Source organism: Diplotaxodon limnothrissa, linkage group LG16 (genome assembly GCF_057381915.1).
Source record: "Diplotaxodon limnothrissa isolate DT_005_m linkage group LG16, D_limnothrissa_male_GT1.1, whole genome shotgun sequence".
Classification (NCBI taxonomy): domain Eukaryota; kingdom Metazoa; phylum Chordata; class Actinopteri; order Cichliformes; family Cichlidae; genus Diplotaxodon; species Diplotaxodon limnothrissa.
Genome location: NC_140611.1, coordinates 33,266,462 through 33,335,108, shown reverse-complemented (window position 1 = coordinate 33,335,108; position 68,647 = coordinate 33,266,462). Strand labels below are relative to the sequence as shown.

Genomic DNA, 68,647 nt, shown 5'->3' with positions numbered 1-68,647 from the left:
AAGTTTCTCTCCACTGTTTATCCAGTGGTGAAACATTTGTGTTAGCTAGCTCATGTAGAAGCCAAACACCTTAAGATACAGTACTTTATGTTGGTTCATTCTTGAAGTTGCAATCTGTCATTATATTTTTTATATTTATTTGCGTATCTTTATATCATGGAGAATTTGTGATAAATTGCACTTTTTGCCTGTAATTAACACAACAGAAATTCAATATTCCAGCACAGAGCTGAACATTTTCATCATTAATATATAAAAATGTCTCTAATAATCAATTGATGATGTAAAACAGCGGTCCCCAGCCTTTTTTGCGCCACGGACCGGTTTATGCCCGCCAATATTTTCACGGCCTTTAAGGTGTCGCGGATAAATACAACTAAATAAAACTAGTACCGGTACCGAAAAAAAGAAGATTTATTCATAACACACGTGAAAAGACCCAGGAAAACCGAGTTAACGATAACGCTGAAAATCGATAAAAACCCTGCAAACCACACATTTCACACCTGAGCCTCAACTCTCGCGGCCCGGTACCAAATGACTCACGAACCGGTACCGCAATGTAGCATGGTTGCTGGTGCCAGACGTGCTGGTCTAAGAATGACAGAAACTGCTGATCTGCTGAAATTTTCCCACAAAACCATCTCTTGGCTTTACAGCGAATAATCTGAAAAAGAGGATATGTACAGTAAACTGCACTTCTTTGGGAGTCTTGTCCCAGAGAAAAGTCTTGTCGCTGTCAGAGGTCAGAGGAGAATGGCTAGACTGCGTTGAGCTTCGAGCTCAAATAATCACTTGTTACAACCAAGACATGCAGAAGAGCATCTCTGAATGCACAACACATCCAGGCTTGAAGATGGGTTACAGCAGCAGAAAACCACACTGAGTGTCAGCGACAAATGTGGAACTGAAGCTACATTTCACACAAAATCACCAAAACTGGACAAAAGAAAACTAAAAATGTTGCCGGCTCTAATGAGTTTCTATTTGTGGTGCAGGATTTGGATGGTAGGGTCATAGTTTAGTGCAGACAACATCCTCCATCCTGCCTGGTGGTGGTGCTGTAATAGTTAGGGGGATTTTTTTCTTCACATTTTGGCCCCTCAGTACCAACAGAGCATCATTTAAATGTCACAGCCTACTTGAGTATTGCTACTAACCATGTCATGGCGTCCAGATCTCAGCCCAATACAGCACTGTTAGGATATGGTGAAAACTGAGATTCACATCATATATGTGCAACAACTGTGTGACACTATCATGTCATCATGGACCAAAATCTCTGAGCTTTGAAGGGAAGGTCCAAGCCAGCAGTAGCTTTGTGTAGCTTAAAAAGTGACCAGTCAGCATATGTTAAAAATTTACAGCTTTCACAAAGACTTCAGTAATAATCATGATAATAATGTAAATACAATTTTTCTAATTTCACACACCCACTCCTTTGGTGTTTATTCCTCCAGGTGCTTACCTTACCCAGTTGGTGCGTCTGAGTAATGCCACTCTTCGCTTTGAAATCTGGGACACGGCAGGCCAGGAAAAATACCACAGCGTCACTCCGCTGTACTACAGGGGAGCCCACGTAGCACTTTTGGTCTATGATATCACGCAAAGGGTAAAACGAAGACACACCTGACTATGAAATGATTTATCTCGACTGGTTTTCTCTTTATGTCTTGTTCTTGAGCATGCTTGTGTCATCATAGGAAACATTTGTCAGAGCTCAGGTGTGGCTCAAAGAGCTCGAGAAACAGTACATACCAGGATCTACTGTTATATGGCTGGTAGGCAACAAAGGAGATCTGGCTCACAATCGGCAAGTGCCACTGGAGGTATACAGACAAAGACAAGCACGCTCCTGTAATCTTATTACCTGCACAGAGTCACATGTAAAGAGAGTCCAACTCAGTGATGAGCAGTTCTGATTTCTTCCTCCAGGAAGGACAAAGTCTAGCCAGTAACAAGGGCTTGTACTTCACTGAGACCTCAGCCCTCTCTGGAGAGCAAGTCACCGAGCTGCTGCAATCCGTAGGTAAGAAAAAAGAAACACTGGAAAGATTCCTGCTGTGTTTTTTCACAGGAAGCCTTACTAATAATAAGTATTAGGATTAAAATTTACAACATAAATATCCTAGTATCCTAAGAAAGGACAGTAGATGGCAGTAGATACCAACATGAGGCACTAACTTGCAGTATGAGAACTATTAAATATTACATAAGTCCAGGTCAGAGGTTTAAGTTTTCTTTGCCTTTTTTCTTTCAAAGTCTGGCCTCTGAAATGTCTGCATGTTCCCACTGTAATATAATACAGCTGTGAGTTTCATGTCTGTGGTAACAGAGCTCTGATTCAGCCCACAGAGTGTTCGAGTGCATTGGAGCACAGCAGGGAGGTCTGACAGAGTGGGAGGAGATGCCGAGTGTGGAGCTGCAGCACAGAGACTCGTTCAATCTGTTTTCATCCTGCTGCAAAGTTGGACCTTAAGCTGTATGACTGCCAGTGGCTTGGCTGCCTGTTTATCCTGAAACATGCCTAAGACGAACACAAGAATACAGTCTCAGTTTGTTTTATTTCACTGTCATATTCAGTAAACTGGTTCTTCTGATTCTTCTCAGTGGGCTTGGGATCAGCCTCCAGCAGGCAGTAAACCCCCTCAGCCTGTCTGCGTGCCAGATGTTGAACTGGCACTGATTGCCTCCACTCTGTGTTTTCTTGCCTGGTTACTTTTGGCATGCAATCACACTGGAATGGAGATCCCCCAGCACAGTTCATTTGAGTGTGGTTTGCACAATAGAGGTAATTATTACAGTATTATGAAGTACAATATTCCAGTAATTTAAAACTTTGAATGTTGCAGGGTGAATGAATCACTTTAACACTGAAGAAACTTCCAAGTGACACAATTAATATTTACTGCAAATGAGCTTATTTTCTGTTCTTTCCATACCTCATCCTGAGAGCAGACACTCTAAAATCTATAAAATACATTACAAATCAATGTAGGCTGGTGACTTTTATTGATAAGCAAGGAGAGACTGACACCCCCGCGTCCCCCACCTCCAATTTAATAAACTGCAAGATGAAGTCATTGCTAAAAAAATAAAAAAATAAAAACTACAGATACTCTAAGGATCACCTGAGGATCCAGCAGTCAGTCTCAGTCCCCATCAGTCCCATGTTAAAATGTCCAACTTTACAGCACAAATAAATAAGTTAGTAGCGTTAAAAAAATTATGGACTTAAAATTAGAGGTGTGAAAACTTGAAAAGTGTTAGCCAACACGGACCCCCACTTCTAATTAAACTCAGAAAAGCGGACTTTTTGGCTCAAGCTGCATCCATGCTGGGAGTACACTAGGCTTCACTCTCTGTCACTTGTCTGGTAGTTGCTCAGTGTGTTGTTTTTAGTTTAGCTTTTTATGGATTCAGCTGGCTAATCTTAACTAAGACTTGCACATGGACCCTTATTTTTTCCTCTCCTCAGCTGAACCAAGGTTTGTGGATTAAATTATCCAACAATCAATAATAAAAACAAACAATAGAATTAAAGATTTAAAAGACTCCCAAATGCATTCAACAAAATAATGTTGCTGGTGGTATTCGGACAGCCCCATAAAGCAACTTTTCTCTCCTGGATTAAGTCACTTGCTCTTGCATAACATTCTTCTGCGTTTTCTTCACACAAACACAGCAGTTTTTCTCCACATGCTGGCTTCAAATTTGGACTTTTTACTGCTTAGTGATTTAAAATGATAAATCTTCAGTATAAATGAGGCTATTTAATGCTGATTGAAACCAAGCTTCTGTAGGACTTCTGACAGAGCCCTGGCCCAGTTCTTTAGTTCACAGAAACAAAAAAAATGCCTCATGCAGAGGAGATGAAATAGAGGGAAAATAAAACTAGGATGATTTAGTCGTCATTTGTATTGTGATTTAGTGTATAAATCCTCCTTTGTTTCATATTTGCAGATGTTTTCTACATTTTCTTGTGATCTTAGCCAAACTTTTCTTCATTTGAAACTTTTGAGCAATAAACAACACTAAGCCTATGCTCAGTGGTGAAGATGTGGACAAAGGTTCACTAGTGATTAAATCAAGAATGCAGTGAGCTGAATTGCCTTTGTGCCAAAGCTGTACAGAAGTTGTGTAATGGAACCAGGGCTCTTTGTTGTGCAAAGTCATTCTGCAAATCACTGAGTAATTAAAAAGATCTGCTTTAACAGTAACTGCACTTTAGTATCATTTCAAGGTTGGCTGCTTTCTGTTGGTCTGCTATCACGACTTGCCAGAGCCGACCTAGGGGAAGCATTCCTCTTTATGCCAGAAACCATTGTTAAGAAACTGGCTAAAGTTTAGAAGTGTGGCATGAATAGGTTAGCTGAGTGGTTGAAGTCATGATTTACCAGCCTCCAAAGAAAAACTGCCACATTATATTTCCATTTTTGCAAACTCACAAAGAATTATTTTTAAATGCTAAAACACACACTAGAAGTGCCATTTAAACCCAATAGAATCCTCTGTGTGTGTGTGTGTGTAACCTGTTTTGGGTGACTTAAGGTAATGCTGTCAGGTGGTTGCTTGCTCTCTCTCTTATGCAACTGTTGCCTTGGATGCCATTAGTTATCTACAGTGGCTTGCAAAAGTATTCGGCCCCTTGAACTTTTCGTCACATTACAGCCACAAAAATGAATCAATTTTATCGGAATTCCACGTGAAAGACCAACACAAAGTGGTGTACACGTGAGAAGTGGAACAAAAATCATACATGAGTTCAAACATTTTTTACAAATAAATAACTGAAAAGTGGGGTGTGCATAATTATTCAGCTCCCTGAGTCAGTACTTTTAGAACCACCTTTTGCAGCAATTACAGCTGCCAGTCTTTTATGGTATGTCTCTACCAGCTTTGCACATCTAGACACTGAAATTCTTGCCCATTTTTCTTTGCAAAACAGCTCCAGCTCAGTCAAATTAGATGGACAGCATTTGTGAACAGTAGTTTTCAGATCTTGCCACAGATTCTCAATTGGATTTAGATCTTGTCTATGTTTTGTGATAAACCATTCCATTGTTGCCCTGGCTTTATGTTCAGGGTCGTTGTCCTGCTGGAAGGTGAACCTCCGCCCCCGTCTCAAGTCTTTTGCAGACTCCAAGATTTCTTCCAAGATTGCCCTGTATTTGGCTCCATCCATCTTCCCATCAACTCTGACCAGCTTCCCTGTCCCTGCTGAAGAGAAGCACCCCCAGAGCATGATGCTGCCACCACCATATCTGACAGTGGGGATGGTGTGTTCAGAGTGATGTGCAGTGTTAATTTTCCGCCACACATAGCGTTTTGCATTTTGGCCGAAAAGTTCAATTTTGGTCTCATCTGACCAGAGCATCTTCTTCCACATGTTTGCTGTGTCCCCCACATGGCTTGTGGCAAACTGCAAACGGGACTTCTTATGGTTTTCTGTTAACAATGGCTTTCTTCTTGCCACTCTTCCATAAAGGCCAACTTTGTGCAGTGCACGACTAGTAGTTGTCCTATGGACAGATTCCCCCACCTGAGCTGTGGATCTCTGCAGCTCGTCCAGAGTCCCCATGGGCCTCTTGGCTGCATTTCTGATCAGCGCTCTCCTTGTTCGGCCTGTGAGTTTAGGTGGACGGCCTTGTCTTGGTAGGTTTACAGTTGTGCCATACTCCTTCCATTTCTGGATGATCGCTTGAACAGTGCTCCGTGGGATGTTCAAGGCTTGGGAAATCTTTTTGTAGCCTAAGCCTGCTTTAAATTTCTCAATAACTTTATCCCTGACCTGTCTGGTGTGTTCTTTGGACTTCATGGTGTTGTTGCTCCCAATATTCTCTTAGACAACCTCTGAGGCCATCACAGAGCAGCTGTATTTGTACTGACATTAGATTACACACAGCTGCACTCTATTTAGACATTAGAACTCATCAGGCAGTGTCTATGGGCAACTGACTGCACTCAGACCAAAGGGGGCTGAATAAATACGCACACCCCACTTTTCAGTTATTTATTTATAAAAAATGTTTGGAATCATGTATGATTTTTGTTCCACTTCTCACGTGTACACCACTTTGTATTGGTCTTTCACGTGGAATTCCAATAAAATTGATTCATGTTTGTGGCTGTAATGTGACAAAGTGTGGAAAAGTTCAAGGGGGCCGAATACTTTTGCAAGCCACTGTATGAAGAGTATCTGTATTACATGGTGCCTTCATCCAGTTTTGTTGTCAGTTCTTGTTGGAGCATTTCTGTCATAGACCATTATCATAAAACAAACAATTTCATTATTGATCAAACCTTTTCAGTCTCAGAGGTCAGAATATATGTTCCATTAATTCATGGATTCCTTTAATTGTAACACTTTCAACTTTACATGTTGCTTTTCTTACATATGTTCTTTTATCCCCATGCTTGTAGAGCAGAAAACACAAATTATTTATACAGAATTTACAGAAAATAACTGAATGTAATGTTAGAAAACTCCTAAATCTAAGACCAATTCCATTACTTAACCTAAAAAAATGAGAGCATAGCAGCTATTCAATGATCCACAGTGTTCTCATTGTGTGATCCAAACGCCACTGTCAGCTGTTGGTCTATAAACTCTCGCTGTGATGAAAGCCAGAAGTTCATTTCTTCTTGCAGCTTTTCGACCAAATCTCCCAAGGGGTCTGATCCCCCTGCCTGTGTACCAGGAGGCACTGATATCTGGATCTGAGCAACACAGATGCAAAAACAAAAGAGAAAAAAAAGACAGATGACAAGCTGAAGAAAATCAATTTGAATTTCACAAGTCCCCAAACAAAAAACTATGACGCTCGAGAATAATTGCTTAAACCTTAAAATGTGGCACATGTCACAGTTTAAGAAGGCTGGAAAGGAACATGCTAAAACTATGCCAGATATGAGTGGCTGGATCTCATTCAGAAAGAGTCACACTGAAGATTGCACAAAACATATTTTGTCAAATGTTTTGGATCTATGATTGTTTCTTGAACGTTCATTTGCAAAGCAAAATTTATATGTTTTTTGTAGTCTTTTAGCATAGAAAATGCTATTTGAAAAATAAAAACACTGGATAAAAATAAATAAAACATTGTTCATATTTTTTTGTTTCTGTTTTTGGTTAAATTGACATTTAAATATTTTTTTAAATCATCATATCATCATGTCCCATTCTCTCTATAAAAGCAACTGAAACTCCACCGCTATTGCGCATGTAAATACAAACTGAATTCAATTACTGTAAACTGGGTACACACTTGTTTATTGGAGATTACTGCAGAGACAACTGACATTCAGTCTTTGCCTCAGACTGACAACTTTTTAATGTCTGAATAAATTTTGCTCTTACTGCCACTGAAATGACCAACACCATCAGAAATAGACCACTTAAGCAGGTCAGACAGGCTTGATGTATTGTCTGATGTTAAGTTAAGAAAAAGAGAGATTACAGTTACTCTGTTCTTGACAGCGTTGTAGTGTGAAATATAGAATATTACAGTAGCTCACCATCCCTATTCCAATCTGTCAACTTACTAGACTCCATTCAGATTTTTTTTTACTTCTGCAAAAATGAGTGCTGTCAGCATTAATCTCGTTAAACGCTGCATGGCATCAATGCGTTAGTGTTGTTAGCATGTAAAACGCATTAGCGCCGTGCAGCCCTGGCACGGGGTGATCCGCACAAACTCGCTAACGGAGATTTGCCGCGTTAATGTGGCGTTGACGTCATTTTAACGAGATTAACTCTGGCAGCACTAATATAATTTAGTCAGGGCCAAACTGTCATAAAAAGAATGATATTTCCACATCTAGTAATTTATATGGTGGTATAGTTCTATTCTTGGACTTTCCTGCTCTTCAATGACAACAGATACGAGGCATTGGAAAAATGCAGCATCAACTCCAGGAGCTGTGGTGGAGGTGGGTCGCAAAGGAAATATGCAGCAACTGTTGCAAGGCTAAAGCAGCTGAAATCAGTACCCTACGTGAAACTTGCCAGTTGGATGTTTACAAGATTGTCTTTTTTTTTTTTGGCCTGTCCCGTTTGGCTCTTTTGCCATCAGAATTGTTGTCTAAAGGCAAAGAAAGATGCCCAACGGATTTACTTTACCAAATTGACCATCCCAGCCTTGCCGTAATGGTCCATTTGATTCACCTTTTATTGTTTATTTTATTTTCACTTACTGAATACGGGACAGACTTGACTGGGGGAAAGAAGGGGAGAAAGAAAGAGGGAAAGAGAAACAGCTGAGAAGAGGGACGGGGGAGAAGGGCAAAAAACAAAAACCAACAGAATGAGCAGGAAAAAAAAAAGAAATAAAAAATGCATCTATCAATCACCTGGATCACCTGCTGAGAAAGAAAAAAGAAAACAAGCAGAAGAGAACAAGAGTAATAGAATAAACAGCATCACAATGATATATGGGAATATGACAGTAAATACTAAATATTAAACATTATTGTGCAGCACATAAGATCAACAGAACACAGTGTGCTTTGAGGTAGGAGCCAAAAAGGGTGTAGTTTGTGGGTGTGATCACCCGTGTGTACACCTGTGAGCATGGACGCGCTTGTTTTTTTAAAAGGTTCCTTCATGTAATGATCTGCTAGAGGGTGTGGGGGGGCCACTGCCCCGTCCTCCAGGGCATGAAGCAGGTATGGAGGAGATCAAAACTCCAGACATCCAAGATGTTTACAAGATTGTCAGATATGGGGATGGTTGCACTTGATCTGTAAGACAGAACTTAGACTTGTGCATTTCTAATAGTAGGACTTATTTTTGCACCTCACTTACCGCTACATCATAGTGTGTTAAATCAGTGGTGTTCAATCAGGATAAGCAGGGCAAGCACTGCTTTTTAAGTGAAATACAAAAATGAAGTGAACATATCTCTCCTTTCATGTCAGACAGGTTTCTGTCATAATGCTTCTCCCATGTCTGTTTGGATCCACTCTTTACATCACTGCCACCTTGTGACCACAGCTGGCTGTTGTCTCTGGAAGCTGAATAAATTCAGCTTGATTACGGAGTGAATGAAATCTCTATAGGGTAGGCATCTCACAGGCATCTCTGTGTCTTCTTAACAATGTCCGTAGCTTGTCAACTTGTGAGGCCAGCAGCTTTTTCTAGCTGTTTACGCATTGTAGATAAAAATCTGGCTTTTGATGGGAGACTGATGGGACACTAGCATGTTAGAAAAACCTGCTGCTGTCTCTGCTTTCCCTGCTCTGACTTCAGTTTTGAGCAGTGTTTTGAGAGTACAGAGGACCACTCTCAAAGTTTTCTCTTAGTAACCTCCACAGCCAAGATATTTAAGTTAAGAAACTAATTGTCACTGTTAGCAAATTGTAAATAGAGTTAAGTATAGTAGCAATAACATTTATATATTTCTACAGCCAAGAAAAATGCAGCAAGAGGCTGTGAGAGTGGTATGTTTTAATCTGGTCCAGTTTGTGAAGGACGATTTATTTGTACTTTATTTTATTTATTGATTTTAATTTTCTTTGCAGGGGTTGGGGATGTATCATAGTCTCCGCTTGCCTTCCTCTAACTGCAACTCTAACCTCTGTACTGCTTTAAATGCATATATATTTTTCTCGACAAGATTCCAAAATGATTCTATGGTTTACAAAGTAGCTTTTTTTGACTGACAAACATGGAAATTTAAATCAAATAAGAACAAAGAAAAGCAGAAATAATAAAAAGTCATGGATAAATAACATAATGATAAGGGTAGTTAGGGGAACCCTTACCTCTAATAATGACAGAGCCATCTCTCTGAGATTCACTCAGAGTTCCATTCAACAGCAAGACAACAAACAGCATCACACACACCCTCATTTTAGCTCCATCTGCAGCAGAAAAAAAGCACACATGTACCGTTATGCTGGGTTTGTCAATTTGTTGCTTATACAAAGAAGCATCACTTGACACAAATGGAAAATATAATTACTGATTGAGCTGCACTTCTGCATATTATGGAAATTCAATCAAAGTTTCCACAGCCAACTTTAGATTAAGTTTAATTACTCCATGGCCTCAAAGCGAATGGCATAACTGGTTTTCTACTGTTGTTTGAAAACAGCATGAAGAACGAGTAAACTCTGGATCAAGGAAAGCAAACAATGTAATCAGCAGATTGGATCAGTCAAAAATAACACATCTGATGCTTAAGCAGTTTCCCCCCCGTTTTTCTCTTACTCAGACTCTCTGGCTCTACTTTGTCTTAATCACATGGTTGCATTACTGCAGAGCCAAACAATCCTCAGTTTGGTTTTGCAACTGAAAGGCATAATAGAGATACTGAACACATGTGAAGACTTACCGTTTCGAAACATGTTGACCTGCAGAACCAAACTTCAATGATTGCTTTGCTACGTCCCAGTAAGAGTCAGCTGACGCAAACAGGTGTAGGACTTTGTCTGGGCAGGAAAGGCAAGAAAAATAAATTTATGGCTTGAAATAAGACTACAAGAGAAAGAGTGTTCAGATTCTTCTCACCTGATCTATAAAGGGGTTGTGCTTCTCAGGTCTGGGTCTCTCCGGGTGTCAGTTTATCAGCTGTGTCATCATTTCTTTATATGCAGCAGGAGGGGCAGCGGTATGTTGATATGCTGATGTCACCCACCTTTCAGGAAGAATATGTAGTGCATGCACGTGCAAGAATGGCAGCACAGCTTTCAGTCAACACAACAATCAGCTTGGAGGTTTTTCTTCTGTTGGAGCCCACAGTTGATCTTTTTAAAAAAAATCAAAAATCAAAAAATCAAACGCTACATAGACATTTTATTTTATTGCATCTAGAATTTTAGTTAAAAGTTATATTGTCTTTTGTTCTGTTTAGTTGAGCTTTTTTGGGTTGAACCTAATTGAGCTATTTCGTTTTGTCATAATCTATTTTAATGAGCTGCTATAGTCTTACCAAGCTTTTTGTTACTGGTTATTTAGTGCTTTTTATTATTTTAACTTAGATGTCATGAAGTTAATCAAAAATATACAAATATACAAAGTTAATGCAACGTTTAAATGTGGGATTGTTGTATATTTCTATTTAAATTGTTCTTTCCATAGCGCAGAGATAAAACCTTCCCTGGAGATTCAGTTAACAAAGAGGCACTATGAAAAAGCTCTGAACCAAGAGCAAAGGTGTGACTTGTTAAGGTTTTGATTGGATTATACTGATATGAAAGCTGCTGCTTGATACAATAATCTACGCCAATGGCTAAAAAAGGACAGAAAACAACAGTTTAGCTTGTAAATAATTTAATAAGACCAGTGGTGCAAATAATTTCAATTAAAGTGATAATTTAACACAGGCTTGAAACAATCTTTATGGTGATTCAGAAAAGTAAATAAATCAAATCAATAAAAAAGTCAAATAAATACGTGTTGTCAGTTTCTCTCTCCAGTGGCTACAAATGGTGATCTTAAACTGTAATACATAAAGTAAAGCAATTCTGTGACTGTGAAGCTCACAGGCTGTGAACCTCCTCGCATCGTTCAGTCTCCAGCCCTTTATAAAAGCATATGCATTTATTTACACAGTGCACACCCAGTTTATCATTACATCATGGATACATTCTTTGTCATCTCCGAAGACATGTCATTGTACAGCCTATAAATAAACACTGCTGTTTTCAAAGGTTTGGATAAATTCAACTGAAAGGGCAGTGTGTAGGACTTCTGGGGATCAGTTAGCTTAATTGGAATATAGTATCAATATTTAGCTAGTCCAAGCTAGGCGAGTAATCTCTCCTTGCAGACTGTATATAGAAGATGGACATAGCTTCCAAGTTTGAAACGTGAAATCGAAGTCAACCCACATTCCTTCTAAAGGCCACGATCTCAGTAAACACTCTTCTGATGTGTTTAGTTTCAGATGTTATTGAATACACGATAATGTTGAACCTATAAATTATGGTCAACAAAGATGCTCCAGCTAAAATTTTACAATAAGTGACAAATTAGTGAATGATGGAAATTCCAACTTATCATAAAAACCTTGAAATCTGACAAGCAGTACAATGTTTTGACTTCTCTCACTCACTATAACTCCTCAAAGACAAAAAAGATGCATATTTAATTGCACTTATAATTAATTTTTCCATATATGCTGAGATTACATAAAAATATTGATTTCAAAGATTTAGTTAAAAATGAATGTGCATGATTTATTAATCCAATATAAAAATATTTTCCAACACCATAATGCATACAGTGTGTACTTCTATATATTCCGTATACATTTTATTCATTAACTTACATAAATGTCATATATTATAAAACAATCACATCAGACCTGCTCTTCTCACTGTGACATCAGTTTAATTTTACAATCAATTAAACTTTCCAACACACCGTAGATTATTAATAATAGAACTTTTAAAAAATATATAAAAAAATATACATTTATCTATATGTTTTTTTGTGTGTGAAAATTTCAGACTAATTCAAACTGATTTACAGTTCGGATTTGCACCTCTTTTTCACTGGCTTGATTCTGTTTGCTGAAACTGCATTTAAAGCACGCAATGCATATTTCGGTTTATCCACAACGATGAATTAGCCAGTTATAAATTCCAGATTAGTACAATCAGTGCTTTTGCGCATTAAGGCAAATGCATGTGTTAACTTGCATGTTAGTGTATACAAATTCTGTAAATGTTTATACTTAGAGGCAGATGTTAGTGCATGTCACGTGTAACATACTTTATGGATTTAGCCCTGTAAAACAACAGCAATATCAAAAACACACCTTTTAAAGATAAATGTAAGAAGATTAGAAGACCCACTGTTCCACTGCTCATTTGACAAGTTCTGCAATTTATGTGGGAAACCTAAACCAACATAGTCGTACGGCAATTTCTAAGTTCCTCATGAAATTTTATATACTTCCGTGTAACCGCACATGAATTTCATGAACAAGATTTTTCATCAGTCTGATATCATATTTAAGATTCTTATTCATATGTACACAAAGTCATGTTTCTCCAGCTTTAAAGGGATTTAATTTGGATTCTGGTTAAATTTCCAAAACTACATTGTTATGTCTAGGCAACATAAACTACTGCACTATGGTCAGGAAAAGATAACTGATTGATCTCTGATCTCCGTTTGTTGGTTGCCACGTGTCAGTTCAAATGCATTTGTTTCAAAGAACAAAAACACGCCTTTTGTGAATAGTTCATGTTTTGCTGCTCAGTTCCAGTGTGTAAAGCATTATGTAATAATGCTTTACAGCCTCCTCCTCATGAGCCCTGGGTCATTACTGGTTTCTGCAAGAAAAGCGAGACAAAAATATTGATTGACTAGTATTATGGTTAATCAGCCATTTAATGCTTTGATTGGGTTAATGAAATCACTGTTTCAAAGCAATCGAGACAAAAGATCAATATGTGTTTAATACATGTTAGAAATATTTATAAACCTGCTGATGACTTATGAGCCATTATGCAAGCTGTGAGGTTTGTGAATGATTACTCAGGCTTGAAGAAAGGAACACGAAATTGACAACAGATGTACAGCGTAGTATAGTGGACCTATGATGCTCACTTCCAACTGCATAGTTTTATTCTTAGATTCTACTTGGGTAGCTTTGTGTGAATCACAGTTTAAAATATTTTTTGTTCATCTTGTTTATTTTATTTATCTAATGAGCCTCGGTCCCGCCAGTTCATTGTCTGTCTGAAACAAATTACTTCAGCTGTTGTCCTTTTAAGACCACCCTCCTGCTAATGCCTCAGCCACACTGAAGTTAAAAGACGGCGGAAACCTCCTGTCAATAGGCGAATTCAGTGGTTGGGCTTTGATCGAACTGTATTTGTATGCATTTGGTAAACAATTGTAATTAGCTTCAGTCACTTTGATTTTTCAGCAATGCATCTTGTTGCAATGGGGATTCAACCCAACTGGTTGACAGCTGGTTGTATATTCATATATAAAAGCAAAGTGGACCCACTGTCGCTGTAGCATAAGACAGCTTTCTGGTAAAGAGCTGAAAAGCAGGTGGGTGGGGCTTCTGTGTCTGAGATGACCAAATTAGGGACATTCTTTCTCCATGATATCATACAGAGCCAAAAGTAGAAAAAAACTGTTAGAAACAGTGGTTAGAGGTGTCTGAAGCTTGAGCTTTTGTGTTACAGGGATTATTTATACACATGCGGACCACGTTATTACAAACTTGGGGCATATTTAATATGAAGTCAAACACCTGGATGTATATGATGTTAATTACAGAAAATAAGGAAAGGCAGAATATGTCCACTTTTAAGAGAAAATAAGCACGTTTTTACATGCTTTATAATGCTTCTGCAAAGTATAACAGTGTGTAGAGCAAAAGCTGAGCACTGATCAAATTACAGTGTGTTCATATTGGGGTTGCTCTGGCTATGACTAGGTTGAGGACTGCTGAACTGTCACGGACCCGGCTCTGGAGGACTCGGGGGTCCGTGAGCAGGATGGACCGTTATTATTATTATTATTATTATTATTATTATTAGTGTTGTTGTTATTATTTGGGAATGTGTGTTTTTCTGCACTATGCTGTGTTGTTCGGTGTTCTACTCATTATATGTACAGGCAGGGTATGGGTGTGGCCCTGCAGGAGGACTGGCCACACCTGAAGTTCCTGCCACACATCTGTTGGTGATCAGGGCTCGTCGGGGGAGCTACTTAGGAGAGTGTTGGAGCTCCCACCGGCGCGGAATCATTGAGTTGTCTACCCAAGTGTGTGTGTGTGTGTGCGTGTGCGCGTGCGTGTGTGCGTGTGTGCGCGTGCGTGTCAGTCAGTCAGTCAGTCAGCGTACAACGGTGCAGTTCGTGTATGCCCGCCGGGGTTGGTGTTGATGGCTGTTTTTGTGGTTTTCCCTCCAGGTGGAAGAGTGGACCAGAACGGCAGCACGCACAGGGTGTGCGAGAACACAACAGCGGGGAGCACGAGCACAGACGTCGGAGGGGAGCACACACACGGGATTCAAGGGAGCATCGGGGAGTTATTGTGTTTACAGCCTTCACTGTAAATAAAGTGCACTGTTTGCATCGCAGAACCATGCGTTTTGGGTCCTCATTCCCCCACATCCCCACGGTCTGCCAGCCAGACCGTGACATGAACACTGGACGATACGCTGTGTTGAAAATGAGATATATTTTACTGGATGAGGCTCCTACAGTGATAAAAGTAAAAAAAAAAAAGAAAAAAAACCTCCTGTGATTTAAGGTTCACATTTTTTCTCTTAACAAGGGAGGCCTCAGAAAATATTGTTTCTGGCTCTTTTTAAAATTCTTATCATTGACTTTAGGTACCTTCAACTCAGAGACAAAGTGTAATGCAGACATGCATATTTCTTCAAGCAGGAAGCCAATTATATTATTCAAAACAGCCACATAATCACTGATGCCATTATTTTTCTCTCTTATCAAAATTACCCTGAGATTTTCCACCATTATATTGTGTAATCAAACATCCCAGCGTATGCACTTAATTTCAGACAAAGTAATTTTAACCCAGTATGAGATTTAACTCTTTCCTTTACCAACAAAAACATGATTCAGGAAATGTGAACGTGTGCACTTGATTGGGGGAAAAAAAGCAGGAAATGCGTTAAAAAATGAAATTATTTCAAAACACCACAAAGCTAGAAACCACCAGCAGCTCAAATCAAACAAGCAGTGAAAGCCTGGTGTGATCAGCACGTGAAGAGTTCATTCCTGATATTCAAGGCATTTTACTAAAGGAATTTTTATTCACATTTGGGAAAATGCATGAATCCACGTTTTGTGATGGAGGTTAGTTGAGAAGATTGATATCCACTTTCATGGATCCTTAAACTTTGCACAAATCCACTGGAGCAGCTCAGGAGCATCTCTAGCATCCTCACCTTCAGATGGAGTCTCGTTTCACTTTATTTTGTTTTTTTATTTATCCATATTCATTCATGACATGGGACAAAATGCACAGTGAGCAGGTTTACAAAGCAGCTTTTTTTGACTGACAAGTTACAAAAACCTTGAATTAAGCTTTCTGAAAGTGAGGGCTGGATCTGACTGAGTAATTAAGGGAGACTGCACAAGCAGGGATTTGACTTTTTAAAGGTGGTATTAAACCCCAGCCTGGATCGATTACTGTATAAAAACGTATTTTAGTATAAAAGATCAGTGTGATTAGTCACCCACTGCTTTATGTCGACCTTTTCTGAAGCCTCAAAATGTGCATGTTTTGCAAAAAAATAGGATGCGACGAGGAAGGGCAGGCCTGACTGTGACTGCTCATTGGCTAATCACTTGTGATTCATAACTTCATAAATCGGCTTTGATACCACACATAATTTTCAATTTTGAAACCTTGTATTACCTATATATACAAGCAGACTTAATCTTTTTATTCAATATGACCCAAAATTAGTGACTGAGCCCATAAACTCAGCAGTAAACTATTTCCAGAGAGAGAAATCTGTTTTCCTATAGACGTCTAGTAGTGGAGTGTTTTGTTGACACCACTCCAATTGCCATCTGGTGGCCTTCAGATAAATCAGCCGCATGTTTCCACATTGATTTTTACATTTCGGACCTTTACCTGAACCTAAATATGTTGCTTTTCCTAAACGTATCCAGGAAGTTGTAACAACCACAAGATAAAGTTAAAAAATATCATCACAGTACACATTCAAATTTAGCTTCACGGCTGTAGATCTCCCAACTTAATGTAAAATTAACTATGACAGTGGAATCAATCTTCTCACATAAAAAAAATTGGTAAGCATCGAATGCCAGTTTTGTTGCAGCACTTTTTTTTCTCCAAATGGCACTTATGTAGTTTGGGAATTGAACTCTTCACAGCACCCAGCACCGTAGGGTGGGGTCATACCGCACAGGCAGCCCTGGTCTTGGCCTTTGCCACTGGGTTCCTCTGTGTCAGTGAGCCCCTGTAGAGGGAGTTCCTGGTAAACCTGTCCACCTGGTCTGGAAACATACATCAGCTGCATTGTACATTGTATTCTACAGGCTCTATTTTATCAAAGCACAGTTAAAAGTCAAATTATGGCTCTTTTTGGGATTCAGTCCAGAATCTAATAGTTAGAAACAAATGTGATGTTTCAAAATCCCAGATGTGGGATGCTGAAAATAAGCTTATTGGAAAACTTTGATGGGAAAGTAAATTAGAAACACTCTATAAACTTTAAATAACAACTGGCACCAAGTCCAAGAGCAGGTTACAAAAGCACTTGACTTGAATTTGGCCTAAAAAGAACTTTTCAGTAGCAAAGAAAGATAAAAAAAATAACATAATATGCTAAAAAATTAGATATACTCCCTATTCTTTATAAAAACAACAAAAAAACACAATACTGTTTAAAGTACAAGACACATGGTAAGTCTCCACTCAATGAATCAGATGAAGTGCTATCCAGCTGGGAAAATTAAAGCCATAGTATAACGAGGACACTGTTCACTGAGTTATAGAGCAGCTCATCATGTGTTCTAAGTTTCAAAAGGTTAAGATGTTCTGAGTTAGCTGTGATGCCCTGGGGATCGATCTCAGGGGCAGCAGTGTCAGTTCTTACTTGTGGGAAAGTTGTAGGAAAGTCTTTTGGCTTGGATCGGGATTGCGGACTGCAAGACAAAGCAGAAGGCAAGGAGAAAAAACATAAATTTAGGATGTGGGAAAACTTTTATTCTATTAGCATTCTGGCACCTCGATGCTTTACAAATGTTCATCATAGGCAGACCTACTCATAGAAATCACATCTGTGGTTATTTTGAGAGGCAAATCAAAGACCATCGTGCCACATAATCACAGAAAACACGTTGGCTCTAAGAATGACGCCTGTGTCCACTTGTTTGATTTCACACAAACATAAAAGGGTGTTGTATAAGAAAATGTTTTCTGTCATAACAGTTTTGGATATGAAACTCAGTGATTTAATGGTGTTACCTTTCTTTTTTTATCCGAGGACATGCCGGCAGCGTTCAGGGCAGCAATCCTGCTCTCGATGTCAGACACCTTGGAGTAAAAAGAAAGAAATGACAGGATGTGCCACAACTTTACATCTCTTTGCATTTTCAATACAAATCAAACTTTACTTAGCCTTTAATGTAACCCTCACCTCACTCTGGGCATTCTGGACATTAGCTGCTGCTTGAGCTACTTTGTCTTCCAGTTCAACCAGTAATGCAGTTGATCCTTTGAAGCTTGCCTTTGATCCCTCCTCTAGGGGGTGACCCTTCCTCTCCAGGCTTTCAGAGGAGTCATTAGCCTGGAAGACAAGTCCAGTCAGAAAGCAAAAATTTTCATTTTCAGGTAAAAAAAAAAAACAACAACAAAAAAACTTAATGAAATTTGAAATGATGTCATGTTAACAAATTATGTGATAGCTAAATGGTGCCACTTGATTGGTACCTGCTTACAGTGGGGTCTGAAAAATTATGTAAAATCAAATGTACCAAAATCTGCAGTTCTTCTTCGTGACCACCGGCTCAATAAGTTTGGTCCCACGTCCATTTTCCTGATACTAAAAGCCAGTGTTACCTGATACTTTAAATACATTAAATTAATTGAGCTAATGCTGGCTGAACAAACTTGTAGTGAAGTGATGTGAAAACATCATGACTCATCAGTGCACTGCAGCTTAAATGGAAGGAACTGCCAGTGAAAACAGTTGAGGAAACTTAGCACGGCAGCTAAGCAGAAGTTATTAATTTAATTCGTCTTCTTTTTCCGACAATCTGGGAGTGATGGTTGCAGACGAAAAATAAACCCAAGGCCTGAGTGACTTGATTTATGATTCCAGTGTGCACTTGAACCGATTTCCAGCAGAGGTCGGCTGGAATTTCATGAGCCATGCTGTTTTTAGTAAGTGCAGCAAGCCAGATGCTCACGGCTTATGTCTCTTTCTGTCAGTAAACAAACTGGTAATGAATGCTTGCGCGTACATAAAAAAAACCTGATTTCTTATAAAAATGCCACAGAATTTGTACCTTCAGAGATTCTGTCTGCTGAGGCTGCTCCTCCTCGAGCCTGGAGACCACGATGCTGGCTCTGGATGTTGGTCTGATAGGTAGTTTGGAAGGCCTTGGATCCGCCTGTGGGCTCCTCCATGCTAGGATTTCTTGGGAGGAATGTGGTCCCTCGGGCTCGTCCTCATCATCAGAGGTCAGGCTATGGTCACTGATATTGTCTGTCATCTCGTGCAACCTCTGTCTTAGCTGCTGCTCTTCCAGGTCCACTTCGTTCCACTGAGGAAGAGGAGAGGTGCTGCTGGGAGTGGGAGAAGTCTGTTTGGGAACAAAGCACAGACAATGTGACTGAGACAAATCTACACAGCATACGGTTAATGTTTTTACTTTGGATCTTGAATGACTGGATCGTCAACCTAATGGGAATTGTTATACTGATTTAAAATGTACTGCTAGAGTGAATGCATGATGTATAATACACAAGTGCTCCATCACTGATTATGTTTTTCTGTTTTCATACTCCAGTTTTCTTTTCCAGGCCAAAAACAAACAGACTGCAGTGTACTTTGGTGGCCTCGGGTACAGTCCATGTAATTATAACCTAACATACTCGTTGGATTTGAGGGAAACTTTGCAGGATTTCCCCTGACTTCCAATCAACCATCTTCTATCTATTATTCACTTACAAATATTATTTTGACAAATGCTTCACATTGCAAACACGAGAGCACTGCTTTAATCTGATCTGATTGGTGCCTAATGTATAATAGCACACTAGCATTGTTTTGCTCATGAAAAGGTTAAACGCAAACCCCTTTGGTGGCTCCATCACTTCATTTAGACATAGTTTTACATCACTTTGCTTCACTGCTTCATACAGACATACCCACAACAGTGACGGGGAGTGCCACAGGATGCTCGAAATTTTTTCCACATGTGCAAAAACCTTGTTGCATGTGTGGCAATGAGCACTGTCAGCATTTAGGCCTAGTAAAGTGTAACCAAACTTTTCTCCAGCACTATCACTGAGAGCAGAGTCTCTGTGCTGCAGTGAGAGATGGCCAGCTTGGCCCCTCACAGAAACAAATCTGTCTTAATCTCACTACAAACTAGAAAGTCGCTAAGATAAATTGCTATCGTCTCAACTGATATTCTTGCTTTAGGAGATTCATAGATCCATAACAACTTGTTTTCAGTTTGCATGAAAGACAAGTGTCATTTCTAACCAATGTGTGACTGTGAAGATGTAACAAGGATCCTTAGCTAGACTTAAACTAGGGTCTATAAGTCCTAACCTCTAACCTAGCATGTTCAGAACACGCATATAGGGTTATCATTTGAATTTCTCATGTATCATTCAACGATTTTCAACTGGAAGATTGTGCATCTGTTGTACCTGTAGTTCTTATTTATGTGGAGTATTCGAATAGAATAGACAGATACAACAGAAAGTGGGCAGAGCTTAGTGTACCGATTACAATAGACACATTCATTTGTCCAGCTGTGTTCTGACCACTCGGTAATGATCCTAAACAAGAACTGGAACATGGATGTCTGAAAGCACAAGAACTCTGTTTTTCCTTCACTGATCACATGGACATTAATGCAGACTTATCGCGTGCAGACAGAACAGTCAGAACATAAGATATATGCAAATTGATTTAAGCTGTGCTTTGCCACAAGAAAAAGAGGAAAAGCATGAGTCAATCAACTGCTGCACTTGAAGTTGAATAGCCACTAATTAGCGACTGAGTCTAAATTCTACATTCGTTTCTGGTTTGCTGTTTTTGCGGCTTGGCTCAGTCTGTGATGATACTGATGTGGGTTTGAGAGCTCACGGCCCAATTAAAGACAGACACTGAACCCACTGAGATCACACATTTGATTAGAGGATGATGAAATATGAGTAAGTGTGTGTCTCCTTTCTTTAGCACAATGCATGAACAATGAGTTAGTTTTCTTTATTTGAAAGAAAATACCTTCAAAAAAATCAAGTTTTCATGCAGGTACATCAAGTGTGTTTGTCTTAAAGTTGCACTGATTGTTTTGGCCACTTGAGGGCGGTATAACAAGTATAACCATGACCCTGACAAATTGTGACTTAATAAAAGTGAAGTTTGCGTGCACTTTTAGCTGGTACTGGCATGGCATCAAATTCAAAATAGAAAATTATTTATAAAAATAAAATAAAATAGATGTAATTTGTCTTAACTATTTTCATGTAAATTTAGGCTTTAAGTGATTTGAAAATCCGCTAGTCTGTACATTGTTATGCTAAAATACTGCACAGTGTCTCTAACCATGGCTTTATAGATGTAAACAGGTTCTTTCAGTCTTTTAAGCTTCACTCATTTCTTTCTAGGCTGCTGCTGAGATGCTGATCATGAAATTTTGGCAGCTGTACTCTTGACACCTGATAGATTTACCTGGTCATATGTTGAGGTGACTTTCTGCTCCAAGCGGTTCAGAAGAGTCTCAATTGCTGACATCCGTCTGTTAATGTCAGTGATCTAAGAAAGAAAGGAAGAAATAAATGAAAGTACATATAGAGGCAGAATTAAGAAATATTAATTCATAAAACAAACAAACCCCAAAATAACACAAAACGTAAGGAACATTACAAAAAATGTATAGTTTTCAAAACATGAAAGTACTGGACACTTAATGGTTTAAATGGTACTGCTCACATCTATGCTATGAAAGCAAATGCATGTCTTAAACCACTCTGACTCATACTGAACCAATCAAAACACAGTGGCACCAAATATGCAGATGGTTAAGCTACAGTTTCACATGTTCTCATCAGAGTGAGCTGTCTGGATATCAACTCGTCCCCAAATCTGATTTCACCATATTTCATCAATGTCTAAATTTACTTGGATGAAAGAAACCAGAAAAATATATTTAAACTAAAAGTACTTAACCAAATTCACATTACACTGCACAAAATGCTCTTCGTGTACAAAACTGAAGACTAAATGTTCCCTTCGATAATTGGCCATAATGGAATAATATTTTCTCTACACGAGATCGCTCCTTGGTACATGAAGAATCATATTTAGGTCAGGAAGTCAAGCAGACAGTCATCTGATGCACCTTTGATGTCTTGCCACAAGAAAAATTCCTCTCACAGTTCATCCAAATTCAACCTCCTAAAAAAAATCCAAACTCTTGATACTAATATTAAACTTAGGCAAACAACCTAAACATAATTATTTAACTGCTGTGGTGCATTATGGCTCTCAGATGGTCAGGGGGGATTGATGTTAAAGGCAGAAAGAGAAAGACAGTAAATACAATTTTAAAAAACACTGGAAAATCAAGGTTTTTTTTCTATAATTGTTCATTCTTTTCATCAGTGCATAAGCATGAGTTGTCATTACTCTGTCACCATTGACTGTAAATAAAAGATGCAAGTAGCCACTCTAAGTGTTACATTTTGCTATGTTGTTTGTTCTTTTATTGAAACCGTATGTGATGAGCGAGGTGTGGCCCTAAATGAGAAATGGTAAATGGTAAATGGCCTGTATTTATATAGCGCTTTACTAGTCCCTAAGGACCCCAAAGTGCTTTACATATCCAGTCATCCACCCATTCACACACACATTCACACACTGGTGATGGCAAGCTACATTGTAGCCACAGCCAACCTGACAAAGCTACAGTTTTATAATATGTGATGTTGTAAAGCAAATCCATATAGACATTATATTCTGTAAAAAAAACCTTGAAACTAATGACTGAGAAAGTCATGAGGAAAGTCAACAGATCAATGGAGCCAAAGGAGGAGTCCTTTGGCAGAGCTGTACTGGCTCCTCTTTTTAGTTCTGGACATTTTTATACAGAATAAGCCTGAATAAACCTGCGACGCAGTAGTGAGCACTGTTGACCAGTTGTGTTTAATGTCTTTATTAAATCTATAAATGTACTCATTTAAAACCATGTAAACATATAAAGATAGGGTGACATTTAGAAGCTGACAGGATGCCTGCAGACCGTGCAAGAGGGAAGTCCAATTGTAATTATTGCAGCTGTGCAAATATTTGAATGCAAAGTTCAGACACTCCCATATATTGATAATGGATAATATTATGTGAACTCTCAGTTCCATTAACTGCTTTGTTTTCACTGAGCAGGTATGTATTTACTCTAGGTTTTATATTTATCTCTGTGTTTTTATTTCTTGCAGGATGTTGGGAGTTTGCTAACAGGACACCACCTGTGGCACTCCCATCTTTGGAATTCTTGCAAAACTAATTATGCAATGACATGTGTACACCTCCTCTAGGTGGACTATAACTTGTTGCTTGTTGTCTCTTTGGCTACACTGATGTAGAAACATTGATAACAAAATGTTAGCAAAGTCCTCAAGACTTATATTCAAGACTTTGAGTCAGATTCCATAATATATGTTGCATATTTTTGACTGTTGTTTGATTATTTGTTGAATTTATAAAGAAATCTGAGACCAAGTTTTCAGGGACTGTGAAATGACTAGGTTTTACCATAAAACTGTTTGGTTGGCTTGATTGACGTGGTGTTGCTATCCATAATCTCATACAGCTGGGTTCAGATCTGGTGACTGGAGGTCACAGAGGATGATTCATATGATTTTCATCAGTGAGCTTTTGTGCCTTGTTTGGAAGTGTCCACATGTGTTATGCTTCTCTGCTCTTTCATTCAGGCTATTCCTTTAATTTTTCCCTCTTCTGTATATTAAACATACCGTAAAGTTTTTACCTCACATGTGCCCTGGGCTTATACAGTCTGTGCTTGCTGACTTATCTTGATGTTCCACAAATAATCAAATTGCTGATGTCACTCGGTTCTATTGTTGGCCTCCAAATCAATACCAAGACAACAGACAGCAGCACCTGTATGCAAGATGAGTGACTGTTGTCAGATGAGAAATGTCACGTCTGGTTTTGATATCTGACAAAGACATGTCTGGGCTGTATGTTTTCCACTGTATCCTGTTTGCATGTCTCTTCAGTGTGCTGCCCAGCTGTGAGACAAATTTACCATGACACAACTTATCGAAGGTATAAATCAGCGCAGGGAGACAGGTAGGCTGGATAATTCCTTCTGTTTTCATGGCTACTCACCATCACAGAGTTTAATTGCTTTCTTTGTTTTTATATTCCTTATCTTTAAAAACTGCAAAGAATCTTTTTATGGCTCGAGTTATACCTCCATATAAACTCCAGACTGTGTTTGAATCACCTCAAAGACAGATGAACTGAAAACTGAGATTCACAAGGATAAATCCAGACATATTGATTAGTGACAGCAGTCAGCAAAGCAGCCTCCTCAGACTAATGGTAAACAAAGTCTGTTTTCTATCTGCTTCACAAGAACAGAACGGCCACGGTTACTGCTTCAATCCTTTCCAGGGACTGTGTTTAATACTGACACATAAATAGACACTGATGTAATGCATGTAACCTCCCTCTGATCTAGCAGCTGTCTCCACGACATCACTCAGCACGTCAGACTGAAGAACTTGTGTCCGACTTCCAGCATGCACTGCTTGAAAGGCTTAAAATATCAGCTTGTTATTTGTGTTCTTTCTAAACTGTGCCTCTAAAGCGACACTGCAATTAATGTATGTACCAGATCAGATCAAATGCTGAGTTTGGTATGAAGTTTGAACCCATACAACCCATTCAAAACAAGATAAAGTTTATCATGTTAACACTACAGTTTGTTGTCCCATTTGACCAATGCAGGTTTTAAAATTAGATGAATACAACCTCTGATAAACTGCAAAATATGGTCATTCCGGACAATATGAGGGACATAATTCTGCAGGGAGAAAAATTATTCACAGTTAGAAAGTATTGAGAACAGTCTTTTCAGGAGTGGACGTCCCAACTAATTTATCCCAAGGTCAGTCTGTGCAATGCTGAGAGGAACTGCAGAAAACCAAAGCGCTACATCTCAGACTCTACAGGCCTCATGTGACATGTTAAATGTTAAAGTTCATGACAGTACAATTAGAAAAAGACGGAACAAGTATGGCTTTTTTGGAAGGGTCGCCAGGAGAAAGCCTCTTCTGAACATGGCAGTACAGCTTCAGCATCTAAACAAACCACAACACTTCTGGATGATGTCGTTTGGACAGACGAGACCAAAGTGGAGATATTTGTCCATAAATAAAGAGCACAATGTTTGGGGAAAACCAAGCACAGTATATCAGCACAAACATCTCATATAATCTCATATACACTGTCAGCGCGGTTCTGTAGGGCTGAATTGGGCTTGTTTTGCAATCACTGGAGTCGGGCACTTTGCTGTCATTGAATGATGCGAGGCCATCTATCTGACAGCTACAGAACAATGATTCCAAAGATTATGACTGCAGTTCAATTCATAATCCCGAGTGGAATTAATAACAACAATTTACTGAAAGTTATTCTGAGCTGCTTCAATCAATCCAACACCATGTCTCAGTGATCACAGATTTGAACCATGTGATTTTACTGCATCAGCTGAATTTTTCTGCTTTCCTTATAATGATTCACCAGGCCTACCCTTTTCCAATTTCCCCTACCAACAAACAAAGTGAACAGAGCACAAAAATAAAGATTATCCAAGAAAAAAACAAAACACGGGCATTAAACTTTTATGATCATCATTAAAACCACATGGATCGTTAATAATGTGGAATCTCACAGCTTTACGTTTTAATGTCTGGCTGTGTTCATTGGTGTGGAATGCAGGCAAAATGTATATAATAAGCCAGCAACTTTCCTCCACTCACAGAAACCAGACGTGAAAGACGATTTATGAGTGTCTTAAATGAGTGTAATGTAATGACCATTTCGTGTGATGTTAATATGAGGCATATGAAAGACCTGTGGCGGATGGTTGGCTGAGCTCAGGCTGTCCTGAGATGTTTGGCGGCAGAGGCCTGAATGCAACTGGTAGAGTGGGTACGGCTGGCAGTGCTCATCCTCTTCTTCTTCTGAGTCCTCAAGGCCAGGCAGGTAGACGCTGCTGCTGCATCGAGGGCCTCCGATGCTGCCGCTGCCACACGAGGAGTAGCTGAGCCGGGAGATGGAGCGGGATGGGATTGTCCGGCTATCTGAGTACACCAGGTCATCTGTGCAAAGCAACCTCTTTGTCACAGGTGCCATTATACCAGCAGTAAAATAACTACAATGCTAAGTATTATAAGTATTATAAGTATTTTTCTTTGATCAGTTATTCATTACAAAGTAACAAACAACAGTTTAGCACATTATAATTACTTAATTACTAAATTCAACAATTCCAGTTACAATTGCAAATAAAACAATTATTTTTGTTTTATTTGCAAGTAACACAAGTTCTTGTGTTACTTATAAGTTCCTTGATTATTTTAATATTTAAAAAAAAAAAAAGTTTTATTTGTTCGTTTGAATCTAATTTCTACCTTGTTGTGGAGTTATTTCAAGGTCCAGCTCTTTATGTTGTTCATCCATGATCTGATGAAACACGGTGGCCATATCTGCCTCAGCAAGCATCGACTTCCTCCCGCCTACATCCATGACCATGATGTCACGATCACCCGGCTCCTGGAGGTAAGAGTGGAGAATTGTGTGCAGGTTATTCCCTTTGACTTCTGCTGCTTTTCCGGCTCAAGTAGGAAAAGCCTAAATTTACTGCTGCTTCACATTCAGTCCAAACAGCATACATTTACAGCAGGAAAAAACCACCTGAAACAGTTCACTGCATTAGAAAATCTGTTCAGCTAATAAATGGACAAGATGTGTCCATGTCTGCACACACAACATTTGGATGTACACAAAAAGGGTTATTGTGGCCAGATACGAGAATGAATGATGACAGTGCTAATACAGTACTGTCTAGCCAACACAGACAATGTTTGGCAAAGACAGAGTGCAGAGGCAGATGGTCTTTGTTATGGATTACAACATGCAGATTAGTTTGTTTTGGAGGGATGCTAGTTGTGGTTAGTTTAGTTGTCTAGCCTGTACCTCATTTGAGGGTCCTCTTGATTGGCTGAGGTAGTCAACGTCCAGTTTGAAATCAATGGGATCAACAGTTAACTTCCTTTTGACCTTTTTCATCTTTGGAGAACATGAAGGGGAAACACCATCGTCAGCAGGGAGGAGAGAGGAAAGCGTAAAGAGATAAACCTCTGCCATGACAAAAGGCTGTTTGCTCCATACACTCAGAAAGTGATTGACTTGTCGCCCTTTAATGTACTGCCGCTGTAGCAGAACTAACACAAGTATATACCTTCTACTGCTAATTAGCCTGTTATAATAGATTCGTATTGCTTGTAGAGACAGAAGTGGACTTTTACTTATGCATGATGACCAAATACTAAGCACTAATTGCTTCCCATGGGGCTTATAGTCACATTTTTTTTTTCCTTTTAACCAACAATAGTCCAAATACACAGGCCACCTTGTTAGGTACACCTAGTTCATCCTGGGTTGGACCTCCATTTCTTTTTAGATGATATCATCATATCTCCATCACATCTCTACTGGACTCAGATGAACTCAACATGAACTCATTATCATGTTGCTGTCATGTATTATAATTGGATAATTAAAGATTTGCATTAACAAGCAGCTCTGTGTGGCTTTAAGTGTATGTGTAGAGTTACACTTAAATACCTGGCTAAAAACAACAAGGCTATAATATTTTAGGAAGGTTTTAATAGGGCATACATAACACTTAAAAGCTCAGGTCTGCAGTAAAATAAATATGATTAATACTTATTTTATTACATTTATATCTTTTGTTTTATTTATTCATTTATTTTTGGTGCCGGTGCATGATTCACAGATACATGCACGTGGGTAAATATTTTAAATGAGTTAAAAGTAATGCTGAAATGAGAGACGCACACCATGGGTTCTTTGGATCTTCTAGGGAAATTTGATTTAAGGGTGCATATCCATGTTCCAGTGTTGACATAGCATCAGGGTCACTGAGTCTCTACCAGCTCCAAACACTATCTAAACTGAACTGTAGCTTCTCTGAGCAGGCAGAATGTGAGCCGGTTTCCTTACAGGGAAATGTCAGAAGGTTCAATACATTAGGCTGTTTGGAACAGCAGAGGGCACTGTGTCTAAAAGAAACTTGAACGAGGGATCCAGTGAACAGCAATCTGTTTCTGTAACGTCCATCAAAATTAAGATTCTTTAAGATAAACATATATAGAAAAAACTGCAAGGGTTGGAAAAAATGCATCTGGAGACCCAGCAGAGCCTGGGAGTCCTGTCATTTCTCAACAGTCAGCACAATGATTGAAAATAAACAAAGCTTAACTTCTACAGTACACACAGAGTGTGGTATAAACAATAGTAATCTTCATTTTATGATGAATTCCAGTGGAATCAGTGCCCCCACACCCACCCTTATTTTCTAAACCAAAGGCTTGCTCAGCTCCGGTCTGACTCTTTTATATATGACAGCTTGGTATTTCCCCACTGCACTCTGCAGCCAGTGCTGGCCTGCCCGTGCCAGGCATTCCAGTCCTTCACGAGGGGCTGGCCTAGATCACTAAGATAACCTGTGAAGAAAGCACCTCTGCTTTTTATCAGGAACCAGCCATCAGTGGGAATTAGTGTTGACCAGCGCACACTCGTGCAAAAACTCCATTGATTAAAGAAAAAAAGAGCAAACATGTGGATGCAAAATTAAGCTACAGTGAAGTTGTCTGTTTTGCAGATAAGCTTTGATCACACCTGACTTAAATTCCCAGTAACTAATAAACAGGATATTGCCTCTTGTTTTAGGAAATGCTTGCAGATCTCCACATGTCACATCAGCAAATAACAAAATACCTGCAAATGATTTTCTCTCTGCACACACTAAATTCATTTTTTGTTTTATGATGCACATCAATTGAGTCGCTCCTGTTGGCAGCAAACTCACTTAAACTTTACAACCTGAAACACAGCTGCATGCTGTCTTTTTATGTAATGTGTTAACAGAATAATAAGGCAACTCCAGAAGCTTGTATGTTCTCTCTGTGGATGTTAACTGTAAGTGTGAACATTAGTGAAGTGTCTGCATGCGTTCAGTAAGATAATCACCCATCTGCCTGCTTTCCTTGCTGCTAGTCTGTCCATTACATCACTACCAGTTTCCCACGCTGTCAGTCTCAATATTGACATCACTACTCTTTGAGCCAATCAGCCTCCACTCTGCGTGGTTTAACCCTGTGCTCTCCATCATTCTTCTTTTCAGACTCTCAGTTGCTCAACCCGCCTCCTCCCCATCTCTACCTCACCTGAGTCCCTCAGAGCTGCACCCAAGCCTCAGGCTTCATCTTCACCACCAGCGTCAAGGCCACTGGGATTCTGTTCTGCTGTGATGGGTTACCAGTCTACTCATCTAAGACAACAATTTGTCTATCTCAATAAATCATGTTCAGTTCTTTTAAATGATCTCTCCTCATCAAAATAGGAATGATTGTTGTTTTCTATGAGTTAGCACTGTGATGGACTGCTGACCTGTCCAGGGTGCATCCTGCTCAGTGATAACTGGAATAGACTCCAGCATTGCCAGAGTTGTACAAAGCTTAACAACATGCATAAATGTATAAAATCTACATGTAAGTTGTGGCTGCATTGTGAGCTGAACAGTCAAAAATGACTGATGTAACATGATAAGCCAGCAAGTTATTGCAGTGGTTAGCACTGCTGCTCCACAGGAAGAAGGCTCTGAGTTTAATCTATGAGTTTTAGGAGGAATCTGTGTCCTTCCACCTTTTAACCAAATTTAGATCCAAACAAATGTCTTTACTATGACCTCAGAAGGTGTTTCCTCATTTCACTTTTCATTTTCCATCCAACTCTCAACATTGTTCAAACATTTAGTAAGGCTGCCCTTAAAACGATTTCAGATAGTTGTTAAAATTGAGGGGAATCTACTGCTAGTTCTTTTAAGATATGAAAATGATTTAAAAATGAGCTGCCGTACCCTTTGGTGTTGTTGTGAGTCTGTTGCATCCATACTGTGCTCCCCATATGCACCTATAGACAAAGAAGGAAGACATGGCAGTGTTAGAATAACCAAAAAAAGGTTTTTTGTTTTCCAGTGTGCATGCATTTCCAAAGATACCATGTGACTGAAACCAGAGTCACTCCAGACTACAGAGACCTCTGTTATTGTTAACCAGTGGCCTTTGACCTTACAGTGTGAACCTTGTTTACAAAGTACAGCAAGAGAAAGCAAAAGCAGAAACACTATGGACTGTGTTTCAGTCCCTCTTTATGAGAGCGTTTACGAGGGAGCTGCATTTTTGCAGTGTGTAACAGTTCCCTCTTGAATACAGCACGAGAAAGAGGGAAGAAAATGCTGGGAACAACAAAAACTTTACACTGAGCATAAAAGCAGAAAAAGATGAATATTCATATTTTTAGATTAGTCTTTTAGTTCTTACTGTTAACTGCTGAACTAATTTTGGGGCTTTTGCTACATTTTGCAGAAATTATCTGCAGAAAAAAAAACCCCGTGACACACACACACAACTGTGGAAATACAACTACAATAACCTCGTAACATAAGTTACACTTTTTATGTTCTTGAGTCTTTCTGACTAAACCTTCCCTGGCTCTGCTCTTTTACTGTTGATATGCCAGTGGCAATGGGAGCCAGATGACTGTGCCAGACTAACCAGAACCTTTAGGTCTGTTCCCAAACCGCTGTGCCCACCGCATGTGTGAGGCATTCAAAAACACCAAAGGGATCGTTGTAAATGAACGAAAATGAACCTCTCTTATTTACTGTATCGTTATGCTTACAATTATCATCACAGATGTTCCTGTTAAATGTTAAGGTACCAGTTAAAAAAATATATGTATCCATAGAGACCACACATGGGGCTGAATTAGGGGAAAAATAAGTGGGCTCAAATTGACTCTTGTTAGTGGTAAAATGGTGAAAAATAGATTTATTTAGAACAGTTAAGGTGAATCAAAATGAAAACAAAACAGGTACTAAAACAGAACCTGCCTTAAGTTTCTGTTGTACAATTACAATCAAATAAACACAGCCAGGCAAACAGGTAATGCACTGGAAGCAATAACTGAACAGATTCACTGAACGAGTTTTATATCTGACATTCAGTCAACTTAATGTCAGAAACTTTTTGCCTGACCACAGAATGAGTCCATTACTCATACAAATCTCTGAAAATAGTGAATAGAAGTTAGAAATGAGCTTTCTGATCATGTTTATAGAAGACCCAGTGAGTCATTCATCGTTTTGATCAAATGTGAGGTCTACAGGTATTTGTAACTTTGCTTCTGTAGATCATCACGTGTAGTTGGATAATTGACTGACAAGCAGTTTCGTAGCTGCTGGTAGAAGCAGCAGGATGAACTGTGAAGTATAGCCTCAGTCAAATGCTGCCAAACTGACTGGACAGAGATTAACGGTGGAAGTGGGTAACAACCCAAAACAAAATGTAAAAGCAGTGTTTCTCAAAGTTAAGGAATGGGATATTTCTCAATGGCATGCAAAGAAAATCCTGTTTTCACTCTGAGAGATGGATTGCACATTCCAAGATGGTGCCTTATTGGTGAAGACAGAAGATAATCAGGAGCACAATTACCAAAAATAAAGAAATAAATGAATGAAATGATAATTATATAAATAGATAAAAATAAATAAAATAATAATAAAATAAACCACAACTTTAAAGGGGATAAAATAAAACTATCTTACTGAGAATTCCCAAATGTTTATTAGATCCGATAATAAAATGTCACATAACTTCATGAGTGAGTGAGTTAGCATTTAGCTTAAAGCAGAGCTGTAGCTAAGAACAGTTTAAATACGCGACCAAATCAAAGCAGAATATACTAAAATAATGAAAGCACCTTTTGGTTATATTTAAATTTTGGAAATTCAAACATATTTCTGTCTTGTGACAACATCTGACCTTTTCAGTATACTTACTGTGGACCTCAGGCATGCTCTGTGTGTCATACTCACGAGGCTCTGGAAAACAGAAGAGCAGCGCGCACATGGCTTATTAATTTGCATTTAATTATAGTTTCATATAAGTGATCCGATTCCTGTAATTACTATCACATTGTTCTCCTAATTGCAAATCTAGACGTAATGACATTAGGTTATTAACTGCAATAAATAGCTCAGCAAACTGAGATAATACAGGTAGTCCTTATACTTTCCACATAAAACAATAATCAGAAGCAGCAGTAGCAGCATTAAACGGCAGAGCCAAAGTGAGAGTTAGCCAGTGGACTGAATTAGACTTTTGTATGTGAACAAGACTCTTTTGTAAGTATCAGCAAAGAGTGTGAGGACAGGATGACACCCTCCGAGCTCTGGGGGCCCAGCGGACCATAGAATGCATACAGCAAAAAGACAGTAAAAGAATGTGTGCCTATGTGTGGAAATGCATGTTGATTTCAGTCCAAGTGGTCACATGCTGAGTTCATTTTAAACATAATACATCTGTTAACATGCATTTTTATGACTGTATTTCACGGCTACAGCTTGCATCTGTGGACACTGTGTGCTAGATTCCACATACATACACGACAAACATTTTGTCCTCCTCCCTCCACTTTTGCTCTGCTTCTGGTTGGACGAGCCCTGCAGGACCGAATCCTTCAGTTCCAGGCACAGAATGGGAGACATGTGAGTGAATTATCACAAGGCCCACGGGAGCTGCATCGGCCAACCAACTTGCTCTGTATTCCTTCCCAAAATCCTCAGGGGTGACTCAGCGTAAACAGTACCAGAGGTCTCGGCTGTTTCTATATAATTCATCACATTCGCTCATCTCCTGATGTTGTGATCTCAAAGGGTAATCTGTTGTGAGTAATAATGCTTGAAACTGACATAAAGTATGCTTCAAGGATCACTTGTATCATATGCTGTGGGTGTGGCCTCAAAATGCAGCGTGAGCAAGTTCAAAAAGAGAGGAAAAATGGTTTTGATGAGGCCTAATAGCGTCACTGGATCAGACTTTAAACCTGAGCTGCACACAATAAACAAACAGCATTTTCCTCCACCTTAGTATCTCTGGTAATAATCTCCCGCAGGGCAGAGTTAGAATAAGCATCCTGGTCAGCTGACGACAAAAGATAGATACAGCTGTGAGGAGCCAGAAAGCAGGAAAAACAGGAAAGATGGAAGATTAAATCCCTGTGACAGATCTGGCAGCCTGCTAATATTTGAGAAAGAGAGCAGAAACTTTCTTCTGGTGACTTAGTGTCAGAAAAATAAAGATGCTCATACAAAGACGGCTGACAAATTAAAGGACAAGGGTGACATAAAGCGTCTTGGACCACAAGATTGGCGCCATTGCAAACACCATAAACACTATTGTCTCAAAATATATTCTCTAATTTGCCATTTTCTTTGATGGAGAGGATCTGATGATTGCAGAGGCCCGGGCACAGCATTACTTTCAGTCTGCGTGCATCACTGTGAAGAGCTTGCATTTTGTTGTCCAGTGAAATATAATAATATACATTACAACTCCAATTCTTGAACTCAAACACAGTTCACAGATGAGATGGCGATCGTCACGGTGACGTTTTACCAGTCGAGCTGGAGTGATGCATATTTTCCAAGCAGCCGCAGTATAGTATGCAGCTGCTGAATCTCAGTGAAGCCTTTCATTTAGTGGGGATTTCTCATGGTAAGCTCAAGCAGACTTCCATGACTTCGAGTCAGTGCTCTCTGACTCTGGCAGATTGAACTTTTGACCGGCAGCTTCTCCTCAGGGCTTGTAAAGAAATGAGTGGAACAGATGGAAATTTCTTAAGATTGCCTCTTCAAAGCCACCTTGACCTGAGGCTTGACATTACAACACATTTGTAACCTTTTATTTGCACTTGTTTGGATATTCATGTAGACATTCCCTACTTGGCAACTGCCCAGAGCAGCAAGTGTTTGACTGCTAACCACTAAGCAGTTTCTAATTAGTCAGTGGGGTGTTAATCTTTTTGCTTAAAGGCCACCGTGACAGTACGCTGACTGGCAAAAATGCACATTTTCAGCAGCAGAACCAGGATTATGACATTCCAGACATAAGCTTGGTTTGAAACGAAGTAACAAACCAGACAGAAGGTGGATTGCTCACCTCCTAAGTCACTCTGAGAGCGGCTGCCTTCTCCGTCGAACCTCCTGAAGAGGGAACGCATCACCTTGGCGCTGCCGAAGCGCTTGAAACGGGCACGGACGTTCTCATGGTACCACTCCAAAGTACCGATCTTGAGTACTCTGTAAGTGAGAAGAATGGAAGGAATCAAAATATAGATGCTAAAGAAGTCATTCACAGATGAGGTTCATTCTGAAAATGAATGCATATGCATTTTATATTAAGAGATTTTCTTCTATTTGTTTATTAATTCAAGTATAACATTACATGTGAAACGTTTAAAATGAGAACACATGGTGAGAAATGAGCCCCAAATGAGGCCAATTTATACACTATCCCATAATATCACATAGAAAATACTTGTGGGAATACAGACTTGCCAGCAAAAAGAGCTGTATTTTGCTCTTTTGCTATAAAACAGCAGTGTGCAGGTTTAAGCATGAGATACAAAGCATGATGCTTTCCAGACACTGGCCAAGCTCCATTAAAGAACTTTTTAGTATGCAGCTTCATCTCAACAAACAATGGTATCATGGTTCCATATGGAGCTGATTTCAAGCAGGATGTATTGAAATCTATCGCTGCATCCAGCAGAGCCTAAGCAGTAAAAAGGATTTTTTAAATATCTGTTTAAAAAGCAGCCAAACATCCATCAAAGCACATCGAACCTGACGCTTAACCTTTGATTCAACAACAGTCGCCTCAAAGCTCTTTAACTACTGACAGGACATGGGTTGCCTCTTTGTTTATTAGTAATCTGAATGTGTTATTTGCTCATTTTTATTCATCTTATCAAGAAAGAACACAATGTCCTAAAAACATATATTCACTTTTAGAAATGTCGAGTTGCCACAGCAAACCACAACTTGCAAATCAAGCTTAGCATCAGTTCAGGCCAGAAATACACAATCTCAGCTTTAGTCGCTCAGTTCAGCAGATGGAAGAGCTGGTACCCATCTACAAAACCAGTTGGCAATTGTCATGTAGAGCAGTTTGTGCTATTTATGTTTCTTGAACCTGTCAAAAGTGCTGCTCGCTGCAAGCCTCTTTGCAGCCCACCACCTCTTTTCATGCTTTTTCTGACCTACTCTCTGTCACATTTACTATGATTAATGCCTGCTTTGTAGAGTGTCTTGCTGCTGAACTCTCCACCTCTGGCTTTCCATGTATGCATGTGGAAGGAAATCCCGCTGAAAATTAACAGAGGAATCTTCTTTTGACTTTAGTTTTTTCTGGCTCTAACATATTAAGTGCTTTCCCAGGTACACATCCCAGAGCTCGCTGGTCAAGTTATTAAGCATGGTTAAAGGCATGTCAGCACAAAGCTTATGAAGCTCATGGAGACAGTGTGTTGTCCACAAATGACTGGTTTAAAACTTGAACTTGAACTGCATTTATAGTTACAGTTAAATATATGATTTCTTGTATTCAACATGACACTTAGTTTGAATGACCATTTTGAATTATTCTTACACTGGTCATTACCTACCTGGTCATGTGACAGGTGTCACACACCCAGCCATCCTCCTTCTTGTTATAGCGGCCGCAGGACTTGCAGATGTAGAGCTGGCAGTCCAGGCACTGATGCTTGTTGTTAAGCAGGAATTTAAAAGGCTGGAGACATCGAATGCAATGAGACTCAGTCAGGCTGGTCTGGTTCCCCAGCAACTCTTTCTTGGTATCTTCCCTCTCAACCTTGGTCTTTAGATCCCTGAAAACAAATAAGACAACAATATGAAAGGCTAGCATATCCACAAGAAGGCAGACTGTCAACAAACAAATAATCTTCCAGGCCTGGTAGAAGGTTTTATTTCACATCTGGTTCATTTGATATAACATTAACCAATTTACTGTATGACTTATGAATGTAGAAATAGTCGTGGGTTAAAAACATGCAGGTCATTTTCATGCATTTGTAAAGAGACAAAGCAGAAAATGCATGGGAAAACAGTGTTATACATACAGTACAAGAGATCCTTGAGAGAAAATTACTTCACATTTTTACTCCAGGGATCCATCCAAACTGACTATTAAATGCTTGTGGCACTTAACACACTGATCTCCTATATATTTAGTCAAAGTGCATATTTGGCTTTTAAGTGTGACTGATATACCCATAAACTGCCGATATAACTTATTAAAATTTAGCCCAGATGATCGGTATAAGACGGATAAAGCGAAATCCAGCTGCTGGTCATTAATAATGACATTTAAAATTATATCTGTTAAAATGGAGAAACACTTAATAAATAACACCACTTTCACTTAAAGTAGATATGGGTTAAAACAAGCACACACACACACACACACACACACACACACACACACACACACACACACACACACGTCTACATAGTGTAACTATAGATGACAGACAGATTCAGGCAAGAGCTAATATTGTGGCTCCTTTGAAAAATCTATCCGTCTTCATTTTAGATCGGTAGCGGTTGGTTTAAAAGTTTAAAGAATACAAAAAGCATGAGACAAATTTGATTTGTATTGAATTTGCTAGACCTCAGGTTTTTGCAGATTTTGAGTAATACTTGAATTGCAATTCTACCAGAATACATTGTGTGATGGACCAAGTTGGAAAAGCAGGAGTCATTAGAAAAATAGGGTTTTCATTTATTTAACCCCAAAAATTATATTTACAAAAGCAACAAATGTTGAAGTCATAAAAGAGGTAAAAGAAACAAAACCCACCTCTGTCAAAGAACTGCAAACTTAACAAACCAAACAACTGGCCAAACAAACAACTGACCTAAACAGGAAATGACACACAAGGGTAAATATAATGGCTGATCAGACCACTATGACACACGAGTGGTAACTAAACAAAACACAATCATAAACCACAAAAATGATGCAGCATAGTCTAGTTTGTTAACAAACTAAAGATCAAAGAAGAGAATCAAAAACCACTAAACCCTAAAGTCAAATATCTAATCAAATACAAAAGCTTTTTTTAACGAAAGGAAACATACATTCTCCCCTTCAGCAGGAAGTGGTGGTGCCGTCCATTTATCCCTCTTTGTATTTAACAGCTTCAAACCCTGGCCATCACCTTTTGTCTGGCAACTCTCACGGATCATGGCAGGTAAGAAGTAAAAGAAACAAAGGTTAGTTAAAAATCAAACAAAGCAATGAACTGGTATGAATAAGTAAACTATATGTGCGCGCTTACAAATAGAACAAATGTATCCAAACCAATCAATAAACTTACTGGAAACTAAAGTGTGTTATTGTGTTCAAATGAAGAAATAAAAATACACAAGAGTTACCAACTTTAGAGTGTGGAGATGGGTTTGGCCATCACAAATTGCAACACTGGTTACGTTCAGTAACTATGAGCCATTTTGTGCTCAAGGGCATGACAAAACATACCTATATTCATATCTGTGTGAAATAGCCTCCATGTCATGTGATCAGTCCTTCTGCAGATTGCAGTTCTTGACAGTCCATATCCAACATCTAGAATAAGACACTGCAGAACTACACTAACACACACCTTGACTTTGTTGTCTTATCAATCATTTCTACACAATACAAAAAATCCTCTTGCTACTATTGGTTGAGGTCATAGTAAATAGCCAACTTGTAAATGCTTCTAACATACCTGCAGACAGTTAAAGTCATAAGACGGTTAGCTTTTTGTGTTTCCTTTATGTGGTTGATCATCGTCTGAAAAAAAGTCCTGATGCCATTCATTGATTCATATCTTTGTTCGGTTGTACTTTGGTTGATCAAAAGTCTTACGGCAGAACTGGACTTCCCTCACGCCATTTCCAAAATACTCAACTCATGCTGCTGCTTTGGGTGTATTTTTGTGTCCCTGGACACCATCGGACAAAGTTCCCCCCTTTGACTCAAGTATTTATGCTTCGCTAAGCTAACCATAGCCTACACCGCTGAGTCCGAGACAATTTAAAAAACACATTTCCCCCCAGATGTTCAAATAATAAAAATTTAGCTGTCATGAATGAGATTTGAAGGTTAATTTCTAACTCATTGCTCACTTTGTGTTTTTATAGCTGCAAAAACAAACCTCATACTGCTGCATTAAAAAAAGATTTTATGAGTCAAATTTTGGCTGACACGAGTAAAGAGATGGCTGTCAGCACATGGATGGCAACACATAGCTTTATTTGGCACCTCTTTTCAAAAACAATCATGTCAGCCTGCTACACTGAAAAGCCAGTAACGGGAGAAAATTCTAGCAAGAGGAAAATGTTTCACTGTGACTTTTTTGTTAAAATTACATTGTAATTGCTGTAATTATCAAACTTTTGATATTGTTATTGTTGTAAAGTTTTAATCAGTTTTAACCTTCTTCCTGTTCAAATCTTTCCTCTTCTCTGCGTGGCTTGGAATCTGCTTGCATGTGTGTTAACAATGACTTCATTGCTTTGAGTCAGATCATTTTGTTCTGCAACGTTTTTAATTCAGACTTTTGCTGATTGTTGGATAAGTAACAGCTTCACTCGGTGCTGAAGGATGCTAACAGTAGTGCGGTGGAAAAATTCAGATAACAACTCCCAAATGTCACACAGCATGGGTGGAGTCTGGCAAAACACCCGCCGGGGATGAGAGGATGCTTATTGTTTATTAAAGATTTATTTTTTTTAAAGGCCATGCTTTTTAAATTATAGCCCAGATCATTGGGATGAATGGGATACTTTGTAAGCCTCTTTTAACCTTTTGCAGAAACAGCTGCTGGCCACTAGCAGTGCAATTTAAAAGTAATATCTCTTAAATCTACCCTCCTCTGAAACATGAAATCCCACAAATCTGGTATACAAGATGCCCTTCTATGATTTCAACTACACATGTGTGCTGTAGGCAACTACCATACCTGCCAAGCACCAGGGCATGACTTGCAAAGTCAACTATCAAAAGACAAGTGCAGCAGCATGCAAAGAGGGGAGGATAGCAGAAGTTTATAAGTGGAGCTCCCAAAAAACTGCAACAAGACTTTTATGTTCCAATGACTGATGAAGGTCGTGAAAGCACAAGAAATTATCACTTCACAAGTTTCTATAGTAATTATTCAAAATTACATCAGTTAATGTTTTTTTTTAATATACTTAAGGGCAATGGAGACTTTCAGCAACAGCACAAAAGGTTTTGATTAAGAGCCATTTGAACGGTTACCTCGAAAATTTGATCGGCTCCTGAGAAAAATATTTAGAAATGTTGCTGCTAAGTTTGTCTTTCCGTAGCTTGGTACCATTAATTTTGTTTTATTTTCAGCTCATGTTTCCTGCTGAATGTCTTTACAGTAGCAAGACTATGACAAAACTATAACCTGCAGATCACATAGCTGAAACAATGAGCGAAAAGGGGCTTGATTCTTCAGTAGAGCTGAGCAGGACTACACACTGGTGCAATCAGTCTTTGTTGATTTGTCTATTTCACTCTTTAGATTTCTAAGCCGATCTTCTCATTGGGTCCAATTCTCCAAACAGACTTAACTATGAGCTTTGTCGTATCTTCTTCAATAATCATGTCAGGGACCTGTGCACTTACAGGCTGCACTTGCTCTAAAGTACTTTTTGGCTTTAAATAGGACCACTAGCTATTGATGCTCTAATCAGAAAAAGTGTTTACTGAGGTCATAGGTCAAATGAGCAAGTCCATCTTTGATATACAGTCTGTGTACACACCTTTTACTGCTATCTGAGAAGGACATGTTACTCAGATATGATCATAGTCAAATCTGTCCCACTGTCTCACTGGTGGGTATGAAAGTGACCATATATAAGAGCTAGTCAATAACTAGCCTACATTTTACAGGTATTATTGGATACATGAACTAATCATTTAAGGAATGCTGCACAGTCATAAAATATCCAATTCAACTATATTTATAAAGAACCTTAAAATACCCAGCACAGGACCAAAGTGCTGTACTGTAAAGTAATTGTACAGAGCTGAATATGTAATATAAATAAATACAAAAAGCACTGCCAACAATAAGCAAAAGGCTAACAAAACTTTGACACATTGCTAATATAAATAATATATTCACTAGTACTAACAGTAAAAACATTTCTCAATAAACTGTAAATATCCAGATTAATAGAACCTAAATATTTAAACGCTATTAAACACACAAGTATATGCAGAGTATTTGTATGTACCTCTGTAGTGTAAACAGTAAGATTCAAAGAGTGTTATATTTTTCTTCAGTGATATTTTATTTTATAAAAGTATTAAAATAAGTAAAACAAAGGGGGCCATTAAATTGTTTTTAATAAAAATAGTTGAAATAACTTGGGCAGCACAGTGATGCAGCATTAGCCCTGTGCCCTCACAGCAAGAAGGTCCTGCATTTGACCCAGCCTTTGTGTGGGCATGCTTCATGTCCTCCCTGTGCTCACCTGGGTTCTCTGGTACCTTTAGGCCCGTGACTGCTAGGATAGGCTACAGGCATTTCATTTTCGAAGAAAATAAAAACAACAGATGAATGAAATAACACATTTTCTAAACATTTAAGCATTTTTATGCTTAAATGCTTATGCGTTTATAGAAAACTTTCGTGTATTCCCCAGCACTCTCCAGTATTTGATTAAAAGCAGGTAGTGCAGAGTTTTTGCTTAACCGGCAAAGCTCAGGAATCCGGGTGCGGCAGCCAGGCGTTCAGTTAGTTACTTTAGTCCTCATAGCTGTCTGCCTGTTCCCATACATGGCGATCTCTCTCTGTGGCTCTTCGCATAAATCTGACTCTGTCTAGCTTAACTCAGCTGGTGTAGGGAGTCTTAGTAACATCATCATCTTTTATTCTCCTGCTGACTCAGCTCTATCTGACAAGTTGCTGTAAACTAGATCTAAGCAATTGGAAAAGATCAGGAGTGAGACATAAAAAGGGAGGGTGACACCCATACACAGAGGATTAGCGCTGGAAAATAATAGTTTCTGAGGAAAGAAGCAGATGCTGCCCTTTGGACTTTTAAACAGTCTGTTGAAATAGCGCTAACCCACTTTAGGTCAACTTTCCTCTGATTGGCTTCTCCTCATAAACAGCAGGCGTGTGAGGTTTCTGTGCCTAAGACAGGTTGTAGGGATATTAGGGATATGTGCTCTCATCATTAAAATCCAAGACAATAGATACATGCATGCATAGAACCAATTATTACAAGCGGGCTGCAGCCTCAGCTTTTGGGAGTACTTTTTGGGAGTACAGGAACTGACCTAATTATTTGAAATACGTGAAAAAGGAGACATCTAAAAATAAAACAAACACTAAAAGTGCAGTGTATCATATTACAAATCTAAGGTTTTATATATCAATACCTAAAAAGAAATTATCTGGTTCTATCTGCTTACAAGTCTCTAATATAAAAATAAAACCTCAGTTTAACAACAACACGTGGGATAATTACACCCTGTGATTATTTAACAAAAGCTGAATCGAACTGAAGAAGCAGTGAATGAAAAATTAAGCACACCCCATGATTCAGCAGCTTTTAGAACCAGCTTTAGCAGCAATAACTTGGAATAATAGTTTTCTATGTGACTTTGAGGCTTTCACATCATTGTGGAGGACTTTTCGTCCACTCTTCTTTACAACACTGCTTCAGGACATTGGACTTTGCACACATTCATTTATACACAGCGCTCTTAAGGTCCCACCACAGCATTTCAGTCTGGTTGAGATCTGGACTTAGAAATGAAAAGAAAAAATCAAAGTGCTCTACTTTCATTACTGAATGAAGTAGTCAACAACTTGAAACCCACAAGATGTACTCTGGATATTGTTCCATCTTGTTTACTGAAAGATGTTTTTGATAATGTGAGTATGAGTCCCTCCGGGTACTCCGGCTTCCTCCCACCGTCCAAAGACATGCAGTTAGTGGGGATAGGTTAATTGGTTAATCCAAATTGCCCATAGGTGTGAATGTGGGAGTGAATGTGAGCGCGAATGGTTGTCTGTCCGTGTGTATTAGCCCTGCGACAGACTTTCGACCTGTCCAGGGTGTACTCTGCCTCTCGCCCTATGACAGCTGGGATAGGCTCCAGCGCCCCCCGTGACCCTGAAAAGGATAAGCGGAAGCAAATGGATGGATGGAGTATGAGTTTGATTTCCATGTTCAATAGCAGTCTTCAGTCAGGCAAAATCTGCATCCAACAGTTTTATCCAACTTCAGACCAATTTCTAAATTGCCTTTTCTTTCTAAAGTCCTGGAGAAAGTTGTCCTTCTTCACCTCCAGACCTTTCAAGATAAAAATGGCATTAGTGAAGTATTTCAGTCTGGTTTTAAAACTCACCACAACACTGAAACTGACATTTCAGTGACCTTTTAACATTTATTGACTTGGGAGATATTGCCATTTTAATACTATTAGACCTCAATGCTGCCCTTGATATAGATCATAGGATTCTTTTCTCTCAGTTGTACATTGTGTTGGAATCAAAGGGACTGCATTGGAATGGTTCAAATCTTATCTGTCCCACCGAAGTTTTTCTGTTATATTGGGGGATACATCATCCTCAAAAACCTCACTTTCTTGTGGGGTCCCCCAGGGGTCCATTCTTGGCCCAGTCCTTTTCCCCTATGCTCCCTATGCGCTCAATTTTTTTTTTTTTAACAATATGGCATCTCATTTCATTGTTATGCAGACGACTCACAGATTTACCTACCACTGAAATGTAAATTTTTAAGTCCTCTGAAGGTTTTACTAGATTGTTTGGAGGATGTTAAGGCATGGATGGCTTTAAACAGAGGTCGTTGAGTTTGGTCCCTGTGACCACTATGACTTTGGCAGTAATCTAACCTTTGATAGACAGATCAATTCTGTAATCAAAACCAGTTTCTTTCATCTCTGGCTACTTGCAAAAGTGAAGCCATTCCCCTGTTTCAGAGACTTTGAGAGAGCTATTCATGTGTTCATTTAATCTCACCTAGACCACATATCCCCCATACTAGCATTCTTACAGTTGCTGCCAATTATTTTCAAATTAATTTTAAGACTTTATTATTTGTTTATATTCGCATTGCAACCTCGCAATGCGGGTGTGCAGATCCCATGATCTTTTGAACTAGTATACAACTGGTCTGTGGACCAAATGCTCCTAGCTGTACCAAGGTCCAGATTAAAGCACAGAGGAGATCAAGCCTTTGCTGTGACTGCTCCTAAACTGTGGAAGAAACTGCCCCTTCACATCAGGACCTCCTACTTTTATTTGTCTTATTTTTTATTCAAATCTTCTCAGTTCATGCTTCTTTCCTTAAATTTTGCCATGTCTTCACATGCTTTAATCTCCTTTGATTATTTTAAATGTACAGCACTTTGGTCAGCCATTGTTGTTTTAAATATGCTATATAAAAAAATCTTTTATAGAGGTGCTCACATCTACTGATGTTCAATAAATCATGTGCATTTGATTTGACTGCAGTTATCCTCTTGGACTGCTTCTGCATTTTGCCTTAATTTTTGTTAAATAAATAACGCCACTGTGTTTCATGTCACATGTTGTGTCTATCTAATGTTATATTTGCCTAATTTTAAAACCCGGTGAATATTGGGTTTTGAATTGAGTTAATTTGGTGAAAATATGAGCTTAGAACTTATAAAGGGTGCAATTTCTTTTTTACATAAGTGCATTATTTACAACAGACAAAAAAAAAATACCCCCATTTCCTTTTCTTAACTGCGTCTCAAGTTCTGAATCTCGTGGGACTGGAGGCTATCCCAGCTGGGTGAGAAACAGGGAAAACACACCAACTACACCAGAGGAAAACTTCAGCTGAAACAGCTGATTGATGTGTGTTGACAGTGAAACCAAAAAGTAAACTGACAGACCAGAAAACCAAAAGAATGAGAGATGGTATAAGTATGTAAAAAACAAAACGAACAACCCCCCACCCCCAGCATATAAAAACCAAAACAGTGACATTGCCTTGTAAAGTTAACAACAATTTTCCAGATAAATCTTTTCTCCTTGCACAGAGTCATTTGATCTACTGTAAGTAATAAAATATTGATTAGTGCAGTATTATTGTCTCATTTTGCATGCTTTTTTAAAAATTCTCACAATAAGATGTGACTCAAAAAAAATAAAGTTTTACAGCTACACATATTGTGAGATTGTAGTTTACACAACACAATTACTTAAAATAAAAGGTATGTCACTTAGGAAGTGTGTTGATGTCTGTTATTTTAGTGAACAAAGCAAATCATAAATCATTGCCAAAATATTTCATTTTGCAATCCATCCAGTAGATGTGGTTTTGCACGATTTAGGCGTGGGCAGTTTTATATGTAAACCACATGAAAATCTGCACCTTTTTATAGACCACAGAGGACTCGGATGAAAACAACAGTTGCCTGAGAAGCAAACAACTGGCTCATCTAAATGGAAAACAACTAGCTGAAGAAGAACATTGGCAGGGACCTCAACCCAAATGGTTAAAACTGTCGTGTCCTGTAGTCTGTGTCCATCCCGCTTTTCATTGCCTTCTATTTTGGGTAATTTATACTGGAGACACGAAGGTTCACTGTTAATGTATTCTAAGTAAATTAGTGACAAAAAGACTCTTATTATGGACTTGTAGACAGGCAAAAGCACTTTAACAGACTCCAGACAATTCAGGTTTCTCTGGCTGCAACAACAAAATAATAAACTGCAGAAATACACACATTTTCCAAATTAGCACGAGTGATTCTGATGAGACTTGGCCTAGATATGTTCAGAAAAAAATCATCTGAAGTAACTGTTGATGCACTATCCATCCACTATATGTCTACATTATTGCTGAGTCAGGAACCATCCATCCAGTCTGGGGGACTCACAAGGGTGCTACACACTTTCCTAGCTGTCATGGGGTGAGAAGCATGTGTCACGGTCCCCTGGGGGGTCTAGGCGGTGAGGGGGAAGTAACAAAAGTGACCGGGTCAGAAAAAGGAGTCAAGGAGGCAAAACAGTTAAATAAAACAGTTTTATTGAAGTAGTTCAACTAAAAGAGACGGACAAGCCGCTATCACCATATAAGAAACACAAACAAAACTCAGGCGTTGGTCAATAAAGCACAAAGTCAAAAGGAAAGCGCAGCTCACTAGCTGGAAACCACAATGCACAGCTCACTAGCTGGAAACCACCGCAAACACTCAGCTCACTAGCTGGAAACCACCGCAAACACTCAGCTCACTAGCTGGAAACCACCGCAAACACTCAGCTCACTAGCTGGAAACCACCGCAAACACTCAGCTCACTAGCTGTACCCACACAAAATGGCACTCTGGCCCAGAGCTCACTCTGCTCTGGGCTTAAATACCTTTAATTGCTGATGGGAGTCAGCTGTACAGGAGGGAAAGGTGGCACCTCAGGCAGGAGGTAGTGGGACACGCCCACACAGGCACCCTCAGGAGAGAGAGAGGCCCTGCTAGGGCCGTAACACATGGTACACTACAGAGTATGACAGGTTACCAATATGTTGAGGGCTAACAGAGTGACAACAATTCACTCTCATATTCACATCTATTGCCAAATTAGAAGCACCAATTAACCTAACACATGCCTGTCCACTGTAAAAGGAAGGTGGGGTACCTGGAGAAAACCCAGCACCACAATGAGGCCCCCGCCATCCCATGGATATGAACCCAGAGCCTTCTTGCTGTGAGGCAAAAGTGGCAACCTTAATTTTCGGACACCCCTTTAGCTTCTTAGCTTTTCAACGTGAGGAACAACAGCATTTACAAATGCCTGCTTTAGAAGGTGGGTGTGGTGCCAGATAGCACAGTCACATGATCTTACATTGGTCTTTGCCTTTTCTGGTGCTGTTTTGTTTTCATTCATTAACACCACTTGGTCTGGTTTACGGTCTGTTAGGATGAAAAATCTTCCAACAGAAAAACTTTAATGTTAAAATGAATGAATGAGACTTGATTTGAAACCCCCAAATACAAACAAAACCCCATACTAGCACACTTTTACCCCTACACAAGTTATCAGGGGTCCCCGAGGATGCTGAAAGGTTAAAATAAGTTCTTTCAAACCAGTAACTGTTCACATGACAGAGCAGGCTGTCCTGAATCCAGGCATGGAAGAGAACACTTTGATAAAGATAAAATCTGGAAGGGTACACATTAAATCGCATGGCTGTGGAATAGGTTCATGAATTCATATGGATCCGATTTTAACATTACACTCATAGTTACTTGAATACTAAAAAAACTGTAGATCACAATTCTGGCTATAGGATCGACTACTCACTCTGAACTCTTTAGAAATGTTAAGTCTTTCATAAAGTTTTGCCTACTACAGTTTTTAAATAAGAAGCAAATACACCTTTACTTATTATACTACTCACTACCAATGTGAATAGCATAAAGTTATACTTTCTATACTACTATACTAGAGCTATACTGCTGAGGTGTGAAAACATCTGTGAGTGTACAAACTCAGGCTACATCATCTGAGGCCGGGGTTCTCAGACTGCTGCCTCACATTAAAAGGCAAACTTCTTCCATCTGCAAGAAGTTCCTCTGGCATTTCCTCTGTTACCCTCACGACAGTGATGAAACCAATTGGAGCACACTTTTCTGTGGTCTAATTATGCCTGTTTCAGTCATTGAGAGACCCCTGGAACCACCTTGCATGTCGGAAACGATGCTACAGGCTAATCTGTGCTTTACATTGTTAAGGTGGTGCTGAACAGACAGAACAACGTGACATCTTCAAAGTGAGACCGAGTCGATCTGCCGCAACCGCTAGTCTGCAAATTACTTTACTTTGGTCTGTGCAGACAAAGGGTACTACATCTGTGTGAAACCTTTCTAAAGCCGAGTGTAGACAAAAGAAGAAACTGCAGTTTAGGGTAAAACCATGCACAAGATTTATAGGCAATATTTCTATTACTGTTTGTTAATGTTTGTTTTGTGAAAGTTATATGGAACAAAAAAATAATAATGGCTGTTATATCATTTGTGGTCTAACCTCTTAAATGGGGACTTTTGCTGCTGCTGCCCTGCACTGATCATCCACAGGTGAAGTGAAAATTTCCTGTAAAACGTCTTCCTCCCATAGCCTGATTTCTAAACCATCCGCCAATGCTGCCAACAAGGCGTGTGAGCAGGAGGTCAGTGAATTAGTATCAAATGACTCAATCATCTGTTGGGAATGTGGAACAAAATTAGTCTGATCGCTTTTTCCTGTCAGTGTGTCATATCTGCTCAATTTACATCAAACGAACTGACTGAGGATGCATATTTTAAGAATAAATAGATCTTATAGCGGAACATGATTTGAGATCTATGTTATTCATGTGAGGGCCCTGGTGCAGTGAAAGGTAATGTGAGATTTGGCTTCTGTTCAAAGTTAAATTTGAATAAAGATTTTTTTGTCCACTTTCTTTTTAAACCAAAAAGTTGAATTTCTAATTGATAAAACATGCTGGTGCTTTAGTAGTGGGCATATATTTGTAATGTCCAAAATTTACCACACCCGTGACAAAAATCTTGCACAAAGCACAGATAAATGTCCAGAATTAAACTCAAAATCCATTGGGTAAGCAGTGTTCACTCTTCTTACAACTACACATGTTTCTTTTCCAACTATTTATTTATGAGTGACTTATGTATGTATGTATGTATGTATGTATGTATGTATGTATGTATGTATGTATGTATATGTATATATTGTACTATTCTTAGTTAGTGTATTGTCTGTCTTGTCTTAATGTTGGTTTAAAATGGAGCACTGTAACAAAAAATAATTTCCCCCAGGGATCAATAAAGTATTCTGATTCTGATTCTGATTCTGATTCGTGCCTGATTGCTGGTGTTCGTGTAATGTCAATGAGGGACTTCATGTTTCTACACAAGCAAAACACAGCCTGATTACATGACACTCAAATATATACAGTGTGATATACCTATGTTAGTGCTGTGAAAAATTAATTAAAAAAAATCTTGTGATGTCTGTCAACTCTTATACGTGTGTACTACAGGTGCACAGCACACACCCTTTACCACTGTGTGTGTCTCGTCTGCGGTTTACTGAACATCTAACGGCTAGCTGCTCGCTCTGGAGAAAGAAATGGTGTTTGACTGCTTTTCAAAAGAGGCTTTTATATGAGCTTCGTGTCTGGTGTGTTCAAATTTGAAAAAGAACAGGAGGCTGACCAGCTGACAGGCAATTAGTGCTGACTTGGCACTGGTTAACCTTAAAGCTGTTTTTTGAGTCATTGAGGGAAAAAAGTCTATAATCATCATTCAGGATGTTGTAATTGAAAATGATGCATACACCTCGTCTGCTTTCTATTTTTGAGGCCTTAGAGCAATAGATTCCCAGCATACTGTACAAGTGACGGCCATAGTTAAAAAATGGCACACATCAAAAACTTTCTGTTCAGGTTTGCCCGGTGTCTGTTCAGCAGCTGTTACCCTGCACAGCTTTAATAATATTATATGAACTGTGGATGGAGTGAAAGTTCACAAATGAAATAGACATGGAGGTAGAGGATTTGTAGGTTTCCACTACCATAGGCCAGTCTAATCTGAAATGTATCAGAAGCTAGAGCTATTCTGTTTTATGAATACGAATAAATGGGTGGGCTACTGGTGTAAACGGTACTACTTTAACCTCTTCACATCCAGCAGGTCACAGGATCTAGGATTAGGAGGAGGATTGGAGTTAGGGTGGGGCTTTGTTTTAGCTCCACACCCTAAACGAGTTGTTGTGACCTGGATGGAGATTAATCTTTGCCAAAAATGTGAAAATAAAATGTGGAAAAGTCATGTTTCAAACATGATGGGACTCACAATCACCTGGGTGTTAAACTTTGAACCACTGCTGGGCTCAGATCTACCCCCCGTCCCAATCCCTTTTTGTCCCCCATAAACCCCCCACCAGAGCGGCCAAAGGTTCGCCATCGAGCCCCACCCTCAACAGAGCAATCGAAGTCACATTGCCCAGCCTCGCCCCCCTTAGTTCCTCTTCATGCCCTGTCTCCGCAGTCTGATGCGTGATGTGTGAAGGGTCCGGGCTGTGAGGATTATGGCAGTGATGACTTTTCCCAGGAGAAGCTGGGACCCTGTTTACTAGAAGGTTTTAAAATTTCTGTACTTTTAGGTGACAGGAGACATGTGGCCTGGTCAAAACACAGAGAGCTGCACTCTAAAAGATCTTTAAACATAGTAAACATACCTTGTGTGCCACAGACTGCTCCCAAACACGAGGGGACAAGTAATACCTCTAAAACACTTAAGTTGGCTTTATTAAACATTAGATCTCTAGCTGGGAAAACATTTTTAATTAATGATTTAATCACTGAGCACAGCCTTGATTTTATGTTTTTAACTGAAACTTGGTTGGACCAAAGTAACAGTGGAGCTGTTCTCATCGAGACGACCCCTCCTAACTACAGTTTTATCAGTGAGGTCAGGGCGAGCAGGAGAGGAGGAGGGGTTGCGGTCTTATTTAATGAATCATTTCAATGTAAGCAGCTATCTCCTGGAAGTTTTCAGTCTTTTGAATATGTGGCTTTACAGCTGAAGGCCCCATCCAAAGTTGTGTTTCTTAATGTTTACAGGCCTCCCAAATACTGCACAGACTTTTTTAATGACCTCAGTGAACTGCTGTCTGTGATCTGTGTTGATTTTGACTGTGTAATTATTGCTGGGGATTTTAACATTCATGTGGACAACCCTCAGGACAAAGGGACTAAAGACCTGAGTAACACTCTGGGCAACTTTGGGCTGACTCAGCATGTAACAGAGGCCACACATAATAGAGGACACACTCTTGACCTACTGATCTCCAAAGGCCTGAGCATTTCAAAGGTTACTGTGTCTGATGTGGGCCTGTCTGATCATTACTGTGTTTTCTTTGAAAGTAAAATCTCAGCCCACACAAATATATCAACAACAGTGATCACAAAACGGTGTATAACTGAACACAGTAGTGCAATTTTTAACCAGGTCTTCCCATTAACACCTGACCTGCCCAGAGGGTCAGTCAATGAGCTCGTCAATAGCTTCAATGCTAACATGTTAAATGTAATGGACACTATTGCTCCCATTAAGGTGAAGGTTATCTCTGGAAGGAAAAAGTCTCCATGGAGAAACTCCACACTGGTGAAAAATGAAAAAAGAGAGTGTAGGAAAGCTGAGCGCAGATGGAGAAAAACAAACCTCCAGGTTCATTATGACATTTATAAAGAGAAACTTCACAATTATAATTTACAACTGAGGAATGCAAGGAGGTCCTACTTCTCTGACATCATCACTAAAAACAGCCATAATGCTCGGGTCTTATTTTCTACAGTTGACAGGCTAACAAACCCTCCTGTGTCAGTGGCAGCTGAACTTCATTTGACCATGGCCTGCAATGACTTTGCCAAATTCTTCACTGAAAAAATCCAAAAAATTAGACAAGCAATTGGTACATCAACAGCAGATCCAGGATATGTACTGTGTCCACCAAAAAACTGTTTAAACACCATGAAACAGTTTCAACCTATTAACAGCAAAGACCTGGAGGACATCTTAGGTAAACTGAACTCCTCCTCCTGCTGTTTAGATGTCCTGCCAACAAGTTTTTTCAAAAAGGTCTCAAAGACTTTAGAGTCAGACCTGTTACAGATCGTCAACTTTTCTTTATTATCAGGTGTGTTTCCAGAATCACTAAAAACTGCTGTAATCAAACCTATACTGAAAAAGGACAATCTTGACAAGACACAAATGAACAACTACAGGCCAATCTCAAATCTCCCGTTTTTAAGTAAGATCATTGAAAAAGCAGTTTCTCAACAGCTCAGTTACTTCTTAAAACAGAATAATTGCTACGATGCCTTCCAGTCAGGTTTTAGACAGAACCACAGCACTGAAACCGCTCTGACCAAAGTGTTTAATGACATATGTCTGAATACAGACAGTGGAAAAATGTCAGTCCTAGTTTTACTGGATCTCAGTGCAGCATTTGATACAGTTGACCACAACATATTACTCAAACGACTGGAGAACTGGACAGGTCTTTCAGGAACTGTACTAAACTGGTTCAAAACATACGTAGAAAACAGGAAATACTTTGTATCAATAGGTAACTTCACATCTGAGCAGACAAGTATCACATGTGGAGTTCCCCAAGGTTCCATCTTGGGACCCCTTCTGTTTAACATCTACATGCTCCCACTGGCACAGATTATAAACAACAACAAAATAAACTATCACAGCTATGCAGATGACACACAAATATATATCACAATGTCACCAGGAGACCGAGGCCCTGTACAGGCTCTTGGTAAATGCATTGAGGAAATCAATGACTGGTTGTGCCACAATTTTCTCCAGCTAAACAAAAACAAAACTGAGGTAATAGTCTTTGGCGCCAAAGAAAAACGATTACAGGTCACCAGAGAACTTCAATCTATACATCTAAAAACCACAAACCAGGCGAGAAATTTGGGTGTAGTGATGGATGCAGACCTAAACTTAGAAAAACACATTAAGACAATAACAAAGTCAGCTTACTATCACCTCAAGAATATATCAAGGATAAAAGATCTGATGTCTCAACAGGACCTGGAAAAACTAGTCCATGCATTCATCTTTAGTAGGCTTGATTACTGTAACAGCATCTTTACAGGCCTACCTAAAAAATCAGTCAGACAACTACAGCTCATTCAGAACTCTGCTGCTCGAGTCCTCACTAAGACCAAAAAAGTGGACCACATCAGTCCAGCTCTGAGGTCCTTACACTGGCTGCCTGTCCGTCAGAGGATAGACTTTAAAGTTTTGATGCTGGCCTATAAAGCTCTGAATGGTTTAGGACCAAAATACATCAATGACCTCCTGACCCAGTATGAACCATCCAGATCCCTCAGGTCATCTGGATCCGGTCTTTTATCAGTTCCCAGAGTCAGAACCAGACACGGAGAAGCTGCATTCAGCTTTTATGCTCCTTATATCTGGAACAAACTCCCAGAAAGCCTCAGATCAGCTGAAACACTCAGTTTATTTAAATCCAGGTTGAAGACTCACCTGTTCTCAGCTGCATTTGAATAAAGCACCAAATCCACACTTTAAGCTTAAATTTCAAAACTTACATTTAACTACTGATTTTATCTACTGTTCTGATTTTATCTGTTTTGATTTTATATACTGTTTTGTTTGTTTGTTTGTTTGTTTGTTTGTTTGTTAATTAGTTAGTTAGTTTATTTGCTTGTTTTAATCAATTTTAAATCATGCTTTTTATTTGTTCTTGTTTCTAATGTCTCTGTAAAGCACTTTGAATCACCTTGTTGTTGAATTGTGCTATACAAATAAACTTGCCTTGCCTTGCCTTGCCACTGTAACTCCTTCAACATCCTTAGGTTAAGAGTGCAGGTCACAAAAATGAGGCAAGTCATGGTTAGGCAGGCCGTTTTACCAAGGGCAGTGCATTAAGGCACTAAAGCTAAAAAACACCTTGTGAGTAATGATGCACATGACATTTGACGAAATGCCCTGATGCAACACCTCAGAATGAGATCACACTAGACAGCCCAGTCTCATTAATCACATAACCCAGTGAGCCACGCACCAAAGGGCACATGCCAAATGACATGTGGCCTAACTGAAACATGCCAGCAGATTCAACAAAACCACCTTACTCTTCACCCCAGGACTGAAAATGGCCAGTGATGCAAAAATAATGAGCCGAAACTAAATAAGCTAAATAAGCTGACTGGATGCAGAGCTTCATTTCCTAAATGATCAACAATGAACAGTGAGCACTGAAAAAAACAAAACAAACTTCATACTTTTAAAACAACACATGAACTGTCTCTATGGATCAACAGAAGCATTTGTCACTGAGAGGCAATGAACACTGCAATACAGTGGTCTCAGAATACCAAGAAGAAAGTCAAAAGAATAAGTGTTTCACATATAATAATCATGTAATCCTTATTCAGCATACGCATGTGGGATAGATTAGGGTAGCAGAATAAAGTCCCATAATTTACCAAGTCAAATTATAAAGGTGAATACATACAAGAGCAAGAGGAGATCTAATAGTAGAAGAGATTTCATTTCAAAGAAGTTTAATTCAATTTGTTTAATCGTTTGTGTAACTTAATGTGGGTCTGTTTTATTGTTGAGTTTTAAAGATAAACCTATTAGTGGGAAAAACTCCAACCATCTTGAAATTGGTAGATAATGTTAAACAGTTTATGATTTACTGCTGCCAAATAATTCAGTTGGATAAACACCAGCCAGACATCTACACCAATGACAAATTACAGAGAAATAAGTGAACTTACCCAAGCCTGTCCTCTTCCTTCTTCCTCAGATCAAAATCTCTCTGGACAACTTCCCACACATGCTGAGCCTCCTCATCTGTGAGCTTGGAAAGATCAAGCTTCTTGCCTGCAGTGCTGCCAGGCATGATTGTGAACCTGATGCCTGCAAACTAGCAATCTCCCTGGTTTTGGGCTGTAACAAACAGAAGTAGTTTAAGTCATTAGTCAGCATTAATAGCACCCCGTGGCATATAACAATATAGGAACATTTCTGCATGCATTGTAACGTTTAAGATAAACTCTGAATGATGAGGTTTATAGCATGACATGTGAGTGATCAAATTCTATCACATTCTTTGGGGTTGATCACGTCATGTTTATTAGTGCAAGCTAAGTGTTTAAAACAGATTTTTTAAACAAAGTTTGCATGTAAATGTCCCTGCAAGTCCAACGTACGTGTGAGTGGAGAGTGGAAGTGGAATTTAATAAACAGCTTTCTGAACTGACTCACTGAACTCAGTTTGCAAAATCTAACCAAACAGCACAGGTCGTGGATATGCATTACATATCCTGTCTCACTACTGTATGAGAAAAAGATTGTTTTATTATTAAAGGTCAGGTTCAGATTTATTAAGTCATCCCTGCATGTGCTGAAAATGTTCTCTTCCTATAGTGGCTACAAAAAGACATATGGGACTGAATCTAGAGAGTTGCACCAGTTCCAGATGCCAGCTTTGGCTTTAAAAAGCATTGTTGCATATGATGAGGTTCAGGCTGTATTTATGCCTTGTGTCACCAGTCTACACTGAACACTTTAGGCCCCTTAATACCAATCACTTGAGGTTTGAATGCCAGAGCCTGTCAGATAATTGCTGCTAACCATGTGCATCTCTTTGTGGTAACAGTTCACTGTCTTCCGATGGCTTCTACCAGCATGAGAATGTGTCATCTCAAACTAATTTCATGAACATGACCTTAATCTTAGTAGACTGTGCCTCCCCAGTGATTAGATCTAAATCCAGTAGAATCAGGAATATGCTGGAACAAATCTGGACAAATGACAAATGAAGTTCATGCAATCAACAAGAACTTCAGATTTCTTTTTGTTGAATCCATGACACTTAGAGCTGAGGCTATTTGAGAGTAAAGAAAGGCCCAACCTAGCATTTGCAAGGTGTTCGCATGGAGTGAATACTTGACCAACTATTACAGTTTTTAAGATCCACCAGGTCAACGTCAACCCAGCTAGTGTGTGTGTCCTGTTTGTTTTAGCCACAATGCTAAATGGGCAGATTTACAGAAAGAAATGAATTCTCATACGTTTTGGAATTGGAGTGTTTCCTGTTTAAAGAGCTGTTTTTTTCTACTTGGGTAGTATATACAGGTGACGTTCTATACAAACTGAGTACATGTTAACTAAAACGTAAGCCTATAATCCTCAATGGGTTGCAAAGACCCAGTAGACCACAGACGTTAAAGTTTGGTTTGCAAACTCCACTGGAAATGTAAGCAAATAAACCTGAATGTGGGCTACTAGAAACTAAAAGCAAAAACACTTTTTGTCGCAGGGGGCATATATTCTGTAAAGTTGGGCATTTTAATGATTTTTACGGCAGTCTGTGGTGACTGACTTGCTTTTGGAGTTAGCTTCAAATGTCCAATAGAAGAACTGCAGTCTTTGTCACTTTCAAACCTCCAGGGCTTGTTGCTTGGCTTTAACTGATACTGATACTAATACTGCACTCCACCCTATAGTGATTACTTTTGGCAAATGTCAAAATGCTCTAAGGTTTCAAGGCCTCAAAATGGGACTTTACTCTACAGTATAGTACATTTACTTCCTGTCTTCATAGAAAAGCTTTATTGTGTTTGTGAGTCACTCAAGCTGTCACTCAAGAGCTGAAAACAATGTCCTATGGGGAAATCTACCGTCAAGTTCATTTTTCACTGTTTTGCCCAAACATATGAGACCACTATATTAAGAGCTTAAACCTTCTCAACCACATGGATCTGTCCTGTGATCCAGAAAGGTTTGGCACAGCTCAACAATTACATCACTGCAGGATTTTAATCAAGTTTCTGTTATAATGGAGCCTCGACAAAATATTTCACATGGTTCGGTTTCAGAATGCATTACTTTCAGAGGATGAGGTAAGGCCACTCAAGCTGACAGAATGATACACATAAATAAGTGAAGGAATGTTCCGGATGGTCACATAATTGTCTTGTTTTCCAGAGGCCATGCAAGAACAACTCTTCCATCACGTGACTGGCCAACCAAATCTAATTTCTCCTTGTGCAAGTGGGCAGTAATGTTAAAAACAAGCGCGCCAGTTGAGAGAAAAACAAGTTTCATTGAAATGGTAGAATATGAACACATCATTTCTCACAGTTTTCCCACAGTTAAACTCTTACATGTTAACAGGCGAGCTATGCTACCTCTACGTGTATTTGTTAAGTGGGTGTGAGCTACTGATTTCGCTGTGCTGTATTAAGTAAACATTGTAAAGAAGTGAATAAGAAGATTAAAAATTCCCAAAAGCAATCAGTATGGCACTTTACTTTTAATAATCCTATTTTCTGAGGTCTGTAAACTGAACATATTCTGAAATGAAATTCAGGGAAATTATTGTTCCTGCAATGTATTCAACAGGTGCAGGTGATTTGCAGCAATCCTTATGTTTGCAAAGGGAAGGTTTTACAGCAGGTTTGGAGACATTAATCCTGGGATAGTTTTGCTCTAAGAAACTGTAGCGATAGCAAACAAGTTCTTTATTTCTCATAAAGTCAGTTTACACTCTTTGCAACCTATGCTACCTCTGAGGAGATTAAAGGAAATTGACTTTAAAAAACATAAAAGATGTGTCTTTCATTAAAAGTTAAAACTTTTCAAGACATACATTTGCCCCAATGACACAAGTTAAAACCCTGACAATTAAAGTAACACGATTCTTACAAATCAGGAGATATGAACACATTAACAAGACACTGACTTACCTTTGTGGTGGTTTAGTTGCCTGCAGGCAGTGTTTCCTCTAAAGGCAGACAAAGCTGACTGCAGGGCAAAAACTAAGTAGCAGACAGCAATGCTAATCACATGTCTTGTTAACCAAGAGGAAGAAAAGCCGGGGAGACAGCCTCCTCTCCGCCTTCTTTGACTTTACTTCAAAAGGTCTGGCTTTAAGCTTGCCCTCCCCCCAGGCCTCATCCATAGCATTATTCAAATATACTGGACTTGCTATTTTGTCAGGAAAGTAGCTCAATAATGGTAATCAATCAATTTGCAAGCAATTATTTGGGAGCATTAGATCACAAGGACGGTCAGAACATGCTGTGATCGGGAGGTTATATTAAAGCCAGTCACATGCAGTGGATCCTGAGTTAGATGAGAAAGTGTGATGCATGACTACAGAGCTATTAACCTTACTTAATTAATACCCGATATCCTCCATTATAGTTTTGAAAAGAAAAACACTTGATCTTCTAACATGGGAAAAAAAGCAACCCCCCCCCCAAAAAGCATCACTGCTGTTAATAATTGATGCATTGCCGTGTTTAAAGAGTACTTAGAAACACAACATAGTTGTAGGCCTGTTATTAACACAGCAGGTGGATCAGTTTTCTTTGTCAGAAAGCTATCAGGTTCAAGTACAAAGCCAAACATTTTATGCTTTGAGCTACAACTTGGAAGTGCTTATTTTGTGTTGAAATCATTACAGTCACACGATTTTGGAGAAACTTCTCATAGATGATGATGAGAATGTACAAAGACAAGATGATTAGGTAAAGCATCCAACTGAATGTGAAAATCAACAGGGACTGAACTGAGAGGACCTCTCTTTGGTAATACATTTATGTCATTCTCCTCTTATAAACATAGGATTTTCTCCCATTCCTTCCCTCAGCTCATGTGTGTATTACCAAAAGGGCTGATTTGAGCCATGTGACAGGTTCAGCAATCCAATTTTCTTGTTTGTGCAACCACTAGTCCCTATAAGTTCCCTGTGCAATAAATAAACATGAACACAGTATTTTTTTTGCACTTCACATTTTTGTGACTTTATTACATTCCAGTGGGTGGATCCATATATACATACAGTAGTTTCTTTCAAGACATGGAAAGGCTGAGCTAGCCCAATATGCACATTACATACTAGAATAACGTTTGGCTTATAAAAAATTGTCTGTTCAAAGATGAGCCAAATTTGGAACAATTTGAATATACACAGGCAATTATTGAACTGAAGAGGACTTTAATTGCCCATGATGGGCTTACTCTTACAGGCTTAGCGGCCGGTCTTTTGATCTGGACAAATGTGCATTCCCTACACAGTTGGCAAGTGGTTTCTGCCAGTCATATATATAGGCATAGGAATATGGTGCAGCACAGAAAACCTTGTGACTGTTTTGGTCACTATCATTTTGATGCGCTTACATGTAGTTTGCGACTTGTCTGCCAACACTTGATAAGTGTGGGAATGAAACTGAAAAATGTGACACAAATGGAGACATTTGCCTTAAAAGTAAAAGCTTCACCTTTTCAAGTGTTTTAGTTGCAGGGGCAAAGGCCAGCCCTATAGAAAAGGTTGTTGGGACACAATTAAGGAATGTTTTGGAGATGATCAATATTCCTCACAAATTTCATTCTTATTTCAGAAAGTTAAGAAATCCAGTGAAATTGCTCTACTTAAAGTCTCAAATTACATTTTGATGGCTGCAGATAAGCAGATAAGGTAAGGGATCAGTCCTTGTTTTGCTTGACCTCAGCTCAGCCTTTGATATCATTGACCATCAGATCCCGATCCATACGTTCAACTGCATGATAGGAATTTCCAGCCCTGTTTTGGATTGGTTCATTTCAAACTATTTGGTTTCCGTGGGAAGCTTTTGGTGAGTGTTGCTTGTCTAACATATGGCATTCCTCAAGGATCTGAAAGTCCTTTGTTATTTATATTGTATATTCTCCCATTAGGTATAGTATAGTAGTATAGTCAATTCTTAATATTTGTTTGCAGATGACATTCAACTATATCTCTCTTTTAAACCTCACAAATTGACAAGTTATCCATTTTAAATGATGGCAAATAACTTTTTGTCACTTAACAGAGTGACAAATTATCACTCCTGAAACATTATTGGCAAAATCAAATAGTGATTGGGGTCCTTTTCATCCTGTCTGAAAGATAACATGTGGAACCTTGGGTTAACTTTTTATCAGCCTTTGACATTTGATGCTTATATTAAGCCTCTAAAATGCTGTTGTTTTTGGTTTTGTTGTTGTTGTTTTTCATTAAAGAAATACTGTTGAGCTAAGAACTGTCTCAAAAAATGAACTGGAGATACCTGTATACTCTTTCATCTCCTCTTGCTTGGACTTTTGGATTATGCACTTCTTGTCTGAATAAAGCATCTATTAATCATCTCCAGTCTGTTTAAAATGCCGCTGTAAGGCTTTTAACTCACTCTCATAAGTCTTCGTGTATCACCCTGCTTTTAAAGCTTTTGCACTGGCTTCCTGTCAGGTTTAAATTTCAGTTTTTCCTTTATCGACTTATGAGGTTAGGCCCCCGCCTATAATATGGAACTGCTCCGAGTCTGTTTCGCCGCACCCTTGACTCTGTGACATGTTTTAAAAGCAGCTGAAATCCCAACTGTTCATATAGGCATTAGGGTGGTGTTTGTGTTTTGTGTTGTGTTGCTTGATTTATGTGTATTCACTTTGCCTTTGATACCGGCTAATTGTATCAATTTACCTCAGTAAAGCACTTTGTGACTGTTGCTTGTGTTAAAAAGTCCTACAAAAAGAAAGTTTATTTATTAACTTATAGTGAGTTATTATACTAATACTTTGTTACATATGGTGACAAATGAATGCAGAAATGTCTAGCAACAATGCTGTAAGTTTAAAATGAATCATCCTCTAACTTTTCGTAAAATTGAATAAACACAACCTACACTGTGTTTATAAATTCCTCTCATCTTCTGTATTTAAATGGACACGATGGCGATCTTTCAAAATCTGCTCAGATGGATGCAATTAAGGTCACATATTTAAAACAAACTAAGCAGCCTTAATAAACACCAGTAAATACCATTAATTTTTCACTTGATGTTTGAACTATCTCAGCTGTATTTACCTTTTGAAATTTAATTGTCTTATCTGACAAATGCTACCATTTGTTGCGAGATAAATAAAATTCAAGAAGCTGGTTTTAATGAGTTTAATTCTACCAATTTTGTAATCAGTTAGCAATAATTCGCAAGTATGTGTGTCTATGTTGCATAGAAGGTATATGATGGATGTAGTTTGAAGTCAATGCAAAAGTGCCTTAAACATGCATTGTTTATAATCACCAGCAGGGGGAGACACATGGAGAGCAGAAAATAGGGACATAGCTTCAGGGTCTAAAAAGTGAATTCAATCTGGAAGCACACTGAACTTGCGTTCTTTTCAAAGGGACAACTTCTCTGACCATCTGCCATGATCTAATTTTGTGTCACACTATAAAAACAAACAAACAAAAAAAAGAGCAACAACAAAAATCAGATCTGTAAATTTTATTTATTCTACATGGAACTCTGAGATAATGCTCTATAGTGTCATCATATGTGTTGTGTGGCAGGCAGGATTGGACCTAAATGCAGGACTCTCAGAGATGGGACTTAAACTCTAAACACAACTTTATTTGCTGGAGAAACTTGTCATAAGAAATTAACTTTATAAAATAAACCAAAAACCTCAAACATGAACTAGAAACTAAACTGGACTTGCTAGAATTTCACCAGGAACACACAGCACAGAGCGGGTATACAGTACATGGAGGTTAACGACACAACACAGAGCAAGGAAAACACAGGGCTTTAATACAAGAGGCAGTAACGAGGGAATGGGAAACAGGAGGGAACACAGCTGTGCCCAATCAAACATAATGAGACCAAGGGGAAGCAAAACTGAAAACATAGACACAGGACACAGACTGTAGAACAGGAAAAATGAGACAATTCACAAAGACGCAAACTAGACAGTAAGATATAGAAACATGACAGACCTGGAAAAAAAGGAAACATGAAGCACAGAGACAAAAAATAACCAGACGTGAAACACGGAGAAGGTACAGAAAACTGAAACTGGAAGCAGGAAAATTTTTTTAACATGAACAAAAAACCATCAAGAGAACTTTATTTAAGCCATGTTAGCTAACAACATTGATTAGATCAAGGTATGGAAATGGCAGCTCTTAACAACCTACTAGTGTGTGGCCTTTATTTAATTTAGTTTTAAGATATTTTTTTGTTGAGTGAGTCCCCAAAAAATAATAATATTCACGTATCCTACAAATGCATCAGCATTAAAAAACAAACAACCAAAAATAAACAACTTGTAATCATATGGACTGCCCTCTTCTGGTCATTAGAAAGAATGCATATTTAAGGCAATTGCACATCAGCTTCACTTTTTAAATGTAGAAGAAGTCTTTTTATATACAGTTTGTGATAAATACCTCTTACTGCATTTATTCCACTTTAACTTTTAAGTTTTAACTGAAGCCACAGAGATCATGACCCCATTTAGCCTTTTTAAAAATCTGGAATGAAAAACTGAAAACAAACTATTTGAAAGAGTGAAAGAATTTCTCCTTATGCCTCTTCTCACTATTGTTTGAATTTAGGCCCATTTTGATTAAGAATTTACTTTGACATGGACCTGTTGATTATCTCTTCCTGGTTTTTCAGGAGTTCTGGGCCTTGTTTCCTGTACACACTGGAAAGCATGTAGGGAAAGGTCCTGTTTTCAATGCTGCGATAAGCCTGTAACAGCAGGAAACTTACTCAGATGCCCTGGAATTTAAGGGAGTCATGCCTTCACTGAAAGTTTTTCTCTATATTAAATTGAAAGTTGATGAAGTATCAGCTGAGTCTCTGTGTCCAAGTGTGTGTGTGTGTGTGTGTGCATGTGTGCATGTGTCCATGGACCTCATCATGTGTTGCTGGGTCTTTTTTACATGCTGCACTACTTTGTCTTGTGTTTTTCTGAACAGATACAAACTTCAAGTCATCTTGGCTTTTAGTTAGCTTAAATAAATGGTCGTGACAGTGCTAAGTTCTTAGAATATAATCCAAAGCATGCAGCATCACATTAATGACTAACTTGAACTAACTGGATCATCTCTGAGTTGAAGTTTTAACCTGTTTTTGCAGTTTTCTTTCTGCTTTGTTATGATATTTGTCTCTGTCCACTGGGGATATGAATTATTGAGAACAATTTCATCTTCCTTGTGTTAATGTATTCACAATTAGGCTAACCGTATCTGTAGATAGATGGATAGATGGACAGACAGATTGAAGCCAGAGGGGACGTTTTTGTGCTACAGCAGCATGAAAAAAGAGTTTGAGTAAAAATAGTACAGCCAAAAACAAACAACAAATACATAACACAGTTAAAATAAAAGTGTCACCAGCAGAGATGGGCAGTAACGCGTTACTTGTAACGCGTTACTGTAATCTGATTACTTTTTTCGAGTAACGAGTAAAGTAAGGGATTACTATTGCAAAATCGGTAATTAGATTACCGTTACTTTCCCGTAGGAACGCTGCGTTACTGCGTTACTAAAACCGTGATTTTTTGCGAGAATGTCTCACGACAGTGACGTAAGCGAGTGCGCCGTTAGTGACAACAGCTGTGTGCAGATCAACAATGGATCACATATCGAGTGCGGGAGAGAGTATGAGCATGCAGCGTTTAAAGCGTGGAAGTACTGACCTTACTTTGAGTTTGATTCCATAAAAAGTGACAAAAACATTAGCGTCCATCGTGCGTGGGAAGAAAACTTCTTTTTACAGCGAAAAAAACCCCTAAACTTCCAAGGAAGCACCAAGAGCGCAACGACGTAATGGGAAACTCACAGAGACACTGCCGTATCCTTCCACTGACCGCTGCACACCTGCACCAGGGTAAACCTCCGCCTACTGCAGTCCTGCTTTACAGGTGAAAATAGAGCAACAGGACCGCTGAGTCTTTGACTTTATTTATGTTCTGCTGTGTTTTACTTGCATCTATTTGAAAGAGTGAGTGTAAACACAAAAAATTATTTTATTTTATGTGCTGGAATGTGCAGAAAATAGGTTTAAATGTTAAACTCATTTATTCAACTCAGAGAATGTTGCATATAATTAAATTTTTGCTTGATGCATAAAGTTAAAAGATTAAAAATGATAAAACAAGTTAAAAAAAGAGACTTTTCCATTTGATTACATTTTGTATGATGGATTATGTAGAAAAAGTAGAATTGGGCTGAAAGATCTATCGCTTTATCACCTCTTCAGGTTGTAAATCGTGTTTTTAAAAAGTAACTAAGTAACTAAGTAACTAAGTAATTAATTACTTTTGAAAATAAGTAATCAGTAAAGTAACGGGATTACTTTTTTGGGGAAGTAATCAGTAATTAGTTACTGATTACTTTTTTCAAGTAACTTGACCAACACTGGTCACCAGTGCCTGGTAAGGAATTTATATATTTACAAATGTGATTAAAGAAACAGGTAAAAATAATGTTAGTTAAAAACAGTAAAAGTAAGCCTGACATTGTGTAAGAGAGAAGTGCAAATTGCATTAAAAACAATATGTACACTATAAATGTAAGAAAACTAGTTGCATGAAGTTAAAACACAAAAATATCTTTGTAATCTTATGCCTCACCTGTCACAGGATGTGACAGGTGAACAAACCTGATACTGGTAGGAATGATTTCCTAAATTAGCCTGAGAAGAAGGAGCTCTGCTGCCTCAGAAGTGTTGGAGTGGAGCAGGTGTGATGGGTTTTCCATGATGGAGAGTAGTTTGTTCACTGACCTCCTGACCCTCACTGACTCAAACGCCTTCATATTCTGACCAGTGATGAGTCCAGCCTTGTGGATCAGTTTGTTGATCCTGCTGGCATCTCTGGCACTAATGCTGCCCCCAGACAACAGCAAAATAGATGCCACTCGCTACCACAGACTGCTGGATGATTTCCATTATAGTTTCAGTTGTTTCTCATATATTTCAGAGTTTTTCTCTTGTATATATTTGTGATTTTTTTATGTCAGTTTGGCACTTTGATTCATAAATTTGGCAGTTTATGTTCTAACATACACTAACAACTTTAATATATATATATAAAAACTTAATTAAACTAATTTATGCACTTCTCTTTGTTGTTTATTTCTTAGAATTTGAATATGGAAATTTGTACTGACATCATGTCCGTCATCAGATTCAGCCAGCAGACTGGGAGTGAGCACAATCCTTGTTTGCATCAGAAAGGTTTGTGGTTCTGTTTCCAGAATTTAGCATTAGATGGTAAAATAGGAGCCCACTTTTATTATGAGTGTTAATATTGCGGTCACTGTCTTTTCACTTAGTGAATTTTTATTGAATCATTCTTAAGTAAAGTAAGACCAAGATTAGAATAAAGATATTGTAATGTTAAAAGGTTCTTTATGCACTTTCTAATGGGAAACACAGCGCAGCAGTAGTTTTATGGGAATCCCCTGTTTTAAGACTGCAGAGGCTTTAGCTGGAAACGTTTCCTTTCACACATCCAGCTGGGCACTGCTGGCTGTCCTTGCATTTTTTTCTTATGTGAAATCTGTTTGGACCAACTGACAAAGGCTCATTCTAAAGACAGTTTTAGTGCTGCAGTCACATATTCCACACAACAGAGAGTGAAAAAAATCTCCCTTTCCATTTCCTTTTTTGCATGAATGTTTTTGTACTTTTGTGTCACATATTTGGAGTGTAAAAAAATCCAGAGGTATTTTACTTAACCTCTGACTGTCCTCTTTAGAAAAACTACAGGCTATGTTATTTAAGCAAATTCCCAAAAAGGAATCAACGCAGAAGCGATGCGACTTGTGAATTTTGTTTGTCTAAAAGAAAAACAGAAGATTTGAACATGTGACTTGGTTTGATTACTGTTTCCAGCCAATGACCACGGTTTCCTTAAATCCTGGCCGCAGTTGTTCCAAAAAGCCCTAAACCGAACCAAAATGATGGTGTGTCAGATTCGTAAACAGTTTTATTTTTTGTTGACATGTCAGTAAAAAAAATGATGTCATCGGTTTGTTCCCGGCATCTGGACAGCATTTACAAAAGGTGTTTTTGTCATTTGGTCTGCAGCACCCACACTCTGGTGCTAAAATGTTCAATTTAAAGATACTTTGTCTTGTTAAGTATGCTGTCAAGTGTGCTGCTCAGCCTCTCTTTCTACACTGCTTAGGGAAAATGAATCATACCTTTTTAATGCACTCTGGGACTCATAAGCCTCTGAGCGTTCTTATGCTTGTTATCGTGCAATAGTTGGAAGAAGCTCTCAGTATGATCGATCATGTAATACACTCCACAAAGTAAGTCTGAAGTTTTGGGAAATGCCCCAGCTTTCTTCTCTTTGCTTTCATATGACTGAACATTATCTTATTGGTAAGTATAAAACTATTGTCCCTTTTTAAATTGTTTTAATTACACCAGAGAAAGTCCTTTATCTTTATGAAGACCTGGCAGTTGACACCAGCAGCTCTTAACGTTAGATGTAGCACAATCACAAATTACATCAAAACCTTTAAAAGTTTCCTTTTACTTCAGCAGCATGATGATGCATGAACGGCCCTGATTCAAGGTCTGGCTATTGTCAGTAAGACTAGAAAAGTGTTGTTTGAAACCCTACTCTGATAGATTTCAGAATTCTGGGACCTCTTACTGCTCATTTGTTACTGTTCAGTAGATCTCCAATCAAACTTTAAGTCTTTACGTGCCACAAATCTCTTGCCTAGAGATTCTAGAGGTTTGGATACAGATTACTGTGCAATACAAGTTTAAAGCTGAAAGTGGTGTGGTGCAAGATGCATGAACATCCAGTTAACACAGTGACGTTGGAAAATCTTATGTTCTGTATCCGGGTATCCTTTGGGTCCACTGTTCCCACCAATGCTTCCTCCAAAAGCACTGGGTTACTGAGAGCAACAGATGTGTTCTTTCCAAGTTATCTGGTAAGAGGATCAAGGCCAAAAAATCTTCAGCAGTGATCAGTCTGTGGGTGCACTTAAAATTGTAAAGCTGGCAAGAAACCACTGAAGGGTTGAAGGGACTGAAAGAAAAAATATGGCCTCATCCCCTGGAGAGGATTAGGAGGCTGGCAACAACTTTCTGTAGTGACTGCAGATGGAGACATTTTTCTTGATGAGCCATGAATAAATGGAATTACACTAATGAGGCAATTGCTGCATGAATCAGCTTCTCCATGTCTGCAAATACAAAGAGCCGATATGACTTGAAAGATACAATTGTTATACAAGCACAGTGGGCCTCAGACCAGCATAATTAGGATTTTTGGATTATCACAGCTCTGACAAACACTTTCATTTTTTATAGTATACAATGTTCAGCTGGTGAGAAGAGTTTTCATTAGCTTTCAGCTTGACTGCATCATCTGTCTGAGGAAATTGGCAAATTCTAATATTGTTCACAGCAAGCTGAAGAGCCACTTAGAAATGAAATGTTCCTTCTCAAAAGACACTTAACTTCAAAACGGTGATGACGGTGACTGAACCAGACAAACAACTTGGTGCACTGTGTGAAAGTGTACAATAAGCTGATAGCGGGTTATTGCATTGCAAAAAAGTAAGATTTAAAACATATACCACATTCAAAACAGCCTTCATCTGCCAGTACATTTAGAAGAAGACAGTGAAGAAGACATGATTGTTAGAGCTGAGAATATCCTGGACAGATTGCCAGTCACAGGAAGATAAGACAAAGTGGGTACACCTGGATGAAATCTATCAAGATACTGGGAGAACATTCACAATTTCTCTACACGGATAGTCACCATCCATCCAGGATATTTAAATCATGATGGCAGGATTGCAATGAACCAAACTATCTTGTATTAACATCCATCTTACCTCACATACCAACTTTGGTTAACTATGACCCACCTTCCCTGTTAAATTTTCATGTACAATAAAAGATTGTTGGTAGGTGGACTTATTATTTTAATTTTTTCTAATTTCTTAACTGATAAATAAAGTGTCTGTTATGACCACGTTTAAATCAATGAACAGTGATTTAAATGCAGGCTAAATTTTAGTGAGGAAAATTATCGAGAGCAGAATAATTTATAGAAAGTCCCTTACATTTGTCAACTGTGACAACTGTGGCAACATTAAACGACAGTCCAAAAAGTTATGGTGATCAGTTAGAAACACGAAGAAAAACATAAGGAACAATGGAAATGCCGTAAGTCATGAGATAAAGACAATCTAGTTACTTGCAGGAGAAAGAGAGGGGGATTATAGACACCAAGTAGAAGCAGAAGTGACAAATTCAAGACAGTTGAAAATATTGAGGGTTGGGCAGACAGTTAAGCAGTAGGTAGGACTGACAGAGGCAGGAAGTAAAGCTGACAGCAGGATAAAGAGACCAGGAATTGTCACGGCTCAGTCGCCAGCAGTGAGGAACAGACTCAAAAGCCGATTCACCATGAAGGCTCAGAGCTAAGAATCCAGAAAACTTTATTTACAAAGAGGTGGAAAACAAAATGACCAAGTACTAACACTATGAACCAGGTTAGAACAAAAACAGGTACTGTGATTAGCAAGCTAGAATACAAGAGACATGAGCTATGAAACACTAGTGCAGGAAGGCTGGGAACATGAACTTAACAACTGGCTGGGCTTGGCAGAGAAACTGTGGCTTGAGAGTTGATGGACTAGGAACAGAAGGAAAAGGGAATCAGGGTGGTCTTGAGAAGTAGTGAGCAAAGTCCAGATGAAAATGTCAAAAGTCTTTTGAAACAACTGTATGATGTATCTTGTTCTTGTACTGTCTCTGTGCCTTTCAAAAACATAAATGAAAAAAAAAAAGAAAATGTTAAAAGTCTTACGCATTGGAGGAGCTGGACGGGGAAAGGCGAGTGGTTGTGGTCTGGGTGAGTCCAGTGAGGATTGAGCCTGAGGTTCCAAGCAGTGAAGCTCATGACCATGGGTCACTGATTAACTGTTAAAATGCTCATCAGCTCAGGTTAAAGGCAAGTGTTTATTATGTGATCTAGATATGATGGGTATAATGAATTTTATAGTTGGCTTTAAACACTTTGAAACTTTAATTAATTTTCTCATCAGCAACCTGGAAACACTCCATTGTTGTTGATGTTCTAGCTTCTTCTTTTGGCTCCCTATACACTGTTAAATGTAATTAGTTTCCAGAAATGTAAAATTTTTTTTTAAACTCGTTGCCTTAAAAAGAAAAATTAAGTACTGTTTACTTAAGATGATTAAGTTAGGGCAACCCACATGTTGTGAGGGGTTGCCACAGCAGATGCCTGCACCTTACCCTATGCCCTACAGCCCCATCTGTCACATCAACTCTCACTACATCAATAAATCTCCTCAGCTCTTCCTCTTTTGCCCCTGCCTGGCAGCTCCATCTTCAACATCCTTGGTCCAGTATCTCCACTGCAGTCTGCATCTGTCTGCACATGTATGTACCGTCTCAGCCTTGCCTCTCTGACTGTGTCTCCAAACTGTGCCTCTGAAGTGCTCATTTCTATTCTCATCCATTCTGGTCACTCCCAATGCAATTCTTAACATCTTTAGCTCAGCTACATGTCTTTTCGTCCATCTAAAACCATTCACAAATCACTCCTGAAACTCGTCTCCACCCACTCCACCCTGCCTGCACTGTCTTCCATACCTCTCTTGTGCACAGTCCTTTGCTTTGGATGTCTGAACCCAGCCATTTAAACTCATCCACAGTCACCACCTCTGCTCCTTGCATCTTTACCTTTCCACCTGTGTCTCTCTCATTCACACATGTGTATTCTGTCCTGCTTCTTTCGTTCTAATGTTCTCTAATGTCTAATTATTTCTGGATCTGGATTCAGATGGATGTGAGATGGTGATTTACCACAATTAGCCAAAGTCATTTATGAGAGGCAGAGGGTCCAAAGATCTATCACTGAACTCTGTGCCATCCTGAAGTAGCTAGCAGTGTTTGCTTTCCTCCCATGTCAAAGTGTTTGCCACGCTTGTGCCACATTATGTAACAGCTGCTCCCCTACATGAACCTCTAAGGCGGAACATTCAGACTTAAATATTATTCCACTTGCTATTTCACTCGCTTGGCTTCTTGCCCTCTACTTCACTATGCTGTTTACTACATAGTTTCCGCTTTTCATGATTACATGGTGTATATTGTTTGATATACTCTATGCCATGATGGTGAGTTGGAGACTCTTTTAAAAATGAGTCATTCTTGACTGTAACGATTATCCAGCTGCAGACAGCTGGTTTACAATCCCTGTTGCAGCAACTT

General features: G+C 38.9%; 2 protein-coding genes across 3 annotated transcripts in view; one reads left to right on the top strand and one right to left on the bottom strand.

Annotated features, from left to right (window-relative positions):
* The window catches only part of LOC146616528 (ras-related protein Rab-17-like), a 4,268-nt gene extending 1,789 nt beyond the window's left edge, over positions 1–2,479 (top strand). Inside the window, exons 2-5 of the mRNA XM_085374933.1 lie at positions 1,461–1,612; positions 1,704–1,829; positions 1,936–2,029; positions 2,349–2,479. Of these exons, the coding sequence (XP_085231059.1) occupies positions 1,461–1,612; positions 1,704–1,829; positions 1,936–2,029; positions 2,349–2,479 (503 nt within the window). The remainder of the gene's footprint in view (positions 1–1,460; positions 1,613–1,703; positions 1,830–1,935; positions 2,030–2,348) is intronic.
* Positions 2,480–13,260: 10,781 nt separating this feature from the next.
* On the bottom strand, positions 13,261–53,445 carry mlphb (melanophilin b). Of its 2 annotated transcripts, none has more exons than XM_085374739.1 (15): positions 53,321–53,445; positions 35,566–35,787; positions 34,059–34,198; positions 31,881–31,939; positions 29,915–29,953; positions 26,941–27,039; positions 26,382–26,520; positions 25,822–26,069; positions 21,391–21,474; positions 18,986–19,282; positions 18,115–18,264; positions 17,943–18,011; positions 17,572–17,620; positions 16,875–16,969; positions 13,261–13,287 (listed from the first exon to the last, which is right to left on the bottom strand). In XM_085374739.1, the coding sequence occupies exons 1-15, from the start codon at positions 53,443–53,445 to the stop codon at positions 13,261–13,263; spliced, it is 1,842 nt and encodes a 613-aa protein (XP_085230865.1). The 2 variants fall into 2 exon arrangements, with proteins under 2 accessions (XP_085230865.1, XP_085230867.1); XM_085374741.1 differs by having other exon boundaries at positions 26,382–26,523; positions 26,947–27,039; positions 29,915–29,967; positions 31,898–31,939.
* Between the last annotated feature and the right edge of the window lie 15,202 nt (positions 53,446–68,647).

Bases quoted from the DNA above. Each gene is read 5' to 3' on its own strand.
- mlphb (XM_085374739.1), bottom strand. From the start codon at position 53,445: ATGCCTGGCAGCACTGCAGGCAAGAAGCTTGATCTTTCCAAGCTCACA. The intron at 35,788-53,320 runs GTAAGTTCACTT...ATTTGTTTTCAG, and splicing joins AAGGAAGAGGACAGGCTTGG to GGATCTAAAGACCAAGGTTG. The intron at 19,283-21,390 runs GTAAATCTATCA...GTTCCCAAACAG, and splicing joins TCACCTCAACATATGACCAG to ACTTCTCCCACTCCCAGCAG.